The sequence below is a fragment of the Barbus barbus genome (genome assembly GCF_936440315.1).
Source record: "Barbus barbus genome assembly, chromosome: 19".
Lineage (NCBI taxonomy): Eukaryota > Metazoa > Chordata > Actinopteri > Cypriniformes > Cyprinidae > Barbus > Barbus barbus.
In genome coordinates this window covers 2,633,137-2,686,576 of record NC_136747.1, presented here as the reverse complement: position 1 = coordinate 2,686,576, position 53,440 = coordinate 2,633,137, and the positions used below count along the sequence as shown (strand labels likewise).

Here is a 53,440-nt window from a genome sequence, read left to right as displayed (position 1 = left end):
AGTTTTTCTCTTGTTCCTATAACTGTGTGTTTCTGAAACGCATTTGTTATAGCAAAAGTTGTGGGAAGACCAACTGGTCAGATGCTGATGGTTATTTATTGATGAATTAGTAAAGTAGTGTCTTGCTTGACAGATGCTGATCTCTGAGAAACTTATTTAGTAATTTCACTTTATAGTAGTCCTAGAATATCACTACATGTCCTGCTTTATGTTTTTAAGTCATTATGCAGTAATTGTTTGGACAGACTCATGTAGACTCACACAGATATCAAGATTCAGCGTATGAACCTCAACAATGGTGACAATCCACGAAAAGCTTGTTTTGTGATGTTCAGAGTTGATCTGAATATTTTGTTGACTGTCACCATTGTTGAGGTTCATACGCTGAATCTTGATATCTGTGTGAGTCTACATGATCCTAATCAAATAATTTTAGCACAATGACTTAATATTCAAAATATTAAAGCAGGATGAAGTTTCATGCAGTTGAAGATAATGTAAAATAATTAAATATAAACAATGTCCTCAGAGATCAAACTCTGGGTGAGATCTAGGGATGGCTGACGTGAAACTGACGTTTCGACACGGTGTCTATATCCCGAAGCGCAGATGATTCGAAACACCCATGTCACGTGACTATGGTGATTCGAAGCTCCGGTGCGTGTCACAAGTGTTTCGAGACGTGTCTTATCTGCCGATTTGGCGTTTGATTGACAGGGTCGGGAACAAATCACACAGAAGCAAAAGTCTGTCTCAACCTAACTCCCACAAAGTATAAAAGTAGAGTTAACGCATCTTCACTTCGTGGGTTTTTTGTGAGAGGAAAGAGATTTATAGTGTAATTTGGTTAATTATATTTAGGCTACATTAAAAGCTATTGTTAAGACATTGATAGATAGGCTATAGACATTGACAGATAATTAGGATAGATATACTGATACATTCATATAGGCATACATATACATTCATATAAGTTAGATAGTGACAAACACATCAAGTTACAGATAGGATATCATAGGCTAGTTGATAGATAGATTATTTCATATTGAAATTACATAATAATGGAAGCTCCACACAAGAGATGCCGACCCTCTGTGGTGTGGGAGCATTTCCATTTGGAAACACAAAATAAACTGAGATGTATGTATTGTGATAGGCAGCTAGCCTACTGTAATAATACGTCATCCATGATGCGCCATTTGAGGAGCACTCATCCTGCCCTTTTGGGGGGTGCAGAGGATGGTAACATTGCTCCTGCACCTAGGCCGCCTATTGGCACCGCTGGGCCATCTAAGCAAGGTATGCATTGTATGAAATCTAAGTCAGATCACAAAGTATTGAGACACTGTTTAGAAAATCCATATTTCTAAAACGACTTAGGCCTATATCAACCTAAGCCCTACAACTTAACATCCAATCACAATTAACAATCGTGTTAAAAAATAGTTTCACTGAGAATATTTAAAAATAGCACCTCACAAACTTAGCCAATGTATTCAATATAGTTCTATATTCATACATATATGTATATGTATGGAACTATGTATGTATGTGTGTGTGTGTATATACACACTTCTTTGTTCAGGAAGGTTTCAAACAAATGAACCAACAGATTGGTCTTTATAGCTGTGGACTATTTCAATCTAAATCATTTAAATGTATTTGACTGAAAATAAGTTTTACTCTTTTATAAGGCAGACAAAGGGAATTGGATGAGGCACTTGTAGACATGGTGGTGAAGGATTTGCAGCCCTTCACTATTGTGGAGGATATGGGTTTCAGGGCTTTTGTGAACAAGCTTGATCCAAGCTATGTCCTCCCATCCTGGAAGGCACTTAAAACGATAGTCACTGAAAGGTATAACAGCACCAAGGAGAAGACAATGAGAGACCTACAAAAGGCAGAACTTGTTAGTCTTATGGCTGATATGTGGTCATCCATCAATATGGACGGATATCTTGGTGTAACTTGTCACTACATTACACCAGAAACAAAGATGGTAACTGTTGTATTGGGTGTAAGGAGGTTTTACTAAACCCACACAGCCCAGCATCTCATGGAGGCTAAAACCTTGCTCATGTCTGAGTGGGGAATTACCTCCAAAGTTCATTGTATGGTGACTGACAATGCATCCAACATGATCTTAAGTGCCCAGCTACTGAAGCTTCGACATATCCCATGTTTTGCACATAACTTAAATTTGATTGTGAAAAAGGCCCTAGATGAAACCCCACTCATCAATGAAATACGCCAGAAAGCCAGAAAGATAGTGGGGTTGTTTAGGTCGTTGATGTTAAGAATGGTGGATGATGAGGAAGAGTATGAGCCTGCTCCAGAGGTGAGACCTCAGAGACACCCTGCAAAGGTGAACTTGAGCCATCTGAATGATCCCTTAAGGGCTGAAATGCAAGACCTCCTGGACCGCTTCCCATTACTGTTCCATCAGAGGCCTGGACGGACAGAACTGGTACAGCACAGCATCCACCTTACAGACACAACCCCTTCACGACAGTGGCCGTACCGAATACCAGAGAGACTACTGAAGCCCTTGAAGGAGGAAATTGAGATGATGAAGCAGTTGGATGTAATCGAACCATCCAACAGCGAATGGAGTAGCCCCCTCGTCATCGTCCCGAAGAAGGATGGGTCCTTGCGTGTCTGTCGACTTCCGCAAGCTTAATGCCCAGTCAAGGTTTGATGCCTACCCGATGCCTAGAATTGATGACTTGCTGGAGCGGATAGGACAGTCCCGGTACATCACTACCTTGGATCTGTGTAAGGGGTTCTGGCATGTGCCCCTTGATCCGAACTCCAAACCATACACTGCATTCAGGACGCCAGTGGGAATGTTCCAGTTTACAGTCCTACCCTTTGGGCTGCACGGGGCACCTGCGACCTTCCAGCGACTCATGGATCAAGTTCTCCAGGGCTGCGAAGGGTGGTCTGCTGCATACTTGAATGATGTTGTGATCTACAGCAATGCATGGGCAGACCACCTTGAACAACTACGACAGACTCTGGAGAAGATCCAAGCAGCGGGCCTGTCCTTGAATGTGCGAGTGGGCTAGGCAAGAGACCAGCTACCTGGGATACCATCTGGGCAATGGCGAACTGCGACCCCAGGTATGCAAGGTGGAAGCAATTCAGCGCAGTCCCCGGCCTAGGACAAAAAAGGAGGTGAGATCCTTCCTGGGCCTAGTGGGCTGGTACCGCAGATTCATCCTGGACTTTGCTAACATTATTTTGTTCTTTTATTTTTTTTGTTTGTTGGTACTTTGCTATTTTTTTTTTTTTTGACTGAGCACTTGTGTAAATACTCTCAACACTGGATATTTTTACGGCGCACTGTAAATAAAAGTCACCTTTCATTTACTCCTACGGGTCAAGCCATCATTTTGTTTTGTTTTTCTGGACCTAAAACGTCCCGTAGTAGATCTGCAAGGGTCTACTGCATCACATTGCAATTTAAAATAACAATAATATTAATTTAAAATATCTAATATTATTATTATATTTTTTTTATGAAACTTTTTAAAATGTAATTTATTCTTTTGATGGCAAAGCTGAATTGTTTATTTTATTTATTTTCTGATTAAGAATCATTTATTATTATCACTTAATTTCTAGTGATTATCGTCAATTTGATTTCACAGATACTATTTAAACTAAACTGAGCTAGACAATGACATCTCTGAACTCAATAATGAAATGCCTTTAACTGAAAATTGAGTGTTTAATCTTATTTTTATACATTACTGACACTCTATCCTCCAATTTGATACTGTTAAGTGCTTTGACACAATCTGTATTGTTAAAAGCGCCATCTAAATAAAGGTGACTTGACTTGACTTGACTATTATCAATGTTGAAACAGATGTGCTGCTTTTTTTGGAAACTTTTTTCAGCATTTTTGTTTTTTTAACTGTCAGTTATTTTTTTTCATAATAACATATTTTGCATAATAACAAAGATGATATTTAATTCCATCCGTAATAACTAATAATAACCTGTGCTCTGTGCACTTTAATGTTCTTAAGTGCGTGTGCATGTGTGTGTTCAGAGATGTCCAGTGAGTTACAGCACAGGCTGGATGAGTCCCAACATGAGCGGAGGCATTTCAAGAGCAGAGCGAGAACAGTCCCAGGACAGAGATCAGACTCACCTCAAAAAGAAAGAGGCCAGGATTCCCAGCAAGACCACATTTAAACTCCCCACCAGCGCCAAGAGGTCAGCCAGAGATCTGTGTGTGCTGCTGGTCCAGATTGGTCCAGAATTATAGAGACACGCCATGTTCTTTTCTCTTTACATGCACCAGGATTGATTTGCTTCCCAAATTGTTTCTAGTATATTTTTTCATGTTCCACAATGTTGGGGACAGTTGGTGAAGTGGGTTGCACTTGAAGACCAAAATGGCAAAGTGGTTCTCGTTTAAGCCGTGCCTTTCTATAGAAATGTTTTGATGGGAAGCAATTCATTTCACTTCATAAACAAATGCATGTATTATTTCTGACTTTCTTGTTCAGAAATGACATTGCCGTTCAAAAGTTTGGGATCTGTAGCAGTGTCACATGATCCTGCAGAAATCATTCAAATATGCTGATTTATTATCAATGTTGAAACACTTTCAAATATACTTTCAAGTATAATAAAATAGAAATCAGTTTAAATTGTAATAATATTTCACAATATTACTGTTTTTTCTGTATGTTTGAGCAAATAAATGCAGAGAAATCTTCTGCTCACAAAAAAAATAAAATAATAAATAAAACTTTTGAACAGCAGTGTAATGTGCCTTTAGCACTTGATTAGTAATGATGGCTAGTGTCACGTCTGTGACTAAGGTAGGATTTTGAGTGTGGAAGAAACCTTTCAGATATGGAGGTAATCGGTCTCCCCAGCGCTCTCAAGCTCATGTTCAGCGTTTCATCCCTCAAGTTCACTCACACATATGTGCCACCTCAGGAAAAACCGCTCTGATCAAATTACACAGCAGGCTCTCAGCCTCTCGATGACTCTGTATCTGCTGTGGCTGCTGCTTCAGACTGACCCTTTCTCTCCTGATATCACTCTCTCAGTACTGTTTTTTTCCTCTTGGATCTCTTGGATCAGGTGTAGGTGACTCATATGGACTTCTCTTCACATCTTTGTGTTCAGAGGTTTCTTTCAAGAGCCTTGAATGCAGAGAGACTCCAGGTCTGTCATGTGAAATGATCATAACAGTCAGTCTGTGGGAATCATGAGCTTTATTCATGCACATTTACTGCTTAAAGGTGAAGTGTGTAATTTAAACCTCTCTAGTAGCACCAGTCCAGAATTATTGCAAAAGTCATTTGATTTGTATATGGTGCTATAGGGTGTTGTGTGTGGTTGGCAGAGCATTGCCATGCGGTTGTTGTTTCTAAAGTGCTCATAGTGGTTTCTTACTGGCAAAAACAGCCCACCCCAAGTCTCTCTGACGTCACGGTCCCTAGATATGAATCAGTGGGATTTTGTTTCTGTGAGTGTAAGTTAAGAGTGTAAGTTTTGAAACATCTTTCAAAAGCTTTGTTATGTTGGTTTATTAAAAACACTGCTGTTCATAATTTGAGTTTTTAAGATTTTTTCATGTTTTTAAAAGAAGTCTCTTATGCTCAACATTGCTGCTTTTTTTCATGGATTGTGAAACACTAATATTATTTTTATATGCTGATTTTTTGTAGAAGCCATGATACATTTTTTTCAAGATTTTTTAAAGTAAAACACACAGCATTTATTTGAAGTGAATATCTTTTGTAAAATTAGAAGTGTCTTTCTAATTTTCAAAACACAACAGAAGACAGCGCTAGAAGCATGTAATGCTCATCAGATAGCGTAAATCAGTGGAAAATTATAGAAATTATGATTCTGTCTAAGCTAAGGGACATTAGTCCTCGGGACATCATCAGTGAAGAGAGGGACTGTCTGTCTTCTGAAAAGCAGACATGCTAATTTTTTTAAAAAAGAACTGCTGAGTGGTTTAAAGGGTTTAATTATGCAGTAACCGCGAAACATGAACCGCGTCCACAAGGTAAAGGGGGAGGTGTTGCTACAATTTATAGCAATATTTTCAGTATTGATATCTCAGACCATTATCTAGTTTCATGTATATTACATATAGCTAAAGCTGTAAAGCCAACTCCTTGTTACAAATATGGTAGAATATACTATATTTCACTATAGATTGTAATATCCAGTGCAGTTGTTATACGGCTCCTTCAGTGAATCGCTGCCGCCTCAGTGATCAGCCGTAAAACAGTGATTCTGTTAAAATTCCCTATAAAATCATAAATTATTCCCTTTGAGCTTAATTAAACTGTTTCCCTTTAAATTACATATTATGTTTACGTTACAAAAGAGAGAGTCCATAGTTTCTGTTACATAATCAAGTTTTTCTGTGCTGTTGGATATGCTGAGGAATTGAGATAAATCAGGAAGATTACTTACAAAGCAGTCTTTTGTGGTAGAGGTGATGGTTCTAACATACTTGTAACAACGAGTAGAATTTACAGTTTCAGCTATATGGAGTTTACACAAGACTAGATAATGATCTGAGATATCATCGCTTTGCTGCAGAATTTCAACACCATTAACATCAATTCCATGTGACAGTATTAAATCTAGAGTATGATTTCCACAATGAGTAGGTCCGGAAACGTGTTGTCTAACCCCAATAGAGTTCAAACTCAAGACACTACAAGCTATTTGTTGGAGATACAGATACATTTTTACCAATATCTATTTTCAGTAATCATTTAATTAAAAAAATAATGGGGTTATAATTGTCCCCCTGACAAATTTTAATTGTCCATGATAAGAGAAGAACACATTTTAATAAATGGGGGGAAAAAAGACCAGATTGTTGTATGGAGCACAACATATATCACTGAGCTTTACAAAATATATTGAAAATATACAGAAAGACAAACTACCATATTAAACCATTTAAAAGTTGAGAAAAATACCTATAAATGAATATTGATGCATGTTAATAAACGACACAAAAGGGCCCGGCTCTGGAAACTGTCCCTAATGGTATCTGTCCCTGTATTAAAATGCATTTTTCTCTCTTCTCTGGAATAGTCTGGTCAAAGCTGAAGTCACAGAAAGCATTAGAGCGCTGGCAGCCAGACACAGAGGTGAGTTATTCTGAAACACATTCAGTAGTCAGACATTACGGTGAGGGAAGTCACATTCAGCTGTACAGCTCTGCTCTGACTGAAGCATCTGCTTTAACCAACGCTAATCAGCTGTTAAAACTCTGCTTCAGCTGCTTGATTCGATCCTTTTGGAGAGAGATTAGTGAAGTTTTCAAGCAGGAATAAATCTTGAGACTGGATGTTTATGAGATCAGAAAGAACATGTGTTTTTATCTTGCAGGAGGAATATGAAGACTCCAGCGGAAACGTGGTCAACAAGAAGACTTATGAGGATCTGAAACGACAGGGGCTTCTGTAGCACAACAGACAAGATCTCTGAACATAAATACTCGCAGTGTAAATACTGAAGCAGAAATGTGATCCTGAGTTTAGTCCTCTTGTCTTTCACACAGTTTGACAAATGTGATGTCTTTTTGAAAATCATCAGGTTGTACATTTTTATTACTCTTTGATTATTCCCTATTGTCTCATTTGCTGTCTTAAATATGAAACAGAGACGTTCATTAATCAATAAATTTTAGTACGTTGTGTGAAAAATGTTGTCTTGTGCAGCATGCTGTTTTTAACCAGTCTGGAGACTTTTTAAACCTGCTGTACAATAAAATCAAACAGTGAGATGGTTTTATTTCAGTAGGCATCTGTCACTGTACTAAAATATATTCAGACCCCTTCATTTTTCCCAACATTTTATGTTGCAGCCTAATGCTAAAATCCTTTATTCTTCATTCACATCAATCTACACTCCATACATCATAATGAAAAGAAAAATCAGATGTGATAACTGCAAATGTATTGAAAGAAGGAACAAAACAAACTGAAAAACAGTATCACATTGACATAAGAATGAAGTATTATTGCTTTGACTGAATTTAGTTCAGATGCACCCAAGTTCTCTGGATCATCATTGAGATAAAACATCTTCAAATGCAGATTTCCACTGTGTTTCAATGTTGAGTTCACCTTATTAAAGGTCCTCTTATGTGTAATTCGAGCACAGCTGTATCAGATCCCTTCCTACAGGATCATGAAACAACAACCCCATTCTGCATCTTCAGTCTTTTGGCCAAGATGTTTTAATGTATCTTCATCAATTGAACTGAGTTTGGGTGATAAGATTAACTCTTTGTTTTTAAGACTCAGTTGGGACTCCTGAATAATTAAAATAGGGACTTAAAGAATGACATTTTAACCATTTTTTCGTAGACAAACAATTTTACAATCAATATTAGATGAATGTGATAAAGTATTTGCTCAGTTGTAGTACTGTATATCTGTAGGAATTTAATCCTTTCACAAATATTTTTATTTTAATTTTTAGCTTTTAGGGAATCACTCTTAAGAGTTGATCTTCATATGATTAATTGTTATTAATCAGAGTGTACAACTTATGCCTTGTTAACGACTTGTCCAGCAAGCATTAATAACAGCAGTTATCTTTTAACACGTTGTTTATTTCATTCGTGGCCAACGATTAAAATAAATCAAATAGTTAAATTGAGTTAGCTAAGTTAGCTCAATGAGCGTAGGTAAAACGCGATCTTTTGGCAAATAGTTACGACATGTTAAATCACATAACACAGACAAAGATTTCTTAATAAAGTCAAAGTTTTATTCACTATTCTAACACATTAACTAGACAACATAAACAGACATGAACACACACATACGTTGCAATGGGAGCGAGTTGTTTATATCTGAAGAGAGAGAGACTTAGGTTTTAATGCTAGCTTTTCGACCTGAGGACACTCATAGACAGAACCATGCTATATTTAAACAGCAACAGAGAGGAGTCCCGGTTTCAGTCAGTAAAGAGATTTTGCCTTACTTTGTCGTTTGCGTTGTTTCGATCGAACTCAGTCTTTCCTTCGGTTCAAAGTCAGGCTTTTTCCTCAGGTGAATTCAGTCCTATGCTCTGCTTGAGACGGATCGCGTGCGGATTGGTCGTGTGACGCGGTTGCTCTTCAGTGGTTGGCGGGCTTCGTTCTGACGTGAAGAAGTTTCAGATTAAAGTTCTTTGAAAGTTTAACTGAGTCTTTGTGTTAGTTGCTTTGCTTCGCCGTGATGTTCGAGGCCTGAAGCGCTTGCAGCGTGAGCAGAACGAGAGACTCGCTGGCGTGCGTGTCCTCCTGTTGTTTTCAAAAACTCCAACTCCTGAGGTTGAGTATCCGTTTTTAACGGGACGATTTGGGGTCCGCCTTTTTGGGCGCGTGGTCCAATCGAAAGAGTCTCTGTGGGCAGAGCCCCGCCCTGCGTAGCTGCGTATTTTGCATACATTATCTGGTCAGTTATTCATCACATAAAACAAATTATTGCAAGCAAGTTTCTATCCGTTATTGTAACCACGGGTTGATAAAGCGGATCATTTTCATTCAACCATAATATTCTTCATAAGGTTAGCTTTCTAAAGAAACCAAACACTTATATTTCGATATGCACCAAAAATACACGTGACCACAGAGGATATTACTGGGTTAGATACATTGATAACAGATCCTAAATTCTAAATACACATATTAATCATGTGAAAATGAACAACTAGTGATCAGGAATATAAAAACGATTACATGAAAAAAGATTACATAAGTTCACACAACCAGCTTTTAAATGTCACAAACAAAAACATCCTTTAATATATATATAGGTTGTTAATATGGTATATAGTGTTTTTGTTTGAGTATAATTTGTTTCCGTAGCAGAAACGAATATAACTTTTGTTCCCCTTTTAAGACTCATTTCTAATTCCCAGGTGTGGTTCTCTTTCTTTGTTTCAATAGCAACATGGACCAGTTGAATTCCTTTGTCTGTTTTAGGGAGCGCAACAGAGAAACGGCGCGCATTCTCAGGAATGTGCTGATAGTTGCGAGGTCGTAAAAGTCTTTGGTTTGGAAAGTCTGGAAATTGACTATTTCGAGTCGCCCGTAAAAACGTCATCCTTTGCGATATGCCTTTGAATTTACGGCGACTTAATGGTGAGCTGGCAGTTAGGGAGGATATCCCAGCCGACGCCAGGTTGTCTGGAAATTTTATGTGCGTATAAGCAGAGTTCTTCCTACAATATGTTACTGTCAGTGACAGAAGTTCAGCTGTAGTTTTGTTTTAAAGGGGTCGTGACAATTTCAACATGTTCCTCGAGGTTTACTTGCAGTATAATGTTAATACAAAAAGTTGATTTCTCATGTCATAACCCCTTTAACGATTATAAAATAAAAGACCTACAACATTTCACTGTTTCTCTTTTGTGAACCACTTTGGATAAAAGTGCATGGTAACTGAATACACATAAAATATAAATATTCAGATTTATCATGCATCTCAGAGTTAGCATATAACAGTACAATGTGTAGATCTCTCTATAATCTAGATAGTTATAATAGCTTTGCTGATGACTGACGACCCCAAACACTAAACCCAGGACAGAGCGTCTGAGTGAATGTGGTCTGGACTGAGTGGATGAGGTTCATTGTGTCAGAGACGCTGTAGAAGGAGAGAGTTCCTGCACTGAGATCCACATACACTCCTATTCTCCTGCAGCTGGAGCCAACAGGGAGTTTAGTCTCTTTATTATTGTGCCAGAATGAGAAACTGGAGGGAGAGCAGGACAAACTCCAGGACTGATCATTACGTCCAAACACACACTCATACATAGATCCCTTCCTGCTGATGCTCTTATATGACACTGATATAAACACATAACTCCCACTCCACTCAATCTCCCAGTAACAGCGTCCACTCACACTCTCTCTACACAACACCTGAGAATAACTATCAAATCTGTCTGGATGATCAGGATACGGCTGAGGTGTGTTAGTGTAAGTCACCACTCTGTTCTCTTCAGACAGACGGAGGCGTTTATATGCAGTGTTTGGATCCAGAGTGAACTGATGGGAATCTGATGAAGAAAAACACATAAAACTAACTGTAATCAGTGGTTGTTAAAGTTAAACTGTAAAAAACTCTTTGAACTCAGATTGAAAAAGTTATTTTTTTTTTTTAAATGGATTAATTTTAGTAGGTTATGCTTTTCTTTTCTTGTACATGAACACAAATGCTCACACATTCACATGCAGGTCTACAATTCACACACAAGCACAGAAAGCTGCAGATATCTGGACAGAACAGACAAACAAGTCAAGCTGCATTTTCAGAAAAGTACTGGATTTGTTGTAAGAATCGTTTAAATACATCAAGAGTTTCACACACCGGTCTGTTATTGTGACGACATTTCCACGCCCCGCAACGAAACGAACTGTGATTGGTTGTTTGATATTATTAATTAGGGGTGGGCGGATCGATCCTAGGGTATGGATACTTTAGATACTGGTGTTGTATCGAAAGGATCGATCCTCACATAAAAATATCGATTCTAAAGTGCATTTTTTAACCACTAATTTTATTTATCAAGAAACTCTGTGCATAAAATAAGCTTCTAAATGGAAAAATAGACTATATTAGCGAACAATAGTGTTGGATAGAGCTATTTCTCCTGCTCATTGGAACAAAGCAAAAGCTGAAAGACAGAACCAACCAATCACAGACAGCGTTCGCTGCTGACGCATGGCTCAGTCAGTGTTTGTTCAAATAGAGCTGCGTTTCCCAAAAGCATCAGAAGCAGAAGTAGATCCTAAGAAACCATTGCCACATTATTACATTACATTAAATATCATTATTACTATATATACAATTAATTCTGATTCACGATTCATACACAAATATGAAGCAGCAATAATAATCAGAAATGTTTCCTGAGCAGCAAATGATATGAGATTTATTTCTGAAGATCATGTGACACTGAAGACTGGAATAATGATGCTGAAAATACAGCTTTGATCACAGATGCATTTAAATTACATTTCTAAAATAGACCTACATTTAAATAGAAAATAGTTATTTTAATGGTTATATTTCACAATATTGCTGTTTTTACTGTATTTTTGTTCAAATAAGTGCAGCCTTGGTGAGCATGAGACTTATTTAAAAAAATATTACTAAATCTTACTAACCCCAAACTTTTGTGTACATGTAATATTTATTTTAAAGATTCAAGATTTGTATTCGTCACATACACAATAATACAGAGTATAACCAGCAGTGAAATGTTTTAAATAGGCTAGTTTGTGTAAGTCAATTTAAACTGTTGTTAAAAGTTCAAATGGATTCTGTTATCTTCTGTAATTGCTGTTAATAAATCTGTCAGAAAACAATATGCTAAAGTTTCACTTTTAGGAGTACACCATTCTGGCAGCCTTTTAAAAAAATTAACCATGGTTTTATTACAGTAACCACAGTTTACCACAGTATTTGTAGTAAAACTGTAGTAACCACAAATTTACCATGGTAATAATAATAATAATAATACATTTTAATACTTACTATATGTAACACCATGTTTATTTTTCATGAGGTACCCTCAAAGGTACTGAGGTTTTGAGGTTACTGCCCCAGTAAAGGGCTAAAATACAATTTTAGTATATCTAATTTCTGACAGTATAAACAAAAGGCCTGTGAAATGTAAAAAAAAAAAAAACTTGGCTTTAAAAATGGCTTATATTCGTTTAATAATTTAAAATATAATTTTAGTTTACAGGTATCGGTATCGGTATCAATATCGCCGATACTGGGCTTGAAAATATCGGTATTGGATCGAAAATAAAATAAGAGGTATCGCCCATCCCTATTGTTTGACATGTCGGTGCCCTACCTGATACTTTATTTTCAACTTTTCGATTATTTCCTTCATTTTTATTGAAAATAAACGTCTTTCTGATGTGATATGAGATTTGAAAAGGGAGAAAAGAAAGTTCAGCAAAAGACAGATTCAAACGCGGGTCGATAGCATCAAAAATGGCCCGTGATTTACCACCAATGCCACGTGAGCTGTTGTCAGAAGATCATGTTTTGTAATGTTGTCCAGCTCAACCAAACGTTGGCTGGCGGAGTTACTGTAAATAGCCTCCAAGAAGGCAGAGTAAGCTGTAAGTAAGTTGATTCGAACCTTAGGGAAGTAATTAGTAAACTGCAATATTCTGTAATAAATTTGCCTAAACTGCACATGATTAATAAAAACACTGATAATGTTTTCTGTCACTTTAAACTAAACTTACTAGATGAAGTATCTCAGTGTGTGTTATTGTGTTTGTTAGTGACTTACATTGTAGGAAGTCCTCTCTGGTCCTGGGAACAATGTTACTGTGAGTGACTGAGAAAATAACAGATATAAACACAGAGAGAAAACCATGCCTGTATCCATTCCTCAGACATTTCGAACATCTTCATGATAATATTAGATGCTGTTTGTCTCATTACAGACAGCAGATGAATCTCTAATATTTTACCAGATATCTTTTTCATCTCCTCTTTGCAGAAATCCTCCAGTTTGTGTCTCAGCTGACGGACAGATTCTCTCACAGCATCAAAAGAAGAGAGGAAACTGACAGAGATGTTTTCTGTAGATTCAGGAGGATCTGAGAGAGACTGAAGACTCTGCAGGAATAACAATCAATAAACCAGAAATACATCTGATTATTAAAAAAGAAGAAATGATAAAATAATAGTGAGTGCAAAGAAATAGTAAATAGAGTGAGAGACATTTCTGGTAAAAGTTCACAAGTCTCTTGTTCCAGCTTCCAAACATGACTGCCTAGAAAAACACCTGCTTTCTTTCAATTAATTCCTCAATAATGTAATGTTTAGCTGCCCACTTAAAACACTACATTAAATAATATGTGAATAAATATTTACTGTGTCATGATGCATCATTGAGAGAAGTTTAACCCTCTGGTGATCCTCACATGGCGATGATTGTTTTTGTTTTTTCAATTTCATTGAAATGAATGTACTATGTTTTAGTTATTTTTTTGTTTGTTTTTAATATTTTGTATTTTCAGGTTAGGTTAAAGTTTATAAATTATATTTATGCAGTAATTATAATTAATTTATTACCTCTTTACCACTGTTTGAGCATAGACCTGAAAATTTAATTTCTATCTGAAACTGTCATAAATCAGATAAAGTTTTATCTCTTTTTAAAAAAGACACTTGCCAGATTTTTTCAGAAGTAGAAAAAAGTAAAATAGAAAAAAAAAGTTATAGAAGTTTATTGTTACGAACAATGCAAAATTTGATATGAAATTTTCAAAAAATCATATTTTACTCTAAAGCCCTAAACACACTGCACGAAAGATTAGCATCGTGAAACAATCGTGGCCAATCAGAAATCGTGCTGTGTATCTCGGGCATAAAACATGTTTTGTACAGTGGTTCTCAAACCTGTCCTGCACATTCTGTACATCTCCCTCATCTATCACACCTGATTCAACTCATCAGCTCATTATGACTGTGTGGCCACTTCCAACTCCACCACCATCATTAAGTTTGCTGATGACACTGTTGTGTTGGGCCTGATCTCAGACAACGACGAGACGGCCTACATACAGGAGATTAAGAACCTGGAGAGTTGGTGCCAGGTGAATAGTCTACACCTGAACATCAGCAAAACTAAGGAGCTGATAGTGGACTTCAGTACGAAGCAGGAGCGGTCATACCAGCCGATCACGTTCAACGGGACTCCAGTGGAGAGAGTGGACAGCTTCAGATACCTGGGTGTTCACATCACGCAGGACTTGACTTGGTCCTGTCATACCAGCACCCTGGTGAAGAAGGCCAGGCAGCGTCTGTACCATCTGAGACGCTTAAGGGACTTTAGACTTCCCTCTCGGGTGCTTAAGACTTTCTACACCTGCACCATCGAGAGCGTCCTGACGGGCAGCATCACTTCCTGGTTCGGGAACTGCACTATGCAGGACAGACGAGCCCTCCAGAGGGTGGTGCGTTCAGCGGAACGTACCATTCACACCGAGCTCCCTGACCTGCAGGACATCTACAGCAAGCGGTGCCTGACCAGGGCCAGGAAGATAGTGAAGGACCTCAGCCATCCCAACAATGGACTCTTTTCTCTGCTGCGTTCAGGGAGACGCTTCCGCCCCATGAAGGCGAACACAGAGAGAATGAGGAGGAGCTTCTTCCCGCAGGCCATTCGGAGTCTTAACCTCTCTCCACTCTAAGCACATCACCCCACACTTCCACTTTGCACAATTTCAACTACAATCTGCACTAATGTCAGTCTCAGTTGTAGAAGGTTACGTAAGGATAAATGAGTGGGATTTACATACCATTTGTCTTTAGTATTCCTTTTACTCACTTATACACTTTACTGCACTGCACAGCACACGGACACTTTATCACTGACATACACTTTACTTTTTTTATATACACTTTACTTTTACTTTTATAGAATCTATGCAGAATCATATTCTATTTTTATTCTTCATATTCTATTTTTATTCTCATATCTATTTTTATTTTATTCTATTTTATTTTATTGCTAGTTTATTTCTGTATATATGTTTACTGTCCTTTTTTCTATTTGTATTTTTGTAAACTTGAGGTTTTTCTTAATTTTGTTGGACAATTTGTTGGACAGTCGTACAATACATTTCACTACATGTCGTACTATGTATGTATATGTATGTGACAAATAAAATTGGAATTTAAATTTAGTGCAAGACCAGTGTGTCTAATTCCGATATCTGTGTGTGTCAGATATCGGAAGACATACAAAATGTGCCGTGCTGGGGGTACTTCACGGAGAGGTTTGAGAACCACTGGTCTAAACCTGTGAGAAAATCAAAGCCATACATCTTAAAAAGTTGTGTTTTAAATTTCAGGATGATATACAGCACAAGCTTTAAGTGAAATGTTGTTTGGTTGCAGACCCAATTGTGTCCTCTAGATGAAATTAGTTTCCCATTTGTTTCCATTTCAAGACCATATTTTGTGTCTGTGATGAGTACAAGTGTGACTCAGGATCAGTTTTTTCAGGATCATTAAACCTTTTCAAATCATCTCCATTCATTTTTTGGTGTGTGTTCATGTAGCAAGAGCCAAAACCTTTACCAAGCTTCGTACCATTCCAATGAAGTAAAATAATAATAATAATAATAAAAAAATCTAAAGAAACAAACAAAATGTAAACATTATTGGACAAAATGATCTGAGAGTACCAGAGGGTTAAACATGCTTAAGACTATGATTTTAATGCTTAATTGGGCAAATAAAAGAGTCATATAATGCGTATTGGTCTCTATTATTAGCATGTTTCATCAGGTCACCTCACTGCTGCAGTGTACCTGACTGAAACCAGTTTTACAGTAAAAACAACATCACGAGACAATATTCCTGACTACATTCCCAGCAGCAGAATGATTCTTATTCAATCAGTCAATCAGTGTGCTTCAGATAATAAATGTCAGTTAATTAAAGTTGCTGTAACAGCAGATCTTGCTAAAGTCTACTCTGTTTTTTTCTAGATCTCTGTTACCTGCAGGAAATGGATGTGATCGTCTGTGTGTGAAAGCTGCTCCAGCTCAGTGTTTCTCTTCTTCAGATCATCAATCTCCTGCTCCAGTCGCTCCATTTGTCCTTCAGCTCGACTCACTGCAGTCTTTTCCTGATCTCTGATCCGCTGTGTCACCTCAGAGCGGCTTCTCTCAATGGAGCGGATGAGCTCAGTAAAGATCCTCTCACTGTCCTCCACTGCTGTCTGTGCAGAGCGCTGTTAGACACACATCACAATCAGCTCTTACTGCTTCCTCACAGCCTGAGAGCCACAGCGGCTTCAGTGGGACTGAAAGAGGAGACTCAAACTGAGTCTCAAACTTCTCTTCTTCTCCAAACTCACCTTATGAGACTCCACAGCCGCTCTCAGCTGCTCAAGATCTTTCTGTCTCTGCTGGATTCTCTGCTGGATTCTCTGCTGGATTTCACTCTGTGTCTCCTTCAAGTGTTTCTGCAGGAGAAATAAAAACAGCAAACCTGAGAAAAATTGCATAACATTATCACAAAGGTATGATGTAAAGTGTTCTTCTTCAACAGCATTTCTTTGGAGAGTTTTGAGATCACTTTGTGTCTCTTTCCTGAGCGAAACTCCTCATGACGCTCAAAATGAGTTTTACAGTAAGACTCCAGACACACCAGACAGAACTTGACAGCTTTGTGTTTTCTTCCAGTACAGATGTCACACTCCACGTCTCCAGGTCCAGCAGGAACAGCAGCTGGTAGTTCGGTCTTCTTCAGTTTCTCCACCACTTCAGCCAGCATGGTGTTTTTACCTAAAGCAGGTCTTGGACTGAAGGTCTGTCTGCACTGAGGGCAGCTGTAGACTCTCTTCTGATCCTCATGATCCCAGCAGTCTGTAATACAGCTCTTACAGTAACTGTGTCCACAGTGAATGGTCACTGGATCCTTCAGGAGATCCAGACACACTGGACACAAGAACTGCTCCACTGAAAAAACACCGGCTTCAGCCATTTCACCGTCTACAGCAAAACAGACACACAAACAACAGCTCAACAGCAGATCAGTTTCAGTTTCTTTTAACTGAGTTTCCTGGTTCTGTGTTTGAGAGACGTGTGCAAAACAGGAGTGTCTGTAAGTCTGTAAACTCTCATACTGAAATGTCCACTAGATGTCAGTCTCACACAGAAACTCAGAGTTAGTGAGAACACAAAGTTGGATAAACACCTTTACAAAATAAAAATACTAATACTGCATCCAAATTACTCAGGATTATTAGAAAGCTAAAAGGCAGGAGAGTTTGATCAGGTTTGGAGCTAAACTCTGCGTGACAGTGGCTCTCCAAGACCAGAGCTGCTCTGACATTCAGAAAAGCCTCATGTTAAATAATTAGTAACACTTTAAAGCACTGTTCCATTGTTAAAAAATAACTACACAGGAACAAATGAGTAACACACTAACTAACAGGAAACTCTTGATAAATGAATTAGTGAGTAGTTCACAAGGTGGCTCTGACTGTTGTGATATTAGCAGGGCTGGGGAGTAACGAAATACATGTAAAAAGTCGTTATGTATTTAAAATACAAAATACCAGTAACTGTATTCCGTTACAGTTACATTTTAAATGGGTGGTAATCAAATTACAGTTACAAAGTGATTACTTTGATAATGTCATTTAAAATTTTATTTGAATATTAATGTAAAATGATTGAAAATTTTAACCATGAGGCAACTGGTGATACTCTGAGTTGCGTGCGGCCTGTTTAAACAGCTGCCTGCCTGCAGAGTGACGACTCACTAAAATCCAAGAGAAAATCAGAGCCAAGTGCGTAATTGTCATGGAAATAAAAAGACGATTTCACTTATAAATGCGAAAAAGGACGGAACATCACAGTATGCTATGTCATTTTTGTTTACCTGCAACAAAACGTCTCTCGGCTTCGAAGGAACATCTAACTTGAAAAAGTATCTTAAGTAAGTTGTTCTCAGTCTCAGGTTTGTACGAGTTCTTGTTTTTCTATATTCATAACAAAAATTTAATATTTAGTGACTTAAAAGAACAGTGTTGTCTGATTTGCTCTATAGCGCAAACAAAAATGGTTCCATACAACCGCTGGTCTATTTACACTAAGCGCAAATCTGGTTGGGATAGACATCGTTAGAAAAGACAGCTATTTGAGACACGTGGTGATAAGATTTGAGTTTGAATCCGCCTGCTGAACTCATTCAACTCCCATTCTTCTCCCTTTTCCCATCACATTTCTGCCACTGTTTACAATAAGTATTAATATCATCTAATTAAAATCACTTGTTGCAAGGTTACATTCATAAAATCACTTGCTTGATTCTAAATGAATCAGTCCTTTTGAAGACAGTGATTTGCCACCACCTACAGGCAGTTTTAGTTTCATATTTAAAAACATATTTTCCTCCCATATTTTTTTTTCTATATTCAAAATCTATTGAAAATATTAATCTCATAGCATTATTTATGCATTTATAATTGTTTTAAATGTATTCATGCCACCTATCTTTATTTAGAGGTGATTAACAGAAAAACAAGTCATCCAGTTTTTTATATCGACTATGCATTCTGTTAGTTTCTCAATTTGTTGTGTTTCACTGGGCCGCGAAGAAATATAGAGCTGAGTATCATCAGCATAACAGTGAAAACTAACACCATGTCTCCTGATAATATCTCCCAAGGGTAACATGTAAAGCGTGAAAAGTAACGGCCCTAGTACTGAGCCTTGAGGTACTCCGTACTGCACTTGTGATCGATATGATACCTCTTCATTCACTGCTACGAACTGATGGCGTTCAGATATGTATGATTTGAACCATGCTAATGCACTTCCACTAATGCCAACAAAGTGTTCTAGTCTATTTAAAAGAACGTTGTGGTCGATAGTGTCGAACACAGCGCTAAGATCCAGTAGAACTAATAAAGAGATACAACCACGATCAGATGATTGAAGCAGGTCATTTGTAACTCTAATGAGAGCAGTCTCAGTACTATGATACGGTCTAAATCCTGACTGGAATTCCCCACAAATACTATTTTTCTCTAAGAAGGAATATAATTGTGAGGATACTACCTTTTCTAGTATCTTTGACAGGAAAGGGAGATTTGAGATCGGTCTGTAATTAAATCTTTGGGGTCAAGTTGTGTTTTTTTAATGAGAGACTTAATAACAGCCAATATTAAGGTTTTGGGGACATATCCATGACAATGATGAATTAATAATAGCCAAAAGAGGATCTATGACTTCTGGAAGCAGTTCTTTTAGTAGTTTAGATGGAATAGGGTCTAACATACATGTTGTTGGTTTAGATGATTTAACAAATTTATACAATTCTTCCTTTCCTATAGTAGAGAATGTTCCTCAGGGGATCTATAGTGCACTATCTGATGCGATAGTGTAGCTGACGGCTGCATGGTTACAATTTTATCTCTGATAGAATCGATCTTGGAAGTAAAGTAGTTCATAAAGTCATTACTGCTGTGCTTTTGGGAAATGCCAACACCTGTTGATGCTTTATTTTTCGTTAATTTAGTGACTGTATTGAATAAATACCGGGGGTTATGTTTGTTTTCTTCTAGAAGAGACGAAAAGTAATCAGATCTAGCATTTTTTAATGCTTTTCTGTAGGATAGGGTATTTTCCCACCAGGCTATACGAAATTGGCTATACGCAACTGTATCTAAGGTGCTAGAAAAGAGAGAGTCCATAGTTTCTGTTACATCATCAAGTTTCTGCGCTGTTGGATATGCTGAGGAATTGGGATAAATCAGGAAGATTACTAGCAGTACAAACATCACAGGGGATTTATCACTAGCACGTGTTTCTCTAGATAATGTTATATGCAGCACCATAACTTCAAACGAGTTATACTTAAAGCCTGCCCTCTGAGAAATACTGAGAATATTGTTATAAATTGTAGCAACACCTCACCCTTGTCAGGATCCTGGACTGTTTTGTTGTGTTTGTGCCCCTCATGTGTTCCCTGTGACCCAGTTTCTCCCCAGTCTGATTGTTTTAATTTGCTCCAGGTGTGTCTCATCGTCCTCCCCTATTACCCAGTGTTTATAAGCTCCAGTCCTTTCAGTTAGAGTTTGTCGGATCTTGAACATCATTCCTCGTGTTTCCTGTGCCTCCCATGCTCTCTTGTGCTTCCTGAGAAGTGTGACACCCCTTTACCTTTCGGACGTGGCTCATTTTTATAGCAGTAATCTTGGGGGGTAGACTCATGTAAAGTAATGTATTCATCTGGTTTTAGCCATGTTTCTGTCAAACAGAGTAAATCTAGATTATTATCATTGATGATCAAATCATTTATAAAAAGTGCTTTTGTAGAAAGGGACTTGATATTCAGTAAGCCAAGCTTTATCAATTGTTTCTCTGTATTGTAAACATTTTTTATTTGTTGAACATCAATTAAATTGTTACTCTTAATTTGGTTTGGATGTTTTCTGTATTTTCTAGTTCGGGGAACAGACACAGTCTCTATAGCGTGATCTCTAGGTGAAAGAGTCTCTATGTGCTGAGAAGTAACTGACTCTAGGATTTCTTCTTGTATACTGCCAGGTATCACAAGTCTCTTTCCTTTTATCAGCAAGCCCTCTGCGATGAGCAGGTCATATCTGTGTTGCTAAAACGATGCTAAGTATGATAGACTACTTTTTTTTTTTGCTTCCCACCCTGTGTGCACAAGAGAACTTACCTGTTTGCACACTTCATCCTCTTCCTGAGCTCTCTTTATTTGAGCAAGCTTGATAGGCGCTGCTGGCAGTTGTTGAATGACACGGTCAATTTGACCTCTTCCTCTCTTTTTAGGTCCCCTTCAGACAGGTGTTCTTTGAGTGGAGCTCTAGAGAGTGTGTCTCGGTATGCGTGGAGGCACATCATTCAGTCTTGTGCCTAGCAGTATAACTAGTGGCTTGTGACCACAAAATCTAGTCCAAGAAGGTAGGTTTAGAATCTTTCACCAGCCCAAGTGATTGCTAGCGCCTTCTTTTCAATTTCTCATGTTTACAACTTTAAGCAGGTCTCTGATTGTTCCAGTCAGCTCTGTGATGTTGGGTGAACTTTGTCCAATGTAATCTATCATGCAGAGGAATCTCTTGACATCAGCAGTATTTTTAGGCTCTGGCATCTCTTTTATAGCTTTAATTTTGTCTGGGTTAGCTCGCATGTCCTCTGCACTGACGATATGTCCTAAGAACCTAACTTGAGGCACCATAAATTGACATTTCTCGTTCAGTGTCAAACCCTTCTGTTCTAGGCGGTTAAGTACTTTTACAAGCCTTCCATCTTGTTATTCTTATGTAGCGCCGAACACCAGGATGTCATCTGCGTGGCACAATGTCCCTTTCCAGGCCCTCGAGCATCTGTGTTTAGTGCTTCTGAAAGTGTTTCGGTGCTGATGAAGTGCCAAGTGATGTTTTATTAACAAATTTCGGGAGGAGCACGCGCAGATAATTAACACGGCCAATTCATCATCAGCAATTACACCACCTATCCAATCAGCACGAGAGAGAATCCCTATAAATAACCAAGCAGTCTTACGTCATTATCTCTCGTCTTCCAACATTGGCACACCCAATCGCAGAACCATGTCAGAGACAGAACTTTTCGCAAACAAAAAATTCCTTGGAAACCACGGATCCTCCTGCATCACCAGCAGCTGTCCTCTGCACCAGCACTTCGCAGGACATCACATTCGAGCCCACGGCTGCAACAGGCTTTCCCGCGCAGCACCCGCTCATACATCAAGGCGTCGAGGCACGCCATCACCTGCATCTTCAAGGCGTCAGCCACCTTCTCCAGCATCTTCATTCACGTCAGCCATTTCTTATGCCCCAGCCGCGGAAAATCGGACCGTGGCAGGACTTCGCCAGGTACTCACCAGCGCCAGCATCATCATTCCAAGTCGTTCTACAAAACCGGATCTCCTCGCCCTCTACGCTTCTCTCCAGTCTGGGGAGCCTTCAACCTCTTCACCTCCGTCCAAAGCAGTGACTAAAACATTCCCTATTCACGACCAGAACAATTCACCACTCCCTCGGGGACGGGCCTCCGGCCACTAGGCCGCACCAGAAGGCCTTCAGCAAGTTTAGGCCGCACCTCGGATGCCGCTGCCACCAGCCCCCACCCTCCACCTCGATCCACCGAGCTAGTAACCCATCCTGGCGAAGAGCTGGCCTTCGCCTCCACAAGCCGCCGCATCAGAGCGAGCACACCTCCGCTAGCGGCGAGGAACCACCCAAAGCCCCGGCCCCACCCCACTCCCAATCCCCTACCCATGGCCAGCAGCCCCAGTGTTGCCAATTTAGCGACTTCTTTGACAAACCTTAGCGAGTCTCCGTGATCGCTGGTACTGCCGCAACGGCGCGAGGTCAGCGCGCACGCACCTCTTTCTCTGTATCTGCTCTGTTCAGTAAGCAGCGCGTTCAGTTCAAATAGATATTATGTTGCTTCTCTAATTTTACATACAAATATAGCCGAAATCACAGCACAGGAATTGTCTCGTCTTATCTTGTGTGTATTATTTGATTTCATCAGACGACGGCCCAATTATAAATCAGGATTTTTGTGCAGACTAACTTCTTAGGAGGGAGAGCTGGTTATGCATTCTTTAAGGGCTGCGCTTCACTCACTATTTCATATTTATCCCGTTGACTGACAACATAAACAGTAAAATATATAAAGAAAAACAGTTTTATTGACAATTTGGCTGCATTAAAATACAGTATGAGCACAGAGAGACAAACAAATGTAAAAGGTGATATGACGTGAAGAATCTGGACAAAGATTTTCGATAGTGTCATACTGCCTATCGCCCTGTATGGAAGCGAGATCTGGGGCCCAACGAGGAGTAACTACAGCCATAAAGATTGGCACAAACACCCTTTAGAAGCTCTGCATGTAGAGTTCTGCAGAAGCATCCTTCATGTGCACAGAAACACGCCTAATAACGCCTTTTATTTTTTACTGTTGATGATGAATATTTACAAAGGAAAACAGCCCCTAGTAGATCTGTCTCCCAAACTGCGACAGCATCAAGCAACAATCCTGTTCAGGAGGAATCTCCCAGGCCATCAACATCCATCTCGAGCGGTCCTAGCCAGGGGAGAGTGCTATCTGCGGCCGTCCTGCAGTCACAGAAAGAGCTGAATCAGTCAGTTTGTGATGTTGTGACTGAACTGCGCCTGGTGCGACAGTCTATGGTTCAGATGAACCAGACTCTGTGCGCTCTTGTTGATTGTTTGAAAAACTGTGTGTGTGTGTGAATAAAAGTTCCGAGTTTGAAATACTTTTAAAATACTGACGTTTGAAATACTTTGTTTCTCTGCTTCACATAATTTTGCATTGTTGCAAAGCAGCTGTATAGAACTAGACAAACTTGTATAAAAATATAAAACACAAATAATGAAAATGCAGCCTATTAGATTATGTATTACTTGCATGGTGTGGTATTCTGCAAAAAAAACCTTAAATATTTTTACATAAAATGGGTGGTCTTACCTGTTGAAATAACCTGTGGATTAACTGCCGTCTTCTCATGATCGCAACAGCATGTGCGTTCCAGTCAGCTGGTAGTTGAGGGGGATCCTCTGGTACATCCATGAGCATTTCCTCTTCTGGCAACCCAACCCCATAACACAAGCAAATATTTTGCAGAACACAACAAGCCAAAATAATTTGGCACACATTGCCTGGATCATATAGGATTCTCCCGCCCGATGCATCCAGACATCGCCACCTTCCCTTCAGTAGCCCAATTGTGCGCTCCACAACTGACCGGGTGCAGGCATGGGACATGTTATAGTGGGCTTCTTCGGCTGTCTGTGGGTGTGCTATGGGGGTGAGAAGCCATGGCTTCAGAGGATAACCTCTGTCACCTATAATTGTATAGAGAATTATTTTTGAACACGAAAACAGAATAACAGCTAAACACAAAGTTATTTACCTATAAGCCATCCATCGCTATCTGTTCCTGCCTCTAGACGATTGCCTACGCTGCAGTTGCGCACAATGAAAGAGTCGTGCGTCGACCCTGGCCATCTTGCAACTGCATTAAGAATTGCCATACGTTAATTGAATGGAAATTTTTCCTATTTACATACACATATTCATTTGCATGAGGTGCTCTTATGGCAACGTGAGTGCAATCTACTGCACCTAGAACATTGGGGAATCCTGTTTGACGCACAAAATTATCCATAATATGCTGCTGCTCCTCGGCAGTGTATGGGAACTTTATGTACCGAGCGGACAATCAGATGATGCCTTGAAGCACAGCTGGCATAAGTCTGCTCACAGATGGTTGGGATATCCCTGATCGGTCACCAATCTCTCTTTGAAATGTTCCCGTGGTCATGTTCACAGGTATGGCCTGGTTGCAGCTTGTACGCTTCTGTATATTAGGGCTTGCAAAGATGTAACAGTGCAGCTCTTGGCAAACAGTACCTGCTTATCAACCATTCGTCGCCATACGCAAAGAAATCTGCCCGATCTCTAAAAACGCGTTGTCTTCTCATTGCGCGGTTTGCAATATCTTCAAGAAGCGCTAATGCCGGCATTCTCTCATCATAGGCCAGTTCATAGGCCATAGATGCTTAGGAATTATTAACATGCGTGGATACAAATTATTGAATAATGTGTAATTATTCTGTGGACAAACAATGTGTGTGTGGTTATATTTTTTCTATTGTCTTATCAAAATGACTACTTATAGAAACAGCAGAAATAATAAAAATAATAATAGTAGTAGTAGTAGTGGTAGTAGTAGTAATTATTAAACAAGGTTTCCAAAAGTGAGAATAAACTACGAATTCAAGTAAAATTTTCATCTTATAAAATGTGAGCCATCCTACTACTACTGACAACTAATAAAAAAGTGTACTATCCAAAAATTCTTGCAAAACTTAAATTAAAAAAATAATAAAATAAAGAAATATTAGAGAAAGAAAAATTGGACGTTTCATATCATAAAAAAAATTATTACACGATTATGGTCTCCAGTCTGAAAAAACCTGCGTGTGATTTGGAATTTCTTTATATTTACAGTTTTCTAATGCTGCTCAAATGTGCCATTAATGTACTGACAAATATAACTGATGTAAATGACAAAAACAAAGTTTCTATTTAGTCTCTATTGAGGGTGGAGAGATCTCTCACCCTGCATATTTTTTGTTTATGATGAATTCGGTGCTTGCACGTACACCGCTTTTATTAGATGTTCAAATAGCTGCAGTACTCCGACTTTGCCACAAGGAAAAGTGCGTACGTCTGCTCAGACCTTGACGTGGCGGTAATTACTTTTCCACGTCAAAGCCCGTTTTTATAAATATGAGCGCTTGCGTGGATTTAAGCGTACACACACTCTAAGATCAAATCTGAGCGTACGCACGCTTTATAAATGAGGCCCCTGGATCAGTTGAGACGGAGGAACACTTTCTCCTCCACTGTGACAAATACCCATCCTTAAGAGACGCACTGTACAGTCAAATACAGCAGATTATTCCTGAGTTCCAGTCACTCCATGAAAATGACAAATTAAGAATATTACTCGCTGAAGGACCTGCTTCCTCTTTGGTAGCACAACATATTTATAAATGCCACAAACTAAGAAGTAAAGAGTGAACACATCTGCATTAGTAGTACCATTAATGTTGATATAAATATATATATGGATGTATTTTACATGTATTTTATTTTGTTTTGTTTATTTATGGATGTATATTATATGGATTTTTGTTTTGTTTTTATTCTGCTATGTACAATGCTTTGGCAATATGTATCTAAGTATGTCATGCAAATAAAGAAATATCAATTGAAAAAAAAAATTGGATTGAGAGAGATTACCTCTGTGAGTCTGTCTCTCGGTAGTGTTCAGCAGCAATGTCTCTAGTTATAGTGAAACTTAAAGTTCATTTTCTTCACGAACAGCACCGTTGTTGTTACCTTGCTTGTGAGAAGTCATGTAGTTTTTAAGTTGTTAAACTATGTTACTAAAAATAAATCAGAGTAGCGTTAACAACATTAGTGTGTATGTTAACGTGTGTGCAAATTGTGCATCTGTGAGGGAGAGAGAGCGGGAGAGATCCCTGCAAACAAGCCTGCAAAGGCCCTTTACGGGTTGCCAGCGCAGGGTCCCTGAGAATCTGCTCATTGGCAAAACATTGGCCCCTTAGCACTGGCCTTGCACGGGCAGCTCTCACTTAGCCTGCAGGAAACCTAAGTGCTGATTTATTGAAAATAATAAAGTTTGAAGTCACCGTTATGGAGGTAAGTGCTTGCTTTATTTGGGTTCCTGACCCTTGACTTTCTAACTTAAGTTTTTCTCTTGTTCATATAACTGTGTGTTTCTGAAACCTGTTTTTTTATAGCAAAAGTTGTGGGAAGACAAACTGGTCAGATGCTGATGGTTATTTATTGATGATTTAGTAAAGTAGTGTCTTGCTTGACTTTAGCTGATCTCTGAGAAACTTATTTAGTAATTTCACTTTATAGTAGTCCTAGAATATCACTACATGTCCTGCTTTATGTTTTTAAGTCATTATGCAGTAATTGTTTGGACAGACTCATGTAGACTCACACAGATATCAAGATTCAGCGTATGAACCTCAACAATGGTGACAATCCACGAAAAGCTTGTTTTGTGATGTTCAGAGTTGATCTGAATATTTTGTTGACTGTCACCATTGTTGAGGTTCATACGCTGAATCTTGATATCTGTGTGAGTCTACGTGATCCTAATCAAATAATTTTAGCACAATGACTTAATGTTTAAAATATTAAAGCAGGATGAAGTTTCATGCAGTTGAAGATAATGTAAAATAATTAAATATAAACAATGTCCTCAGAGATCAAACTCTGGGTGAGATCTAGGGATGGCTGACGTGAAACTGACGTTTCGAAACGGTGTCGAGATCCCGAAGCGCAGATGATTCGAAACAGCCATGTCACGTGACTATGGTGATTCGAAGCTCCGGCGCGTGTCACAAGTGTTTCGAGACGTGTCATATCTGCCGATTTGGCGTTTGATTGACAGGGTCGGGAACAAATCACACAATTGCACATCTGTCTCAACCTAACTCCCACAAAGTATAAAAGTAGAGTTAACGCATCTTCACTTCGTGGGTTTTTGTGAGAGGAGAGAGATTTATAGTATAATTTGGTTAATTATATTCAGAATCAGAATCAGAATGAGCTTTATTGGCCAAGTATGTTTACACATACAAGGAATTTGTTGTAGTGACAGAAGCTCCACAGTGCAACAGAAAGACAGTAACAGGACAGGACACAGGTAATAAAACAAAATAACAAGAAATAGCCAATAACCAATGTACAAAGCAGCAAAAAAATAAAAAATACACAATATATAATATATAATATAGGCGACTATGTATATACAGGTCAAGTATGTGCAAATTAGAAATGATAAAAATAAAAATAAAATAAGTGAGTGTGGTGAATGGATAATGAATTAGTTGTGTGTTCCACGTTTATTTATTGAGTGTTCATGAGAAGTATTGACTGAGGGAAGAAACTGTTCCTGTGTCTGGTCGTTCTGGTGCTCAGAGCTCTGTAACGTCGACCAGACGGCAACAGTTCAAAGAGGTTGTGTGCTGGATGTGAGGGGTCCAGAGTGATTTTGCCAGCCCTTTTGCTCACTCTGGATGAGTACAGTTCTTGGAGAGTGGGGAGGGTTGTACCAATGATTCGCTCAGCAGTCCGGACTACCCTCCGTAGTCTTCTGAGGTCAGATTTGGTAGCTGAGCTGAACCAGACAGTTACTGAGGTGCAGAGGATGGATTCAATGATGGCAGAGTAGAACTGTTTCAGTAAGTCCTGTGGCAGGTTGAACTTCCTCAGCTGGCGAAGAAAGTACAAACTCTGCTGGGCCTTCCTGACAATGGAGTCAATGTGAATATCCCACTTCAGGTCCTGAGAGATGGTGGTGCCCAGGAACCTGAATGACTCCACTGCAGTCACAGTGCTGTTCATGATGGTGAGTGGGGGGGGAGCAGGGGGGTTTCTCCTGAAGTCCATGATCATCTCCACAGTTTTGAGCGTGTTAAGCTCCAGGTTGTTGAGACTGCACCAGACAGCCAGCTCCTTAACCTCCTGTCTGTAAGCAGACTCGTCACCGTCCTGGATGAGGCCAATCAGTGTGGTGTCGTCTGCGAACTTCAGGAGCTTGACAGAGGGGTCTTTAGATGTTCAGTCGTTGGTGTAGAGGGAGAAGAGCAGTGGGGAGAGAACGCAGCCCTGAGGAGCTCCAGTGCTGATGGTTCGAGTGCTGGATGTGAATTTGCCAAGCTTTACTAACTGCTGTCTGTCTGTCAGGAAGCTGTTGATCCACTGGCAGACGGAGGTGGGGACGGAGAGCTGAGTTAGTTTATTTTGAAGGGTTTCCGGGATAATGGTGTTAAAAGCAGAGCTGAAGTCCACAAACAGGATCCTCACATAAGTCCCTGGTCTGTCCAGATGCTGCAGGATGAAGTGCAGTCCCATGTTGACTGCATCATCCACAGACCTGTTTGCTCTGTAGGCAAACTGCAGGGGGTCCAGTAAAGGTCCAGTGATGTCCTTCAGATGAGCCAAAACCAGTCTTTCGAATGATTTCATGGCTACAGAAGTTAGGGCCACAGGTCTGTAGTCATTAAGTCCAGTAATTTTGTGTTTCTTTGGGACGGGGATGATGGTGGAGCGTTTGAAGCATGAGGGGACTTCACACAGCTCCAGTGATCTATTGAAGATCTGTGTGAAGATGGGGGCTAGCTGATCAGCACAGATTTTTAGGCAGGCTGGTGACACACCATTTGGACCAGGTGCTTTCCTTCTTTTGTTCTTCCTGAAGACCTGGCACACATCATCTTCGCTGATTTGAATTGTAGGTGTGGGGGAGAGAGGGGTTGCTGGAGGTGTGAATGGTTGTGTGGAGGGGTGTTCTGGGCGGGTGTGGGGTGATCGTTCAAAACGACAAAAGAACTCATTAAGTCGTCTGCCAGGTGTTGATTCTCCAGAGTGCTGGGGGGTGGTGTTTTGTAGCTGGTGATGTCCTTCAATCCTAACCACACTGAAGCAGGATCACTGGAAGAGAATTTGTTCCTGAGCTTGTCAGAATAATTCCTCTTTGCCACTCTGATCTCCTTTTCCAGTGTGTATTTGGCCTGTTTGTACAAGACTTTATCCCCCTTTCTGTGAGCATCTTCTTTGGCCTGACGAAGCTGTCTGAGTTTGGCAGTGAACCATGGTTTGTCGTTGTTGTAGAATAGATGAGTCCTGGTAGGAATGCACATGTCCTCACAGAAACTGATATAAGATGTTACAGTCTCTGTGAGCTCGTCCAGATCATTTGCCGCAGCTTCAAAAACAGTCCAATCAGTGAGGTCGAAACAGGCTTGTAAATCCCGCTCTGTTTCGTTAGTCCATCTTTTAACAGATTTTAATACAGGCTTTGCAGACTTAAGTTTCTGCCTGTAGGACGGAATAAGATGAACCAAACAGTGATCAGAGACTCCTAAAGCTGCTCGTGGAACAGAGTGATATGCGTCCTTTATTGTTGTGTAACAGTGATCCAATATATTACTGTCTCTGGTGGGACATGTGATGTGCTGTCTGTATTTTGGCAGTTCACGGGAGAGATTTGCTTTATTAAAGTCCCCGAGAATGATTAAAACAGAGTCCGGGTGTTGTTGCTCACTCTCTGTGATCAGATCAGCGAGTTTCTGTAAAGCTGTGGTCACGTGCGCTTGCGGTGGAATGTAGACACTCACGAGAATGAACGAGCAGAACTCCCGCGGCGAATAGAATGGCTTGCAGTTAATGAAGAGCGTTTCTAGATCTGAGCAGCACATCTTCTTTAACACAGTTACATCTGTACACCACCTCTCATTGATTTAAAAGCATGTCCCGCTGCCGCGCGATTTCCCCGTTGATTCTGTGTCCCGATCTGCTCTGATCAGCTGGTAATTAGGCAGATGAATCGCGCTGTCCGGTATGTCGCCATTCAACCAGGTTTCCGTGAAACACAGAGCAGCAGAGTTAGAAAAGTCCTTGTTTGTCCGGGAGAGCAGAAGGAGTTCGTCCGTTTTGTTGGGTAGAGAGCGGAGATTCGACAAATGGATGCTAGGTAACGCCGTTCGAAATCCGCGCTGACGAAGTTTCACGAGCGCGCCGGCTCGCTTTCCCCGTCTGCGCCTCCTCCTGTAGCGTTTGACCAGAGCTACGGCTCCACCAACTACAATGTCCAGCAAAATGTCCGAAAAATCAAAAACCGGTTTGAAGATTTTGTGGTGTGTTCTGCCGAATGTTCAGCAGATCATCCCTGGTAAAACTGATCTTATTTGAAAAACAAAAAACAGGAAAAACAAACAAAAACAATACGAACACTGAGGAGCAACGCACAATAGCTGCCATCAGCGGCGCCATTTTACTGTTTATTCCTATTCCTATTTAGGCTACATTAAAAGTTATTATTAAGATATTGATAGATAGGCTATAGACATTGACGGATAATTATGATAGATATACTGATACATTCATATATGCATACATATACATTCATATAAGTTAGATAGTGACAAACACATCAAGTTACAGATAGGATATCATAGGCTAGTTGATAGATAGATTATTTCATATTGAAATTACATAATAATGGAAGCTCCACACAAGAGATGCCGGCCCTCTGTGGTGTGGGAGCATTTCCATTTGGAAACACAAAATAAACTGAGATGTATGTATTGCGATAGGCAGCTAGCCTACTGTAATAATACGTCATCCATGATGCGCCATTTGAGGAGCACTCATCCTGCCCTTTTGGGGGGTGCAGAGGATGGTAACATTGCTCCTGCACCTAGGCCGCCTATTGGCACCGCTGGGCCATCTAAGCAAGGTATGCATTGTATGAAATCTAAGTCAGATCACAAAGTATTGAGACACTGTTTAGAAAATCCATATTTCTAAAACGATATTTCCATACTTCCAGCGCTCTCAAGCTCATGTTCAGCTTTTCATCCCTCAAGTTCACTCACACATATGTGCCACCTCAGGAAAAACCGCTCTGATCAAATTACACAGCAGGCTCTCAGCCTCTCGATGACTCTGTATCTGCTGTGGCTGCTGCTTCAGACTGACCCTTTCTCTCCTGATATCACTCTCTCAGTACTGTTTTTTTCCTCTTGGATCTCTTGGATCAGGTGTAGGTGACTCATATGGACTTCTCTTCACATCTTTGTGTTCAGAGGTTTCTTTCAAGAGCCTTGAATGCAGAGAGACTCCAGGTCTGTCATGTGAAATGATCATAACAGTCAGTCTGTGGGAATCATGAGCTTTATTCATGCACATTTACTGCTTAAAGGTGAAGTGTGTAATTTAAGCCTCTCTAGTAGCACCAGTCCAGAATTATTGCAAAAGTCATTTGATTTGTATATGGTGCTATAGGGTGTTGTGTGTGGTTGGCAGAGCATTGCCATGCGGTTGTTGTTTCTAAAGTGCTCATAGTGGTTTCTTACTGGCAAAAACAGCCCACCCCAAGTCTCTCTGACGTCACGGTCCCTAGATATGAATCAGTGGGATTTTGTTTCTGTGAGTGTAAGTTAAGAGTGTAAGTTTTGAAACATCTTTCAAAAGCTTTGTTATGTTGGTTTATTAAAAACACTGCTGTTCATAATTTTAGTTTTTAAGATTTTTTCATGTTTTTAAAAGAAGTCTCTTATGCTCAACATTGCTGCTTTTTTTCATGGATTGTGAAACACTAATATTATTTTTATATGCTGATTTTTTGTAGAAGCCATGATACATTTTTTTTCAAGATTTTTTAAAGTAAAACACACAGCATTTATTTGAAGTGAATATCTTTTGTAAAATTAGAAGTGTCTTTCTAATTTTCAAAACACAACAGAAGACAGCGCTAGAAGCATGTAATGCTCATCAGATAGCGTAAATCAGTGGAAAATTATAGAAATTATGATTCTGTCTAAGCTAAGGGACATTAGTCCTCGGGACATCATCAGTGAAGAGAGGGACTGTCTGTCTTCTGAAAAGCAGACATGCTAATTTTTTAAAAAAGAACTGCTGAGTGGTTTAAAGGGTTTAATTATGCAGTAACCGCGAAACATGAACCGCGTCCACAAGGTAAAGGGGGAGGTGTTGCTACAATTTATAGCAATATTTTCAGTATTGATATCTCAGACCATTATCTAGTTTCATGTATATTACATATAGCTAAAGCTGTAAAGCCAACTCCTTGTTACAAATATGGTAGAATATACTATATTTCACTATAGATTGTAATATCCAGTGCAGTTGTTATACGGCTCCTTCAGTGAATCGCTGCCGCCTCAGTGATCAGCCGTAAAACAGTGATTCTGTTCAAATTCCCTATAAAATCATAAATTATTCCCTTTGAGCTTAATTAAACTGTTTCCCTTTAAATTACATATTATGTTTACGTTACAAAAGAGAGAGTCCATAGTTTCTGTTACATAATCAAGTTTTTCTGTGCTGTTGGATATGCTGAGGAATTGAGATAAATCAGGAAGATTACTTACAAACCAGTCTTTTGTGGTAGAGGTGATGGTTCTACCATATTTGTAACAAGGTGTAGAATTGACAGTTTCAGCTATATGGAGTTTACACAAGACTAGATAATGATCTGAGATATCATCGCTTTGCTGCAGAATTTCAACACCATTAACATCAATTCCATGTGACAGTATTAAATCTAGAGTATGATTTCCACAATGAGTAGGTCCGGAAACGTGTTGTCTAACCCCAATAGAGTTCAAACTCAAGACACTACAAGCTATTTGTTGGAGATACAGATACATTTTTACCAATATCTATTTTCAGTAATCATTTAATTAAAAAAATAACGGGGTTATAATTGTCCCCCTGACAAATTTTAATTGTCCATGATAAGAGAAGAACACATTTTAATAAATGGGGGGAAAAAAGACCAGATTGTTGCATGGAGCACAACATATATCACTGAGCTTTACAAAATATATTGAAAATATACAGAAAGACAAACTACCATATTAAACCATTTAAAAGTTGAGAAAAATACCTATAAATGAATATTGATGCATGTTAATAAACGACACAAAAGGGTCCGGCTCTGGAAACTGTCCCTAATGGTATCTGTCCCTGTATTAAAATGCATTTTTCTCTTTTCTCTGGAATAGTCTGGTCAAAGCTGAAGTCACAGAAAGCATTAGAGCGCTGGCAGCCAGACACAGAGGTGAGTTATTCTGAAACACATTCAGTAGTCAGACATTACGGTGAGGGAAGTCACATTCAGCTGTACAGCTCTGCTCTGACTGAAGCATCTGGTTTAACCAACGCTAATCAGCTGTTAAAACTCTGCTTCAGCTGCTTGATTCGATCCTTTTGGAGAGAGATTAGTGAAGTTTTCAAGCAGGAATAAATCTTGAGACTGGATGTTTATGAGATCAGAAAGAACATGTGTTTTTATCTTGCAGGAGGAATATGAAGACTCCAGCGGAAACGTGGTCAACAAGAAGACTTATGAGGATCTGAAACGACAGGGGCTTCTGTAGCACAACAGACAAGATCTCTGAACATAAATACTCGCAGTGTAAATACTGAAGCAGAAATGTGATCCTGAGTTTAGTCCTCTTGTCTTTCACACAGTTTGACAAATGTGATGTCTTTTTGAAAATCATCAGTTTGTACATTTTTATTACTCTTTGATTATTCCCTATTGTCTCATTTGCTGTCTTAAATATGAAACAGAGACGTTCATTAATCAATAAATTTTAGTACGTTGTGTGAAAAATGTTGTCTTGTGCAGCATGCTGTTTTTAACCAGTCTGGAGACTTTTTAAACCTGCTGTACAATAAAATCAAACAGTGAGATGGTTTTATTTCAGTAGGCATCTGTCACTGTACTAAAATATATTCAGACCCCTTCATTTTTCCCAACATTTTATGTTGCAGCCTAATGCTAAAATCCTTTATTCTTCATTCACATCAATCTACACTCCATACATCATAATAACAAAGAAAAATCAGATGTGATAACTGCAAATGTATTGAAAGAAGGAAAAAAACAAACTGAAAAACAGTATCACATTGACATAAGAATGAAGTATTATTGCTTTGACTGAATTTAGTTCAGATGCACCCAAGTTCTCTGGATCATCATTGAGATAAAACATCTTCAAATGCAGATTTCCACTGTGTTTCAATGTTGAGTTCACCTTATTAAAGGTCCTCTTATGTGTAATTCGAGCACAGCTGTATCAGATCCCTTCCTACAGGATCATGAAACAACAACCCCATTCTGCATCTTCAGTCTTTTGGCCAAGATGTTTTAATGTATCTTCATCAATTGAACTGAGTTTGGGTGATAAGATTAACTCTTTGTTTTTAAGACTCAGTTGGGACTCCTGAATAATTAAAATAGGGACTTAAAGAATGACATTTTAACCATTTTTTCGTAGACAAACAATTTTACAATCAATATTAGATGAATGTGATAAAGTATTTGCTCAGTTGTAGTACTGTATATCTGTAGGAATTTAATCCTTTCACAAATATTTTTATTTTAATTTTTAGCTTTTAGGGAATCACTCTTAAGAGTTGATCTTCATATGATTAATTGTTATTAATCAGAGTGTACAACTTATGCCTTGTTAACGACTTGTCCAGCAAGCATTAATAACAGCAGTTATCTTTTAACACGTTGTTTATTTCATTCGTGGCCAACGATTAAAATAAATCAAATAGTTAAATTGAGTTAGCTAAGTTAGCTCAATGAGCGTAGGTAAAACGCGATCTTTTGGCAAATAGTTACGACATGTTAAATCACATAACACAGACAAAGATTTCTTAATAAAGTCAAAGTTTTATTCACTATTCTAACACATTAACTAGACAACATAAACAGACATGAACACACACATACGTTGCAATGGGAGCGAGTTGTTTATATCTGAAGAGAGAGAGACTTAGGTTTTAATGCTAGCTTTTCGACCTGAGGACACTCATAGACAGAACCATGCTATATTTAAACAGCAACAGAGAGGAGTCCCGGTTTCAGTCAGTAAAGAGATTTTGCCTTACTTTGTCGTTTGCGTTGTTTCGATCGAACTCAGTCTTTCCTTCGGTTCAAAGTCAGGCTTTTTCCTCAGGTGAATTCAGTCCTATGCTCTGCTTGAGACGGATCGCGTGCGGATTGGTCGTGTGACGCGGTTGCTCTTCAGTGGTTGGCGGGCTTCGTTCTGACGTGAAGAAGTTTCAGATTAAAGTTCTTTGAAAGTTTAACTGAGTCTTTGTGTTAGTTGCTTTGCTTCGCCGTGATGTTCGAGGCCTGAAGCGCTTGCAGCGTGAGCAGAACGAGAGACTCGCTGGCGTGCGTGTCCTCCTGTTGTTTTCAAAAACTCCAACTCCTGAGGTTGAGTATCCGTTTTTAACGGGACGATTTGGGGTCCGCCTTTTTGGGCGCGTGGTCCAATCGAAAGAGTCTCTGTGGGCAGAGCCCCGCCCTGCGTAGCTGCGTATTTTGCATACATTATCTGGTCAGTTATTCATCACATAAAACAAATTATTGCAAGCAAGTTTCTATCCGTTATTGTAACCACGGGTTGATAAAGCGGATCATTTTCATTCAACCATAATATTCTTCATAAGGTTAGCTTTCTAAAGAAACCAAACACTTATATTTCGATATGCACCAAAAATACACGTGACCACAGAGGATATTACTGGGTTAGATACATTGATAACAGATCCTAAATTCTAAATACACATATTAATCATGTGAAAATGAACAACTAGTGATCAGGAATATAAAAACGATTACATGAAAAAAGATTACATAAGTTCACACAACCAGCTTTTAAATGTCACAAACAAAAACATCCTTTAATATATATATAGGTTGTTAATATGGTATATAGTGTTTTTGTTTGAGTATAATTTGTTTCCGTAGCAGAAACGAATATAACTTTTGTTCCCCTTTTAAGACTCATTTCTAATTCCCAGGTGTGGTTCTCTTTCTTTGTTTCAATAGCAACATGGACCAGTTGAATTCCTTTGTCTGTTTTAGGGAGCGCAACAGAGAAACGGCGCGCATTCTCAGGAATGTGCTGATAGTTGCGAGGTCGTAAAAGTCTTTGGTTTGGAAAGTCTGGAAATTGACTATTTCGAGTCGCCCGTAAAAACGTCATCCTTTGCGATATGCCTTTGAATTTACGGCGACTTAATGGTGAGCTGGCAGTTAGGGAGGATATCCCAGCCGACGCCAGGTTGTCTGGAAATTTTATGTGCGTATAAGCAGAGTTCTTCCTACAATATGTTACTGTCAGTGACAGAAGTTCAGCTGTAGTTTTGTTTTAAAGGGGTCGTGACAATTTCAACATGTTCCTCGAGGTTTACTTGCAGTATAATGTTAATACAAAAAGTTGATTTCTCATGTCATAACCCCTTTAACGATTATAAAATAAAAGACCTACAACATTTCACTGTTTCTCTTTTGTGAACCACTTTGGATAAAAGTGCATGGTAACTGAATACACATAAAATATAAATATTCAGATTTATCATGCATCTCAGAGTTAGCATATAACAGTACAATGTGTAGATCTCTCTATAATCTAGATAGTTATAATAGCTTTGCTGATGACTGACGACCCCAAACACTAAACCCAGGACAGAGCGTCTGAGTGAATGTGGTCTGGACTGAGTGGATGAGGTTCATTGTGTCAGAGACGCTGTAGAAGGAGAGAGTTCCTGCACTGAGATCCACATACACTCCTATTCTCCTGCAGCTGGAGCCAACAGGGAGTTTAGTCTCTTTATTATTGTGCCAGAATGAGAAACTGGAGGGAGAGCAGGACAAACTCCAGGACTGATCATTACGTCCAAACACACACTCATACATAGATCCCTTCCTGCTGATGCTCTTATATGACACTGATATAAACACATAACTCCCACTCCACTCAATCTCCCAGTAACAGCGTCCACTCACACTCTCTCTACACAACACCTGAGAATAACTATCAAATCTGTCTGGATGATCAGGATACGGCTGAGGTGTGTTAGTGTAAGTCACCACTCTGTTCTCTTCAGACAGACGGAGGCGTTTATATGCAGTGTTTGGATCCAGAGTGAACTGATGGGAATCTGATGAAGAAAAACACATAAAACTAACTGTAATCAGTGGTTGTTAAAGTTAAACTGTAAAAAACTCTTTGAACTCAGATTGAAAAAGTTATTTTTTTTTTTTAAATGGATTAATTTTAGTAGGTTATGCTTTTCTTTTCTTGTACATGAACACAAATGCTCACACATTCACATGCAGGTCTACAATTCACACACAAGCACAGAAAGCTGCAGATATCTGGACAGAACAGACAAACAAGTCAAGCTGCATTTTCAGAAAAGTACTGGATTTGTTGTAAGAATCGTTTAAATACATCAAGAGTTTCACACACCGGTCTGTTATTGTGACGACATTTCCACGCCCCGCAACGAAACGAACTGTGATTGGTTGTTTGATATTATTAATTAGGGGTGGGCGGATCGATCCTAGGGTATGGATACTTTAGATACTGGTGTTGTATCGAAAGGATCGATCCTCACATAAAAATATCGATTCTAAAGTGCATTTTTTAACCACTAATTTTATTTATCAAGAAACTCTGTGCATAAAATAAGCTTCTAAATGGAAAAATAGACTATATTAGCGAACAATAGTGTTGGATAGAGCTATTTCTCCTGCTCATTGGAACAAAGCAAAAGCTGAAAGACAGAACCAACCAATCACAGACAGCGTTCGCTGCTGACGCATGGCTCAGTCAGTGTTTGTTCAAATAGAGCTGCGTTTCCCAAAAGCATCAGAAGCAGAAGTAGATCCTAAGAAACCATTGCCACATTATTACATTACATTAAATATCATTATTACTATATATACAATTAATTCTGATTCACGATTCATACACAAATATGAAGCAGCAATAATAATCAGAAATGTTTCCTGAGCAGCAAATGATATGAGATTTATTTCTGAAGATCATGTGACACTGAAGACTGGAATAATGATGCTGAAAATACAGCTTTGATCACAGATGCATTTAAATTACATTTCTAAAATAGACCTACATTTAAATAGAAAATAGTTATTTTAATGGTTATATTTCACAATATTGCTGTTTTTACTGTATTTTTGTTCAAATAAGTGCAGCCTTGGTGAGCATGAGACTTATTTAAAAAAATATTACTAAATCTTACTAACCCCAAACTTTTGTGTACATGTAATATTTATTTTAAAGATTCAAGATTTGTATTCGTCACATACACAATAATACAGAGTATAACCAGCAGTGAAATGTTTTAAATAGGCTAGTTTGTGTAAGTCAATTTAAACTGTTGTTAAAAGTTCAAATGGATTCTGTTATCTTCTGTAATTGCTGTTAATAAATCTGTCAGAAAACAATATGCTAAAGTTTCACTTTTAGGAGTACACCATTCTGGCAGCCTTTTAAAAAAATTAACCATGGTTTTATTACAGTAACCACAGTTTACCACAGTATTTGTAGTAAAACTGTAGTAACCACAAATTTACCATGGTAATAATAATAATAATAATACATTTTAATACTTACTATATGTAACACCATGTTTATTTTTCATGAGGTACCCTCAAAGGTACTGAGGTTTTGAGGTTACTGCCCCAGTAAAGGGCTAAAATACAATTTTAGTATATCTAATTTCTGACAGTATAAACAAAAGGCCTGTGAAATGTAAAAAAAAAAAAAACTTGGCTTTAAAAATGGCTTATATTCGTTTAATAATTTAAAATATAATTTTAGTTTACAGGTATCGGTATCGGTATCAATATCGCCGATACTGGGCTTGAAAATATCGGTATTGGATCGAAAATAAAATAAGAGGTATCGCCCATCCCTATTGTTTGACATGTCGGTGCCCTACCTGATACTTTATTTTCAACTTTTCGATTATTTCCTTCATTTTTATTGAAAATAAACGTCTTTCTGATGTGATATGAGATTTGAAAAGGGAGAAAAGAAAGTTCAGCAAAAGACAGATTCAAACGCGGGTCGATAGCATCAAAAATGGCCCGTGATTTACCACCAATGCCACGTGAGCTGTTGTCAGAAGATCATGTTTTGTAATGTTGTCCAGCTCAACCAAACGTTGGCTGGCGGAGTTACTGTAAATAGCCTCCAAGAAGGCAGAGTAAGCTGTAAGTAAGTTGATTCGAACCTTAGGGAAGTAATTAGTAAACTGCAATATTCTGTAATAAATTTGCCTAAACTGCACATGATTAATAAAAACACTGATAATGTTTTCTGTCACTTTAAACTAAACTTACTAGATGAAGTATCTCAGTGTGTGTTATTGTGTTTGTTAGTGACTTACATTGTAGGAAGTCCTCTCTGGTCCTGGGAACAATGTTACTGTGAGTGACTGAGAAAATAACAGATATAAACACAGAGAGAAAACCATGCCTGTATCCATTCCTCAGACATTTCGAACATCTTCATGATAATATTAGATGCTGTTTGTCTCATTACAGACAGCAGATGAATCTCTAATATTTTACCAGATATCTTTTTCATCTCCTCTTTGCAGAAATCCTCCAGTTTGTGTCTCAGCTGACGGACAGATTCTCTCACAGCATCAAAAGAAGAGAGGAAACTGACAGAGATGTTTTCTGTAGATTCAGGAGGATCTGAGAGAGACTGAAGACTCTGCAGGAATAACAATCAATAAACCAGAAATACATCTGATTATTAAAAAAGAAGAAATGATAAAATAATAGTGAGTGCAAAGAAATAGTAAATAGAGTGAGAGACATTTCTGGTAAAAGTTCACAAGTCTCTTGTTCCAGCTTCCAAACATGACTGCCTAGAAAAACACCTGCTTTCTTTCAATTAATTCCTCAATAATGTAATGTTTAGCTGCCCACTTAAAACACTACATTAAATAATATGTGAATAAATATTTACTGTGTCATGATGCATCATTGAGAGAAGTTTAACCCTCTGGTGATCCTCACATGGCGATGATTGTTTTTGTTTTTTCAATTTCATTGAAATGAATGTACTATGTTTTAGTTATTTTTTTGTTTGTTTTTAATATTTTGTATTTTCAGGTTAGGTTAAAGTTTATAAATTATATTTATGCAGTAATTATAATTAATTTATTACCTCTTTACCACTGTTTGAGCATAGACCTGAAAATTTAATTTCTATCTGAAACTGTCATAAATCAGATAAAGTTTTATCTCTTTTTAAAAAAGACACTTGCCAGATTTTTTCAGAAGTAGAAAAAAGTAAAATAGAAAAAAAAAGTTATAGAAGTTTATTGTTACGAACAATGCAAAATTTGATATGAAATTTTCAAAAAATCATATTTTACTCTAAAGCCCTAAACACACTGCACGAAAGATTAGCATCGTGAAACAATCGTGGCCAATCAGAAATCGTGCTGTGTATCTCGGGCATAAAACATGTTTTGTACAGTGGTTCTCAAACCTGTCCTGCACATTCTGTACATCTCCCTCATCTATCACACCTGATTCAACTCATCAGCTCATTATGACTGTGTGGCCACTTCCAACTCCACCACCATCATTAAGTTTGCTGATGACACTGTTGTGTTGGGCCTGATCTCAGACAACGACGAGACGGCCTACATACAGGAGATTAAGAACCTGGAGAGTTGGTGCCAGGTGAATAGTCTACACCTGAACATCAGCAAAACTAAGGAGCTGATAGTGGACTTCAGTACGAAGCAGGAGCGGTCATACCAGCCGATCACGTTCAACGGGACTCCAGTGGAGAGAGTGGACAGCTTCAGATACCTGGGTGTTCACATCACGCAGGACTTGACTTGGTCCTGTCATACCAGCACCCTGGTGAAGAAGGCCAGGCAGCGTCTGTACCATCTGAGACGCTTAAGGGACTTTAGACTTCCCTCTCGGGTGCTTAAGACTTTCTACACCTGCACCATCGAGAGCGTCCTGACGGGCAGCATCACTTCCTGGTTCGGGAACTGCACTATGCAGGACAGACGAGCCCTCCAGAGGGTGGTGCGTTCAGCGGAACGTACCATTCACACCGAGCTCCCTGACCTGCAGGACATCTACAGCAAGCGGTGCCTGACCAGGGCCAGGAAGATAGTGAAGGACCTCAGCCATCCCAACAATGGACTCTTTTCTCTGCTGCGTTCAGGGAGACGCTTCCGCCCCATGAAGGCGAACACAGAGAGAATGAGGAGGAGCTTCTTCCCGCAGGCCATTCGGAGTCTTAACCTCTCTCCACTCTAAGCACATCACCCCACACTTCCACTTTGCACAATTTCAACTACAATCTGCACTAATGTCAGTCTCAGTTGTAGAAGGTTACGTAAGGATAAATGAGTGGGATTTACATACCATTTGTCTTTAGTATTCCTTTTACTCACTTATACACTTTACTGCACTGCACAGCACACGGACACTTTATCACTGACATACACTTTACTTTTTTTATATACACTTTACTTTTACTTTTATAGAATCTATGCAGAATCATATTCTATTTTTATTCTTCATATTCTATTTTTATTCTCATATCTATTTTTATTTTATTCTATTTTATTTTATTGCTAGTTTATTTCTGTATATATGTTTACTGTCCTTTTTTCTATTTGTATTTTTGTAAACTTGAGGTTTTTCTTAATTTTGTTGGACAATTTGTTGGACAGTCGTACAATACATTTCACTACATGTCGTACTATGTATGTATATGTATGTGACAAATAAAATTGGAATTTAAATTTAGTGCAAGACCAGTGTGTCTAATTCCGATATCTGTGTGTGTCAGATATCGGAAGACATACAAAATGTGCCGTGCTGGGGGTACTTCACGGAGAGGTTTGAGAACCACTGGTCTAAACCTGTGAGAAAATCAAAGCCATACATCTTAAAAAGTTGTGTTTTAAATTTCAGGATGATATACAGCACAAGCTTTAAGTGAAATGTTGTTTGGTTGCAGACCCAATTGTGTCCTCTAGATGAAATTAGTTTCCCATTTGTTTCCATTTCAAGACCATATTTTGTGTCTGTGATGAGTACAAGTGTGACTCAGGATCAGTTTTTTCAGGATCATTAAACCTTTTCAAATCATCTCCATTCATTTTTTGGTGTGTGTTCATGTAGCAAGTGCCAAAACCTTTACCAAGCTTCGTACCATTCCAATGAAGTAAAATAATAATAATAATAATAAAAAAATCTAAAGAAACAAACAAAATGTAAACATTATTGGACAAAATGATCTGAGAGTACCAGAGGGTTAAACATGCTTAAGACTATGATTTTAATGCTTAATTGGGCAAATAAAAGAGTCATATAATGCGTATTGGTCTCTATTATTAGCATGTTTCATCAGGTCACCTCACTGCTGCAGAGTACCTGACTGAAACCAGTTTTACAGTAAAAACAACATCACGAGACAATATTCCTGACTACATTCCCAGCAGCAGAATGATTCTTATTCAATCAGTCAATCAGTGTGCTTCAGATAATAAATGTCAGTTAATTAAAGTTGCTGTAACAGCAGATCTTGCTAAAGTCTACTCTGTTTTTTTCTAGATCTCTGTTACCTGCAGGAAATGGATGTGATCGTCTGTGTGTGAAAGCTGCTCCAGCTCAGTGTTTCTCTTCTTCAGATCATCAATCTCCTGCTCCAGTCGCTCCATTTGTCCTTCAGCTCGACTCACTGCAGTCTTTTCCTGATCTCTGATCCGCTGTGTCACCTCAGAGCGGCTTCTCTCAATGGAGCGGATGAGCTCAGTAAAGATCCTCTCACTGTCCTCCACTGCTGTCTGTGCAGAGCGCTGTTAGACACACATCACAATCAGCTCTTACTGCTTCCTCACAGCCTGAGAGCCACAGCGGCTTCAGTGGGACTGAAAGAGGAGACTCAAACTGAGTCTCAAACTTCTCTTCTTCTCCAAACTCACCTTATGAGACTCCACAGCCGCTCTCAGCTGCTCAAGATCTTTCTGTCTCTGCTGGATTCTCTGCTGGATTCTCTGCTGGATTTCACTCTGTGTCTCCTTCAAGTGTTTCTGCAGGAGAAATAAAAACAGCAAACCTGAGAAAAATTGCATAACATTATCACAAAGGTATGATGTAAAGTGTTCTTCTTCAACAGCATTTCTTTGGAGAGTTTTGAGATCACTTTGTGTCTCTTTCCTGAGCGAAACTCCTCATGACGCTCAAAATGAGTTTTACAGTAAGACTCCAGACACACCAGACAGAACTTGACAGCTTTGTGTTTTCTTCCAGTACAGATGTCACACTCCACGTCTCCAGGTCCAGCAGGAACAGCAGCTGGTAGTTCGGTCTTCTTCAGTTTCTCCACCACTTCAGCCAGCATGGTGTTTTTACCTAAAGCAGGTCTTGGACTGAAGGTCTGTCTGCACTGAGGGCAGCTGTAGACTCTCTTCTGATCCTCATGATCCCAGCAGTCTGTAATACAGCTCTTACAGTAACTGTGTCCACAGTGAATGGTCACTGGATCCTTCAGGAGATCCAGACACACTGGACACAAGAACTGCTCCACTGAAAAAACACCGGCTTCAGCCATTTCACCGTCTACAGCAAAACAGACACACAAACAACAGCTCAACAGCAGATCAGTTTCAGTTTCTTTTAACTGAGTTTCCTGGTTCTGTGTTTGAGAGACGTGTGCAAAACAGGAGTGCCTGTAAGTCTGTAAACTCTCATACTGAAATGTCCACTAGATGTCAGTCTCACACAGAAACTCAGAGTTAGTGAGAACACAAAGTTGGATAAACACCTTTACAAAATAAAAATACTAATACTGCATCCAAATTACTCAGGATTATTAGAAAGCTAAAAGGCAGGAGAGTTTGATCAGGTTTGGAGCTAAACTCTGCGTGACAGTGGCTCTCCAAGACCAGAGCTGCTCTGACATTCAGAAAAGCCTCATGTTAAATAATTAGTAACACTTTAAAGCACTGTTCCATTGTTAAAAAATAACTACACAGGAACAAATGAGTAACACACTAACTAACAGGAAACTCTTGATAAATGAATTAGTGAGTAGTTCACAAGGTGGCTCTGACTGTTGTGATATTAGCAGGGCTGGGGAGTAACGAAATACATGTAAAAAGTCGTTATGTATTTAAAATACAAAATACCAGTAACTGTATTCCGTTACAGTTACATTTTAAATGGGTGGTAATCAAATTACAGTTACAAAGTGATTACTTTGATAATGTCATTTAAAATTTTATTTGAATATTAATGTAAAATGATTGAAAATTTTAACCATGAGGCAACTGGTGATACTCTGTTTAAACAGCTGCCTGCCTGCAGAGTGACGACTCACTAAAATCCAAGAGAAAATCAGAGCCAAGTGCGTAATTGTCATGGAAATAAAAAGACGATTTCACTTATAAATGCGAAAAAGGACGGAACATCACAGTATGCTATGTCATTTTTGTTTACCTGCAACAAAACGTCTCTCGGCTTCGAAGGAACATCTAACTTGAAAAAGTATCTTAAGTAAGTTGTTCTCAGTCTCAGGTTTGTACGAGTTCTTGTTTTTCTATATTCATAACAAAAATTTAATATTTAGTGACTTAAAAGAACAGTGTTGTCTGATTTGCTCTATAGCGCAAACAAAAATGGTTCCATACAACCGCTGGTCTATTTACACTAAGCGCAAATCTGGTTGGGATAGACATCGTTAGAAAAGACAGCTATTTGAGACACGTGGTGATAAGATTTGAGTTTGAATCCGCCTGCTGAACTCATTCAACTCCCATTCTTCTCCCTTTTCCCATCACATTTCTGCCACTGTTTACAATAAGTATTAATATCATCTAATTAAAATCACTTGTTGCAAGGTTACATTCATAAAATCACTTGCTTGATTCTAAATGAATCAGTCCTTTTGAAGACAGTGATTTGCCACCACCTACAGGCAGTTTTAGTTTCATATTTAAAAACATATTTTCCTCCCATATTTTTTTTTCTATATTCAAAATCTATTGAAAATATTAATCTCATAGCATTATTTATGCATTTATAATTGTTTTAAATGTATTCATGCCACCTATCTTTATTTAGAGGTGATTAACAGAAAAACAAGTCATCCAGTTTTTTATATCGACTATGCATTCTGTTAGTTTCTCAATTTGTTGTGTTTCACTGGGCCGCGAAGAAATATAGAGCTGAGTATCATCAGCATAACAGTGAAAACTAACACCATGTCTCCTGATAATATCTCCCAAGGGTAACATGTAAAGCGTGAAAAGTAACGGCCCTAGTACTGAGCCTTGAGGTACTCCGTACTGCACTTGTGATCGATATGATACCTCTTCATTCACTGCTACGAACTGATGGCGTTCAGATATGTATGATTTGAACCATGCTAATGCACTTCCACTAATGCCCACAAAGTGTTCTAGTCTATTTAAAAGAACGTTGTGGTCGATAGTGTCGAACACAGCGCTAAGATCCAGTAGAACTTATAAAGAGATACAACCACGATCAGATGATTGAAGCAGGTCATTTGTAACTCTAATGAGAGCAGTCTCAGTACTATGATACGGTCTAAATCCTGACTGGAATTCCCCACAAATACTATTTTTCTCTAAGAAGGAATATAATTGTGAGGATACTACCTTTTCTAGTATCTTTGACAGGAAAGGGAGATTTGAGATCGGTCTGTAATTAAATCTTTGGGGTCAAGTTGTGTTTTTTTAATGAGAGACTTAATAACAGCCAATATTAAGGTTTTGGGGACATATCCATGACAATGATGAATTAATAATAGCCAAAAGAGGATCTATGACTTCTGGAAGCAGTTCTTTTAGTAGTTTAGATGGAATAGGGTCTAACATACATGTTGTTGGTTTAGATGATTTAACAAATTTATACAATTCTTCCTTTCCTATAGTAGAGAATGTTCCTCAGGGGATCTATAGTGCATCTGATGCGATATTGTAGCTGACGGCTGCATGGTTACAATTTTATCTCTGATAGAATCGATCTTGGAAGTAAAGTAGTTCATAAAGTCATTACTGCTGTGCTTTTGGGAAATGCCAACACCTGTTGATGCTTTATTTTTCGTTAATTTAGTGACTGTATTGAATAAATACCGGGGGTTATGTTTGTTTTCTTCTAGAAGAGACGAAAAGTAATCAGATCTAGCATTTTTTAATGCTTTTCTGTAGGATAGGGTATTTTCCCACCAGGCTATACGAAATTGGCTATACGCAACTGTATCTAAGGTGCTAGAAAAGAGAGAGTCCATAGTTTCTGTTACATCATCAAGTTTCTGCGCTGTTGGATATGCTGAGGAATTGGGATAAATCAGGAAGATTACTAGCAGTACAAACATCACAGGGGATTTATCACTAGCACGTGTTTCTCTAGATAATGTTATATGCAGCACCATAACTTCAAACGAGTTATACTTAAAGCCTGCCCTCTGAGAAATACTGAGAATATTGTTATAAATTGTAGCAACACCTCACCCTTGTCAGGATCCTGGACTGTTTTGTTGTGTTTGTGCCCCTCATGTGTTCCCTGTGACCCAGTTTCTCCCCAGTCTGATTGTTTTAATTTGCTCCAGGTGTGTCTCATCGTCCTCCCCTATTACCCAGTGTTTATAAGCTCCAGTCCTTTCAGTTAGAGTTTGTCGGATCTTGAACATCATTCCTCGTGTTTCCTGTGCCTCCCATGCTCTCTTGTGCTTCCTGAGAAGTGTGACACCCCTTTACCTTTCGGACGTGGCTCATTTTTATAGCAGTAATCTTGGGGGGTAGACTCATGTAAAGTAATGTATTCATCTGGTTTTAGCCATGTTTCTGTCAAACAGAGTAAATCTAGATTATTATCATTGATGATCAAATCATTTATAAAAAGTGCTTTTGTAGAAAGGGACTTGATATTCAGTAAGCCAAGCTTTATCAATTGTTTCTCTGTATTGTAAACATTTTTTATTTGTTGAACATCAATTAAATTGTTACTCTTAATTTGGTTTGGATGCTTTCTGTATTTTCTAGTTCGGGGAACAGACACAGTCTCTATAGCGTGATCTCTAGGTGAAAGAGTCTCTATGTGCTGAGAAGTAACTGACTCTAGGATTTCTTCTTGTATACTGCCAGGTATCACAAGTCTCTTTCCTTTTATCAGCAAGCCCTCTGCGATGAGCAGGTCATATCTGTGTTGCTAAAACGATGCTAAGTATGATAGACTACTTTTTTTTTTTTGCTTCCCACCCTGTGTGCACAAGAGAACTTACCTGTTTGCACACTTCATCCTCTTCCTGAGCTCTCTTTATTTGAGCAAGTTTGATAGGCGCTGCTGGCAGTTGTTGAATGACACGGTCAATTTGACCTCTTCCTCTCTTTTTAGGTCCCCTTCAGACAGGTGTTCTTTGAGTGGAGCTCTAGAGAGTGTGTCTCGGTATGCGTGGAGGCACATCATTCAGTCTTGTGCCTAGCAGTATAACTAGTGGCTTGTGACCACAAAATCTAGTCCAAGAAGGTAGGTTTAGAATCTTTCACCAGCCCAAGTGATTGCTAGCGCCTTCTTTTCAATTTCTCATGTTTACAACTTTAAGCAGGTCTCTGATTGTTCCAGTCAGCTCTGTGATGTTGGGTGAACTTTGTCCAATGTAATCTATCATGCAGAGGAATCTCTTGACATCAGCAGTATTTTTAGGCTCTGGCATCTCTTTTATAGCTTTAATTTTGTCTGGGTTAGCTCGTATGTCCTCTGCACTGACGATATGTCCTAAGAACCTAACTTGAGGCACCATAAATTGACATTTCTCGTTCAGTGTCAAACCCTTCTGTTCTAGGCGGTTAAGTACTTTTACAAGCCTTGCATCTTGTTATTCTTATGTAGCGCCGAACACCAGGATGTCATCTGCGTGGCACAATTTCCCTTTCCAGGCCCTCGAGCATCTGTGTTTAGTGCTTCTGAAAGTGTTTCGGTGCTGATGAAGTGCCAAGTGATGTTTTATTAACAAATTTCGGGAGGAGCACGCGCAGATAATTAACACGGCCAATTCATCATCAGCAATTACACCACCTATCCAATCAGCACGAGAGAGAATCCCTATAAATAACCAAGCAGTCTTACGTCATTATCTCTCGTCTTCCAACATTGGCACACCCAATCGCAGAACCATGTCAGAGACAGAACTTTTCGCAAACAAAAAATTCCTTGGAAACCACGGATCCTCCTGCATCACCTGCAGCTGTCCTCTGCACCAGCACTTCGCAGGACATCACATTCGAGCCCACGGCTGCAACAGGCTTTCCCGCGCAGCACCCGCTCATACATCCAGGCGTCGAGGCACGCCATCACCTGCATCTTCAAGGCGTCAGCCACCTTCTCCAGCATCTTCCTTCACGTCAGCCATTTCTTATGCCCCAGCCGCGGAAAATCGGACCGTGGCAGGACTTCGCCAGGTACTCACCAGCGCCAGCATCATCATTCCAAGTCGTTCTACAAAACCGGATTTCCTCGCCCTCTACGCTTCTCTCCAGTCTGGGGAGCCTTCAAACTCTTCACCTCCGTCCAAAGCAGTGACTAAAACATTCCCTATTCACGACCAGAACAATTCACCACTCCCTCGGGGACGGGCCTCCGGCCACTAGGCCGCACCAGAAGGCCTTCAGCAAGTTTAGGCCGCACCTCGGATGCCGCTGCCACCAACCCCCACCCTCCACCTCGATCCACCGAGCTAGTAACCCATCCTGGCGAAGAGCTGGCCTTCGCCTCCACAAGCCGCCGCGTCAGAGCGAGCACACCTCCGCTAGCGGCGAGGAACCACCCAAAGCCCCGGCCCCACCCCACTCCCAATCCCCTACCCATGGCCAGCAGCCCCAGTGTTGCCAATTTAGCGACTTCTTTGACAAACCTTAGCGAGTCTCCGTGATCGCTGGTACTGCCGCAACGGCGCGAGGTCAGCGCGCACGCACCTCTTTCTCTGTATCTGCTCTGTTCAGTAAGCAGCGCGTTCAGTTCAAATAGATATTATGTTGCTTCTCTAATTTTACATACAAATATAGCCGAAATCACAGCACAGGAATTGTCTCGTCTTATCTTGTGTGTATTATTTGATTTCATCAGACGACGGCCCAATTATAAATCAGGATTTTTGTGCAGACTAACTTCTTAGGAGGGAGAGCTGGTTATGTATTCTTTAAGGGCTGCGCTTCACTCACTATTTCATATTTATCCCGTTGACTGACAACATAAACAGTAAAATATATAAAGAAAAACAGTTTTACTGACAATTTGGCTGCATTAAAATACAGTATGAGCACAGAGAGACAAACAAATGTAAAAGGTGATATGACGTGAAGAATCTGGACAAAGATTTTCGATAGTGTCATACTGCCTATCGCCCTGTATGGAAGCGAGATCTGGGGCCCAACGAGGAGTAACTACAGCCATAAAGATTGGCACAAACACCCTTTAGAAGCTCTGCATGTAGAGTTCTGCAGAAGCATCCTTCATGTGCACAGAAACACGCCTAATAACGCCTTTTATTTTTTACTGTTGATGATGAATATTTACAAAGGAAAACAGCCCCTAGTAGATCTGTCTCCCAAACTGCGACAGCATCAAGCAACAATCCTGTTCAGGAGGAATCTCCCAGGCCATCAACATCCATCTCGAGCGGTCCTAGCCAGGGGAGAGTGCTATCTGCGGCCGTCCTGCAGTCACAGAAAGAGCTGAATCAGTCAGTTTGTGATGTTGTGACTGAACTGCGCCAGGTGCGACAGTCTATGTTTCAGATGAACCAGACTCTGTGCGCTCTTGTTGATTGTTTGAAAAACTGTAACGTGTGTGTGAATAAAAGTTCAGAGTTTGAAATACTTTTAATGTTTGTTTCTCTGCTTCACATAATTTTGCATTGTTGCAAAGCAGCTGTATAGAACTAGACAAACTTGTATAAAAATATAAAACACAAATAATGAAAATGCAGCCTATTAGATTATGTATTACTTGCATGGTGTGGTATTCTGCAAAAAAAACCTTAAATATTTTTACATAAAATGGGTGGTCTTACCTGTTGAAATAACCTGTGGATTAACTGCCGTCTTCTCATGATCGCAACAGCATGTGCGTTCCAGTCAGCGGGTAGTTGAGAGGGATCCTCTGGTACATCCATGAGCATTTCCTCTTCTGGCAACCCAACCCCATAACACAAGCAAATATTTTGCAGAACACAACAAGCCAAAATAATTTGGCACACATTGCCTGGATCATATAGGATTCTCCCGCCCGATGCATCCAGACATCGCCACCTTCCCTTTAGTAGCCCAATTGTGCGCTCCACAACTGACCGGGTGCAGGCATGGGACATGTTATAGTGGGCTTCTTCGGCTGTCTGTGGGTGCGCTATGGGGGTGAGAAGCCATGGCTTCAGAGGATAACCTCTGTCACCTATAATTGTATAGAGAATTATTTTTGAACACGAAAACAGAATAACAGCTAAACACAAAGTTATTTACCTATAAGCCATCCATCGCTATCTGTTCCTGCCTCTAGACGATTGGCTACGCTGCAGTTGCGCACAATGAAAGAGTCGTGCGTCGACCCTGGCCATCTTGCAACTGCATTAAGAATTGCCATACGTTAATTGAATGGAAATTTTTCCTATTTACATACACATATTCATTTGCATGAGGTGCTCTTATGGCAACGTGAGTGCAATCTACTGCACCTAGAACATTGGGGAATCCTGTTTGACGCACAAAATTATCCATAATATGCTGCTGCTCCTCGGCAGTGTATGGGAACTTTATGTACCGAGCGGACAATCAGATGATGCCTTGAAGCACAGCTGGCATAAGTCTGCTCACAGATGGTTGGGATATCCCTGATCGGTCACCAATCTCTCTTTGAAATGTTCCCGTGGTCATGTTCACAGGTATGGCCTGGTTGCAGCTTGTACGCTTCTGTATATTAGGGCTTGCAAAGATGTAACAGTGCAGCTCTTGGCAAACAGTACCTGCTTATCAACCATTCGTCGCCATACGCAAAGAAATCTGCCCGATCTCTAAAAACGCGTTGTCTTCTCATTGGTAGTTTGCAATATCTTCAAGAAGCGCTAATGCCGGCATTCTCTCATCATAGGCCAGTTCATAGGCCATAGATGCTTAGGAATTATTAACATGCGTGGATACAAATTATTGAATAATGTGTAATTATTCTGTGGACAAACAATGTGTGTGTGGTTATATTTTTTCTATTGTCTTATCAAAATGACTACTTATAGAAACAGCAGAAATAATAAAAATAATAATAGTAGTAGTAGTAGTGGTAGTAGTAGTAATTATTAAACAAGGTTTCCAAAAGTGAGAATAAACTACGAATTCAAGTAAAATTTTCATCTTATAAAATGTGAGCCATCCTACTACTACTGACAACTAATAAAAAAGTGTAGTATCCAAAAATTCTTGCAAAACTTAAATTAAAAAAATAATAAAATAAAGAAATATTAGAGAAAGAAAAATTGGACGTTTCATATCATAAAAAAAATTATTACACGATTATGGTCTCCAGTCTGAAAAAACCTGCGTGTGATTTGGAATTTCTTTATATTTACAGTTTACTAATGCTGCTCAAATGTGCCATTAATGTACTGACAAATATAACTGATGTAAATGACAAAAACAAAGTTTCTATTTAGTCTCTATTGAGGGTGGAGAGATCTCTCACCCTGCATCTTTTTTGTTCATGATGAATTCGGTGCTTGCACGTACACCGCTTTTATTAGATGTTCAAATAGCTGCAGTACTCCGACTTTGCCACAAGGAAAAGTGCGTACGTCTGCTCAGACCTTGACGTGGCGGTAATTACTTTTCCACGTCAAAGCCCGTTTTTATAAATATGAGCGCTTGCGTGGATTTAAGCGTACACACACTCTATGATCAAATCTGAGCGTACGCACACTTTCTAAATGAGGCCCCTGGATCAGTTGAGACGGAGGAACACTTTCTCCTCCACTGTAACAAATACCCATCCTTAAGAGACGCACTGTACAGTCAAATACAGCAGATTATTCCTGAGTTCCAGTCACTCCATGAAAATGACAAATTAAGAATATTACTCGCTGAAGGACCTGCTTCCTCTTTGGTAGCACAACATATTTATAAATGCCACAAACTAAGAAGTAAAGAGTGAACACATCTGCATTAGTAGTACCATTAATGTTGATATAAATATATATATGGATGTATTTTACATGTATTTTATTTTGTTTTGTTTATTTATGGATGTATATTATATGGATTTTTGTTTTGTTTTTATTCTGCTATGTACAATGCTTTGGCAATATGTATCTAAGTATGTCATGCAAATAAAGAAATATGAATTGAAAAAAAAAATTGGATTGAGAGAGATTACCTCTGTGAGTCTGTCTCTCGGTAGTGTTCAGCAGCAATGTCTCTAGTTATAGTGAAACTTAAAGTTCATTTTCTTCACGAACAGCACCGTTGTTGTTACCTTGCTTGTGAGAAGTCATGTAGTTTTTAAGTTGTTAAACTATGTTACTAAAAATAAATCAGAGTAGCGTTAACAACATTAGTGTGTATGTTAACGTGTGTGCAAATTGTGCATCTGTGAGGGAGAGAGAGCGGGAGAGATCCCTGCAAACAAGCCTGCAAAGGCCCTTTACGGGCTGCCAGCGCAGGGTCCCTGAGAATCTGCTCATTGGCAAAACATTGGCCCCTTAGCACTGGCCTTGCACGGGCAGCTCTCACTTAGCCTGCAGGAAACCTAAGTGCTGATTTATTGAAAATAATAAAGTTTGAAGTCACCGTTATGGAGGTAAGTGCTTGCTTTATTTG

At 39.2% G+C, this 53,440-nt stretch overlaps 1 protein-coding gene and 1 pseudogene across 2 annotated transcripts; both read right to left on the bottom strand.

The window, feature by feature from the left end:
• Positions 1-8,498: 8,498 nt before the first annotated feature.
• On the bottom strand, positions 8,499-17,556 carry LOC306885160 (tripartite motif-containing protein 16-like protein; annotated as a pseudogene). The gene is made up of 5 exons: positions 16,912-17,556; positions 16,552-16,785; positions 13,508-13,655; positions 13,324-13,371; positions 8,499-11,064 (listed from the first exon to the last, which is right to left on the bottom strand). The product of its transcript is annotated as a tripartite motif-containing protein 16-like protein (transcript).
• Positions 17,557-35,126: 17,570 nt separating this feature from the next.
• On the bottom strand, positions 35,127-44,261 carry LOC306885162 (tripartite motif-containing protein 16-like protein). Its single transcript, XM_079441518.1, has 6 exons — positions 43,840-44,261; positions 43,547-43,654; positions 43,187-43,420; positions 40,143-40,290; positions 39,959-40,006; positions 35,127-37,699 (listed from the first exon to the last, which is right to left on the bottom strand). The coding sequence occupies exons 1-6, from the start codon at positions 44,173-44,175 to the stop codon at positions 37,176-37,178; spliced, it is 1,398 nt and encodes a 465-aa protein (XP_079297644.1). The 5' UTR covers positions 44,176-44,261; the 3' UTR covers positions 35,127-37,175.
• Positions 44,262-53,440: the final 9,179 nt, after the last annotated feature.

Bases quoted from the DNA above. Each gene is read 5' to 3' on its own strand.
- LOC306885162 (XM_079441518.1), bottom strand. From the start codon at position 44,175: ATGGCTGAAGCCGGTGTTTTTTCAGTGGAGCAGTTCTTGTGTCCAGTG. The intron at 43,655-43,839 runs GTGTGTCTGGAG...TTTCTCCTGCAG, and splicing joins AAGCTGTCAAGTTCTGTCTG to AAACACTTGAAGGAGACACA. The intron at 37,700-39,958 runs GTAAGTCACTAA...TTTCTTCATCAG, and splicing joins CAGAGAGGACTTCCTACAAT to ATTCCCATCAGTTCACTCTG.